Genomic DNA, 71,566 nt, shown 5'->3' on the forward strand with positions numbered 1-71,566 from the left:
TCCCTTTCTCCTGCATGGCAGGACCTTTGTGCAGCTCCCTGGCTGTTGCTCTGGTTTGTGCTGGCTAGGGGTGCTGTGAAGAGCAGGGCCCGTGGGCTCCCAGATGTGTTGGACATGCTCTAGGCCAGGCTCTGCCTGGGAGCAGGGGGCACGTAGGGGCCAGGTCTGATAGATTTTCTCAGGTGAATTCCCTCTCATCATCAAAGGGCTTGACAGCATCTCCACCCCCAATCCCAAGCAAACTTGACTGCATCAAGGAATTCATGGCTTTTGTTTCTGTTTTTTTCTTTCAGAAAGATCTACCCTACCACACCACCAACCCCACCCCAGCCCCATCTCCTCTGGGCATTCTTCTCTGAAATCAGAAATGCTGAGCACCTCTGCTGTGCTCCGGCTGAGCAGCCACAAGTCTTGGGAGGCAAAAGGATTTGCTGTGGCTTAGCGCAGGGGCAGGCGAGCTGGTCTGTCCGTTTGTCTTGTTCTGAGCTGCCCTGTGTCTGCCCCTTGAAATGGAGGGGGATTGCACTCCTGAGGTACCCAGAGAAGCAATCAGACCCCGCTGAGAGCAGAGGGATCCACTGCAGATCACTAAGTATTTCACCTTGCCACCAGGAACCTTCACAAGGTCTCAGCACCCCACTCCTTGCCAAGGACACAGAGTTCATTTTCCCAACCAATCACCCTTTCCCTGCTTGTAGCATCTCGGGGTTTCCCCATTGGGTTTTGCACACAAATGCTGGGGGAGAGATTTGCTGTCTGCACGGCGGCTCCCAGCTTGGAAGGACACCCCAAGGAGTCACCAAGTGTCCTCATGGTGGCATCTCCTGAAGTCAGCTCAGTCCCCACCCGCACGGGCTGCACGGCCCAGAGCCCCACAGCTTCGAGGAGAGCTGGGACACCGGGTTCCCATGGACACGTCTGCGTGGGAGGGCCCACGAGCTCCGTGCTGACCCTTCAGCTGGACCTCCCACCCCCAGAGTGCCTGACAGCCGCAGCAGGAGCGGCACAGGCGCGAGGAGAGACGAGCAGACACGTCGGAATGGCCCAGCTGGGAGAGGCCAGCAGAGAGACAGCCAGGCACTCGGGACAGCCTTCCCCTGTCCCAGCTCTGCCCGCCACCTCCCAGCCGGTGACACCGCAGGGCAGTCACCCTCAGCCCCTGTGCTGCACGGGCACGGGGCAGGAGAGATGCCCTTCACCTCTTCTTGGCGCTCAGGGGGGTGAGAAGGCTGCTGGTGGCCTGGACTCCATGGCTGTGAGGGCAGAGGCTCTGCTGGGTGGGAGAGAGAAGGGGAGAGATGTCAGTGTGACAGAAATCAGGAATTAAAACTCCTTAGTGCTGGGTTTAGCATTAACGAGCAGGCATTACTTTATGTGGTTGGGGACATGAGGGAATCATTCCATCTGATATGTCCACCCTACATTACAGTAGCTTATATCCCTCTGTTACATACATATTCATCAAATTTCCTAAAACTCATGATTTTATATACATAGTTATTAGGCATGCAGTTTATGTCCCCGAGGGGCTTCCATGGGGGTCATTGGTGGTCTCTAGCAGTCTCTGGTGGTGTTTGGAGAGGAGCCCTTCTTGAACATTTCCTACTATATTAGAATTGGACTTCATTGGTTTATGTATGCACTTCTTATCTCCAACCTAGCTTCAGCTAGTTCATTCTTTTTCAGAGCATCTTAATCTCCAAGGACAAGGGCTTCTCATTAGGAGTCTGCCAATTTACACACAGAGCCTCTCCATTTAGACATTCCCCATGAGGTGTTTATCACAGTTGCCTAGCTCACGGACCTCTGTGCGACAGACAACGTGTTGCAGGTGTTTGGCTGATTGCTTAAGTTCTTATGCTACCCTAAACTGTTTTTTTTTCACCCATTTTCCAACATCAGGGGAAGGGACCTGTGTTGCAGGGGATCACTGGAGCTGCTAGTAGATCCCCTGAAACAGGATTTCTGATAAAAATCTCACTCCCTGCCCACGTCTCTGCTGCCTGGAGCTGTGCCTGCTGGCAGCCTGGTTTCTTGGTTCCCATCTCCTGCACGCACAGACCCCATCCCAGCTGTTGGGTGCTCAGCTCTGCCCTGCAGACACCTCCTGGGGCAGGGCACTGCCCAGGACCTTCTCTGTGCTTCAAAATTCAGGTAGGAATGGCAGAGAAAACCTGCCAAGCCTGTTGCTGGTGGTGGTGGTGATCTGTAAGCTGTGGGGGATTGCTCTGATGCTCCCAGACTCATTCACCTCTCAGTGAAACAGATCTGCATTGTCAGTACCTTCTCCAAACCAGTGAGAGTCATTCCCATCTCTCAATGCTCTACCCAGCCAACCCAGAGTAGCAAACTGAAAGCACAGGCTCCTTCCCTTGCAGCTGAAGCCTCCCTTTTTTCTCATCTTGCAAGTTTCCCCCCTAGAGCTGTCCAGGCTGTCAGCAGGAGCTGTGGGCAGCCCTGACCCACGCCTCACCTCCTCAACAGCACAATGACCCTGCCCTACCAGGGGTGATTGTGATGAAGGACAGCCCGGGGTGCCCCTGGCTGCACACCCAGCTTCACGCTCCTGCAGCCATCCCCAGGAAAAGGGAGATGACATGCCCCGTCCCCCCAGACTGTTCGGCAGATAATCACTGCTCCAGAGAGCATCAGCCCTGGCATGTGCCAGCTCTAGAAGGACCCTCCCAGAGACTCTACCAGTATCCCACCTGCAGCCAGAGACTTACCGTGTTAGGAGCTGTGATGATTTGTCCCCCAGTGAACTCTCAGCATCTTCCCACTCCACACTGTCTTACATCCCTCTCACTTCTCTCCTCTCCCCTTGTCACCCGTGGGCAGTGCCCTCAGCCCTGCCGTGCTCCGCAGAGATGCTGCTCCCGGGCAGAGCTGTCTCTCTCCAGTGCTTCCCGCTTGCCATCAGCTCCTCTTGCCCCCGGAGCCCGGCCCAGCCCAAGGCACCACTTTCTCTACCCTGCTGCTGTCCCTCGAGAGATCCCTGGTGCTCGAGGGCTGACAGCTCCCGAAAGGCAGCGGGGCCACCCCTGGGGAATGTTGTCTGAAGTCAGCTGAAGTCATCACCAATGTACCTCTCCCAAAAGTGGAGAGAGACTGATTACAACATGGTCTGGCCTGATAAAGCTGTCAATGCGTCTGTCTGGAAAATGGAATTTTTCTGTCCGAAAACAAAAAAAGGATGCATAGGGAGGGATAAAGAAGGAATTTGTTTCCCCTGTGCAGGGCAGGAATTCAGCTGAGGCAATGTGGGCATCTCATCCAGAGCTGGAAGCCCTTGGGCTCAAGCAGGACTTCAGCTCACCCCATGCACCCCACATCTGACATGATGGAGCTAGCTTTTGGCATCTTCTCACAGAAGTCACCCCTGCATGCCCCTCTCCCCGCCGCTACCAAAAAACCTTGCCACGTAAGCCCAATACAGGTGCCTGGTCATCCTTCCTATGATGTGCCTCTCAAATACTCCAGGGTGTCTTTAATCTCAGGGTATGACTGCTGCTTGACATATTCAGTGTGTTTTAACCACTGAAAAATGGTTATTGTCAGCCTGGCTTGCACTTCCAACTCTTTAAAATCTTTTGCACTTTGTCTTGTGTACATGACAAAGACTTTGAGGGAGGGAACACAGAAACAGAGGTGGACGGGACTGAAGAGGATTTACCAAGTAATTGGGATAGATGCATGTTATGGTCCTTCTCATGTGTGATCAGTGCCAGTAAATGCCTCGTGGAGTCGATGTCATCAGGACTTGGTCATGGTCAGACAAACTGTGCTCCTTTTCACATATAACATCCATGGACATTTTTATCTGACCTAATCTGTAGAACTTCCACAAACAAAAATAATTTCCATTTCTTAGGACCAGAATCACCCAGTTTTCAGAGAAACAATTTAAAACCCAAAGTGAAAAATACTCGTTCACAGAGAGGTCCAAAATATCTGGGTGTGACATTTAACAAGTGGGTCAAACGGAGGAGCCTCCCAGGGTGACCTTGCCGACTGAGGGTGGGGGTTTCTGCCTCTGTGGGTCTGAGAGTCCTTATGGGATGCTGGAGAGAGCACTGGGGATTGTGCCAGGCTTGCTGTGGCATGCCTAGGAAAGAACCAAAGGCAGGGAAAGGGAAGGACCAAGGTGGTTTGGGGAGAAAGAAGCATCGGAAAAAGGGGGAAAAGGGGATGAAAGGAGCTGGTCACGCGTGGCTGGTCAGTATACTGGTTTAGGCACACCATGCAACTGAAAGTCTGTCCTGTCTTCTTATGAAATTCCATCCTCCACAACTTTCTGGGGTGAGGAGATGTCTGCTCTTGGTACGGATAGAGGTCCAAGGGCCCATCCCTGGAATGGGAAGCATGAGTCAAAGGGGCTCATGCACCGGGTGGGCCAGCAACTGGAGAGATCAGGCTGTGTGCATGTGTCATGTTGGTGGGTATGTCAGTGGGTGGAACCAATAGTGCACATCAAACCAGATTAACCAGCAAGTAGGAGAGTCCTGGGAGCCAGGTATTTAGAGACCCTAACGTCTGGACTAGACCCTGGTGAGGCCAGATGTTCTGTGAGTTGGTTGCTTGAGGGAGAAAGTGGCCCAAAGCACCACCTGGAGAAAATTTGGGGTCTTGCAGTCAGGTATTGATAAGGCCACAGGTCTGGATCTGGAGGGGAGGTTGTCCTTTATGTAAGAGAGCATCAGGAATGCATGGAGCTCTGCCTGGGGACTGACGATGAGCTTAGCTGAGAGCTGATAGGCCAGGATCAGAGGGCAGAACAACATGGGCAGCACTGTGGGAGGATGGGTGGATTTCTGCTCCAGACCTCTTGATCAGGTAGATGAGGCCTTCTTCAGACAATTGGAAGGAGCTTCATGCCTGCAGGCCCCGGACCTCATGTCAGACTGAAACTGTCACAGCTGCCTCTGATGAAGAGGTGCAAGCCTCCCAGGAGGATTTTGGAGCTCACTGGTGCCATCTTCCTGACAAGGGTGACTGACCAGCCAGTGAGGTGAGGGGCCCTGCAGCAGGACTTGATACTTGCAAACAAGGAAGAGCTGCTCAGGGCTGTAACAATCAAGGGTGAGAAAGTAGAGTGTAGGATGCTGAGAGAAAGGAAGAAAGCAAGGGGCGGGACATCAGGAGAGCAGGCTTTGACCTGCTGAAGGACCTGCTTGGAAGAATCCCATGGGATACAGCCCTGAAGAGGAAAGGTGTGCAGAGAGCTGTTTGATGGTTAATGATCTCCACGTCACACTCCAGATCAGTCCACACAGACTTGTAAGAAGTCAAGAAAAGGTGGCAGGAAGATGGCATGGATGAAAAAGGAGCTCCTGACAGAAACCAAGCATGAAGAACAGGAAGTACAGTGGAGGTGGAAGCTGACTGCATTCCAGGCTCAGTGGTTCTGTGATTCTGTGCTGGAGAGAGTCATTTGCGTGTGCATGTGCTTGTCTGTGCGTGGAGGAACTGGGGGGATGAGGGAATCCTGGATCCAGGTCCCAGACAGCTGGAGGGCCTAAAACCAGCTTCTGGAGAGATCCTTATTGTTTCAAGTCTCTATACAGGTATATATTTTCCACTAACATGGTCTAACATACAAACAGCCCAACTGTCATTTACCCTTTCTCCACTGACCCTGACTTTGCTTGTTTTGTGATCTCATTTGGTGTTTTGAAGCTTGTGTTGATGGTAATTCCTACCTGGGGCTGTAGAGCCCTGCAGCTCCTCAGGCTGTTATTACGTGAGAGACATCACCACCATCAAGGTGAGCTATCTGCACAGAGGCACTAACAGCTGACCAAGTGGAGCTTCAGCCCAGGGAAACCTGAGAAACTCTGGGATTCCTGGCCAACAGAAACCTCTTGAAGTTTACAAGAGAAGTGTCCAGTCCTGCATTAGGAGGAAGAATAATCTCCTCATTTCTCAGGGCAGGCTTGGACCTGAGTAGCTGAGCAGGGACCCTGAGGAGAAGGGCCTGGGCACTACGAGGACACCATACAAGACAGCGGTGCATGCTGGCCACAAACAAGGCCACCTGCATACAGGTCTGCACTCGGATGAGCATGGCCACCCAGACTATCCTGACATGGGTTGAAGTGTGGTTTCAGAGATGGTGGAGGTTTTTCCCTAAATTGAGAAACAAATGAGAAAGAAAGTATGGTACATAGTGAAGCTTTTGAAGTAGAGACTGGACATGAGGATTTCATGTCACGTTGAGTTACATGAAGCATCCCTCCAAGTGCAGTACAGTAGGCCACCCAGAAAGAGTCTGGATTAGCCAAAGCTTTGCATTCCAACCAACAGCCCGTGAGGACAGAGAGATATCAGTAAGGGTAGGAAGATGGTCAAGTGAGAGCAAGGCTGGTAAGCACGGTGGATGTACCCGAGCCTTCAAGAAATCAACTGCAGGCCTACCAGGAGACACCTAATCCTTACAGCACTGGGGCCTCATGGCTGTAAGGCTGAGGGAGATGAGGACAGGGGATTTCTCCCCTGAGATTCTCCAGGGGAGAAAGCTGGGGGGATGAGGACAGCCTGCAGGGAAAGAGGCGCAGGGCATTCAACCCCATAGGACAGCCTGTGGTGGAGATGACAGAGGGCTGTGGGAAAGCTGAAAGACCCCAGTAAAGTCAACCCCATCATCATTTTGGCTTCTTGGCTGTTGTCTCTGCCACTGATGCCTGTGAGGAGGCACAGTCCCTTGCAGCACGGGGACCTCATGGCCTCCTTGTGCATCATCAGGAGCCTGGGAGGTGCACATCTCCATAGCCCCTACCCCAGGAAGAGCCCTGAGGAATGTGGGAGGGACAGGATCTCCCTTCCCAGGGGCTGGGGGTCGTGGCTTGGCCATTTGGTTAATGGTCTTAGGACTTGGAACTTTGGCTTAATGCAACACATTCAGGTTTACTTCAGCATCAGAGCCACCTTTCCCTTTTTGTTTCTGACTTGTCATCCCTGCCTCCAGATTTCTGCTCTAACAAGACCCTGAGGAGGCTTTGTCACAGTGTTCCTCAGTGGGAGCTATTAACAGTGCAGGAAACTTGGGAGTTTGAATATAACTTTGACTTCATCAGAGGTTTCTTCAGCTTCTCTGAGGGGTCATTAAAGTGCCTTGGGCTGTTGCTGTGGTGCTGAGCTGGGACTGGGCTCCTGGGCCTGGAGGGAGCTCCTGGCAAGTGGGCAGCGCTGCAGAGAGACAGCTCTGCCCAGGAGCAGCTCCTCTGCAAAGCGCAGCAGGGCTGAGGGCACTGCCTGCAGGCACCCAGGGCAGAGCAGCGAGGCACACACAGCTTCAAGGCAGCCTGGGCTGGGAGGCTGCTGAGAGCTCCGAGGAGGAGAAAGCGTCAGGGCCCTGGCCACAGTAAGTCTGGGGGTGCAGGGCAATGCAGCTGCAGCTCGGGGAGGGATCTGGGGAAGGCGGCAGAGCCGCCAGGAATCTGCTTCCTGCCTAGAGGAGGAGGAGGAGGAGGAGGAGGAGGAGGAGGAGGAGGAACTGCTCCCGAGCAGGGCTTCCCTGGTGCCCCCTGCGAGGGCCAGGGCATGAGGGCTGCCTTCTGGTGGGGCCGGCTGCAGGGGTGTGCAGCCGGGTGTGCAGGCAGGGGTGCCCAGGGCTGTCCTTCCCAGCAGGGTCCCTGCACCCCAGGGGGCTGTGTGCTGGGGCAGGGACTCTGCTGCCTGCCAGGGTCAGCACTCAGCCTGCCCGGGGAGCTCCCCACGGTGCTGTGGGGAGAAGCTGTGGGGGGAAGGAGAGACCCCCGCCAGGGCAGGCTCCTTCTGCTCTCCAGAGACTGCTGCCTTTGTCAGGGATGCTCACAACTCCTGATCACCTCTAGGACATTGGCATTTCAAGAAGAAGTTCAAAGCAGGAACCACCTTAAAAATGTGAACCTTTCTAGGCTCTATGATCTCGTGATCTTTCTAATGAAAAGTAGAAAGGGGTGTGAAATTTAAATAAGTCATCGTGTCTGCTGAAATGTTAAACGGATGGATCAGCACATCTGCCAGAAACTTCATTAAGTGCCTTCACCTACTCCTCTACTTACAGACACACCAGCATCACTTTTGCTTGACGGTTCTGGTTTTGCCTGCTGTTCTCCTTTGAATCTGCAAGTAGGGAATGCCCCTGGGCAGTGCCCTATTGCCAGGAGGGGTCGGCAGGGCACAGCTGAGCACACAGAGGGTGGTATGGGGGGCTGGCAACACTGTCAGAGTGCTGACATAGGGACACAGAAATGGCTCCTGGCACAAAACAGCTCCAGGGAGCAGAGAGCCAGGACTTGCTCCAGCATTCTCTTGAGTCTGTACTAGGGCACTGGGAGACACTTTTTCCCTCAGGTCTCCCCTGTGTTCAGGCTGAGAGAAATGTGAAAGATGAGTATGTCTACCCCTTCAATGAATGTCTCCTCTGAAACATCACAAATCTGAGCTCATAAAAAGGAATTGAATATATTTCCCCCTAAAAAAGAGAAATAATTTTGAGGAGACTTTTGGGGAAACAGCATAAGATTGAATAAAAGAAGTCTGTCCTAACTTGTCAATGTCTTCTAGTTCAACCTCCCTGCCTGCAGTGAGCAAATGTCCAACAGCAGCTCCATCACCCAGTTCCTCCTCCTGGCATTTGCAGACAGACGGGAGCTGCAGCTCTTATACTTCTGGCTCTTCATGGGCATCTACCTGGCTGCCCTCCTGGGCAACGGCCTCATCATCACAGCCATCGCCTGCGACCACCACCTCCACACCCCCATGTACTTCTTCCTCCTCAACCTCTCCCTGCTCGACCTGGGCTCCATCTCCACCACTCTCCCCAAATCCATGGCCAATAACCTTTGGGGCACCAGGGACATCTCCTACTTGGGATGTGCTGCACAGCTCTTTTTCTTTGTCTTCTTGATAACAACAGAGTTTTACCTTCTCACCATCATGGCCTATGACCGCTACGTTGCCATCTGCCAACCCCTGCACTACGGGACCCTCCTGGGCAGCAGAGCTTGTGTCCACATGGCAGCAGCTGCCTGGGGCACTGGGTTGCTTTATTCTCTCCTGCATACAGCGAACACATTTTCCCTACACCTCTGCCAAGGCAATTCCATAAACCAGTTCTTCTGTGAAATCCCCCAGATTCTCAAGCTTTCCTGCTCAGATTCCTACCTCAGGGAAGTTGGACTTCTCATGGTTAGTGCCTGTTTAGTATTTGGGTGTTTTCTTTTCATCATGCTCTCCTATGTACAGATATTCCAGGCTGTGCTGAGGATCCCCTCTGAGCAGGGACAGCGCAAAGCCTTTTCCACGTGCCTCCCTCACCTGGTCGTGGTCTCCCTTTTTATCAGCACTGGCATCTTTGCCTACCTGAAGCCCCCCTCCATCTCTTCCCCATCTCTGGACCTGGTGGTGTCCTTTCTGTACTCGGTGGTGCCTCCAGCAGTGAACCCCCTCATCTACAGCATGAGGAACCAGGAAATGAAGGACGCACTGAAGAAGCTGATTCAGTCAGTTGTCTGTCATCAGGAATAAGCTGCCTGTGTCTCTTCAGAAGTCATTTGCAACTCATATCTGAAACCTTTTGTGCAGTAAGCATTTTATTTGTAAAGCTATTGTTTGTTCCAAAATGTCTGTATCCACTCCTCTACCTCAGAGACATGAACTAGCCTCTCTGACCCAGAGCCCTTTCTACATGTGTCTGGTAGGACAGTACAGCTGGCCTTCCATTAAACATATCTATAATAAAAGAGGCTTGTCTCAGTGTCCGTGTCTGGAGGTTGGTATCTTCTTCCAAAGCTGAGGTCAGGAACAGGCTGAAGGAATTGCCCCTCTGAGCGTGCTGCTGTGCTGGGGTTCTCCAGGGGTTCAGGGCAGGAGGGCATGGGGGGATGTGTTAGGGAATAGGCCTGTGCTGCCCCTTCACGTGGGGGTGCCCAGTGCAATGGCAATGATGGCTGATCCATGGGGATCTCCCTGGGACCATCTCCCCGTGGCTTTCAGCCACCACTGCCCTGCAGAGCAGCACCGCCAGCTCAGGGCCGTGCCTGAGGTGACATCCCGCGACAAGAGCAGACCTATTTCTGGAGGCACCAGTTTGGGCAGCTTTTCTCTGGCTGGCACAGCAGGAGCTGCCTGGGGAGCCCCCAGTGCAGGAGTCTTGTGCTGGGGAGAGGGACGGGCACAGAGGGGCTGCCAGCACTGGGCAATCAGGATCTCTTGGAGAGAAGAGCAGCAGAGAGAGGGAGACGCTGGCCTGCGTCTGCTCATGCCATGGCTGGCCCCAGCCCTGGGGCTGATGGGGAGGCTGAGAGCCCTCTGTGCCCCAGGAGCTGCTGTGACCTTCCGAGGGGCTGGGGCTGTGGGGTGAGTGCCCAGAGCTCTGCAGCACCCCCCAGCCTATCTCGCTGGTCATTTCCAGCACTGGCTGCTCACCCAGGTTTATGGGTGAGCGTTGCTGCTAAACCATCTCCATCCTCCTGCTGGTCTCAGTGCCTGTATGGGGGGACCGGCCATCCCTGCCCGACCTCTCTCCTGGTGCAGACCCTGGCAGACCCCAGAGAAGGGCTGTCTGTGAATGCCCACATGGGACACAGGTGGGGCTGGGAAAGTTGGATACTGGGGGAGGCTGCAAATTGTATGTTATGAGATTATGTCTTGCTGGGGCTATGGGGGGGACAATGAACAGATTGCTCTCACTGGCATCATAATGAAGGGAAGTTACCCTGACAGCAAGTAGGCTGGCGGTGTACAAGAAGCTGGGAGGGGACACATCTGGGACTGTTGACCTCAGCTGAACAAAGGGACAGTCCATACTGTATGACATTGTAGTCAGCAATAAGAACTGCAGGGAAGCAGGAAGGGGACATGTTTATTGTGACAGCATTGTTCTTCTCAAGTAACCGCTGTGCATGATGAAGCCCTCCTTTCCTGGAGATGGCTGAACACCTGCCTGCCGGTGAGAAGTAGCGAATGAATTTCTGTATTGTGCTTGACACTTGCACACAGCTTTGCTTTATGTATTAAACTGTCTTTATCCCAACCCATGATTTTTCTCACTTTCACCCTTCCAATTTTCTCCCCCCTCCCACTGGGGAGGAGTGAGTGGCTGTGTGAGCCTAAGCAGTCTACTGTGATTAATCCACAACATCTCAGCCTCTCTAGATCTCCCTGGATGGCAACTCTGCCCTCCAGCATATCGACCCTTACTTCCACAGTTTGGTGGCATCTTCAACGTTAGCGAGAGTGCACTCTTTCAGTTCTTCCATGCCCTTGGTAAAGATGTTTGCCGGGACAGATCCCAGGGTGAACACAGTAGTCAATGAACTACTGGTCTACAGGGAGAGAAAACTTCATTCACCATGAACTTCTGAACCCCACCGTCAAACCAGGGGCCCCAGGGCCGGGGGCTGCCTCCTCGCCTCCGGCTCGCCCGCCCCCGGGCCCCCGTCTCCACCCCCGGGGCCTGCGGGGACCCGGCGCAGCAGCCGCAGCGCGGCAGGAGCGGCAGCGGCTCCTCGAAGGAGACGCCCCGCCGGCATTGCCGGCGCCCCCCGTCGCTGGCGGGGTCCCGGTGCCGCTGCCGGCCCCGCCGCCGCCGCGCACCCCCGCCGGGCAGGGGTCAGGGTGGGCTGCGGGGCCGGGCGGGGAGGGAGGAAGAAGAGGCGGAGGAGGGGCCGGGGCTGGGTCAGGGGTGGGCACGGCCTCGGCGCAGGGAGAGAGGCTGCCGGAGCCCGGCGGGGCGGGGCGGGGCGGGGGGGCGAGGTGCCCCGGCCGCTCCGGAGGAGGCCGGCCCGGCGCGGGGGGAGCGGCGGGGGCCGGGGCCGGGGCCGGGGCCGGGGCCGGGGCCGGGGCCGGTGAGTGCGTGTGGGCGGCTGCCCGCCGCGGCGGGAAGTGCCGGGGAAAGCGCGGGGAGGCCCGAGGGGAAGGTCTGGGAGCGCGCGAGGGACGAGGCGGCGGCGGCTGCCGGAGGGGCTTCGCCTCTGCCCGCCGCCTCCGCGCCGCTCGGCGTGGCCGGGGCAGAAGGCGGGCCGGCAGCCCGGCGGCGCGGGGGGAGACCCCCGGGGCTCCGCAGGGGAGGCGGCGGCGAGCGGGGCCGGGCCCGGAGCCTGGAGCCGCCGCCGCGGCGGGCGGGGCGCTGGGGCGCACGGAGTGTGCGGCGCGGCCTCTGCGGCTGCTCCGGAGCCGGTCCGGCCGGCTGGGCCCGGGCGCTGCCCCGGCCTCGGGAGGGATGGCCCGGGGCTGGGTGGGCAGCGCTGGCGGAACGGCCCGGCGGCGGGGTGCTGCCCCCCGGAACGGGAGTGGGGGTGCCGTGTGCATCTCCCTCCTAAAACGGGAGGGGAGGTGCCGTGTTCATCCCCCCCCCCCCCCCCCCCAAACGGGAGGGGAGGTGCCGTGTTCATCCCCCCCCAAACGGGAAAGGAGGTGCTGTGTTCATCCCCCCCCTCCCCCAAAAAAACGGGAGGGGAGGTGCCGTGTTCATCCCCCCTCCCCCCAAAACGGGAGGGGAGGTGCCGTGTTCATCCCCCCCCCAAACGGGAAAGGAGGTGTTGTGTTCATCCCCCCCCCCCCTAAAACGGGAGAGGAGGTGCTGTGTTCATTCCCCCCCCAAACGGGAAAGGAGGTGTTGTGTTCATCCCCCCCCCCCCTAAAACGGGAGAGGAGGTGCCGTGTTCATCCCCCCCAAACGGGAAAGGAGGTGTTGTGTTCATCCCCCCCCCCCCCAAACGGGAGAGGAGGTGCTGTGTTCATTCCCCCCCCAAAACGTGACAGGGGCTACTGTGTTCATCCCCCCCCAAATGGGAGAGGAGGTGCTGTGTTCATCCCCTCCCCCCCAAATCGGGAGAGGAGGTGCCGTGTTCATCCCCCTCCTGATTCGGAGAGGTGCTCCCGTATTCATCCCTGCCCCGCCCCCCCCCCCCCCCCCCCCCAAAACGGGAGAGGAGGTGCCGTGTTCATCCCACCCCCAAAAGGGAGAGGAGGTGCTGTGTTCATCCCCCCCAAAAACGGGAGAGGAGGTGCTGTGTTCATCTCCGCCCCCCCCCCCTCCAAAAAGGGGAGAGGAGGTGCTGTGTTCATCCCCCCCCCAAAACGGGAGAGGAGCTACCATGTTCATCTCCCCCAAACCAGGAGAGGTGCCCCCGTGTCCACCCCCACAACGGGAGAGGTTGCCAGATTCACGTGAAAACCAGCAAAGAAGCCGGGGGTGGAAGTGTGTGGGGTGGGGAGAGGGCTGGGATGGTGACACCTCCACACCCAGAATTTATTTTTAATGTCTGCATTTTGCAGAGTAACCACTCAGAAATCCCTCCTGCTGGGTTTTGAACATTCATTGGGTGCAGGAGCCCGGGTGCTCCAAAGTGAAGTGGCTGTGTTCTCACAGAAAGAGTTTTATTATGCAAGGAATTTCTGCGTTAGGGGGTTAGTGTTTGAGGAGAGTACCAAAAGAGGATGGGAATGATGGTGATTTCAGGTTTTATTATCTGCTAAAACTGAAACGCATTTGCAAATGTTGTGAGCCAGCTGAGGGAGAAGGGCAGTCAGTGATTGCCAGCATCCCCACGGAAAGGCTGTTAAAGTTACACGGCCGGGAGAAACAAACTGCTGCTGCTGGAACACTTCTGCTCAGCACACGCCGGTGGTGTGGGGCTCTGCCTGATCCCGCCGGGCTGAGGTTTTGCTACGTGTGGAGTAGAATTGTAGGTGTAGTAGACACTGATGGCTACGTAACTGTTAAAAAAAGCAGTCGTGTGCCAAGCTGAGGCGTTTTATCATTAGAGTGCCATTAGGAATAGATATATTGGTTGTGTTGAATCTAATGTTCGGTCTTAAAGGTTGAAAGTGATTAAGCAAACTTAGTCCTATTCTGAACTGAACATTATTTCAGACATTGAAAGCACGAACATTTTCAGGATTCTTCCCCCAGGCTTTAGTCTCTCCCCTACCCAGCCAAAAACACATTACTCCTATATAGACAAATTTATAAACAGTCATTTGGTTGGTAGGCTTGACTGAATATTTTTTTATTCCAAGCTAATTCTAATAGGAGTTTTTTGCACATGGCTGAATCCTCTTAAGAGGAATTTTACTCACTGGTATGGTGACACCTACTTGATGTGCACCTTTGGGTAGGACTAAGAAGATGAGAATGATGAAGTAAACGACCACCGCGGGGCCTAGAAGACCACCCAGAGACTGTAGTGCGCACGTGGAAGTGGGCGGCAACGGATTATAATGATTTATTGAAAAAGTAATGAATATTGGAATTAGTTCTTGGGAATTCCATGCATGTGTAAGTGAATTGTGTGGAAATATCATCAACTCCACTACGGCGGCACGCATATTAGCAGGAATGATCCCCGACGCGTCGAATAAAGAATACCTGCTGAGTGGCTCTGCCAGCTGTGGAGACTGAATTCTCCCCTGCAGGAGTCATTCTGCTCACCTGAAATCATTCTTGCTAATTGAGCTTATTCAGTAACCTGCTGGTATGTGATATTGCAGGTGGTTCTTGAAGAGTGTAGTTTGAGACTCCGAGATTGCTCTGTGGGCTGATGATTTAATATTTACTCTTGAAAAGGTGTTCTGCTGTTTGATGGCTCTTGCCCCTGCGCTGACCCACAGACACTTCTGTCTCTGCAGCGCTGCCAGTTGCTTTTGAGCACCCTTAGCACAGTCTGAAACTGTTTTCCAAGAGAAGCACAAGAGCTTGCTGAAAGAGGTTTGCCAAGAGTACTGCTAAATCTTTGGTGTGTTTTATTAAGATTAGGAATTCTGCTTGGGTTGGAGTTGTTGGAACAGGAGCTTTTGTTGCTTTTGAGGAGTGGAGGACAGGCAGCTGTAGCTGGGAGAAGGGGCTTGAATCTGGGAGCTTGGGGCTGACACTTAATGTGCCCTGAGTTGAGGGAAAGTGTTGTGGAGTTCCTGCGAGTGGGTCGGGGAGGCTCCATTCAGCAAGAAGCTCTGTGAGCAGCTGGGTTGAAATGACAGCACCTGAATGTGGTCATGCTGCAGAGTATTCTTTTTCATTCTTGGCCAGCAATTTATAATTGCCTGCAAATATTATATTGAAAATTGATTAAAAACAGAAAGGAAGCGTAAAGGAGTAACTTGTAAATTAAGTTACTTGAGTTTCTATAGCCTTTTACTTTATCAATTGTCCGTGGCATGTTGAGGGAAAAAAACAATATGCCTTTGCTATAGTAAAAATCTCTGCTATGTGAAAAAGAAATGTCTTATTCATGAGTATATTTAATAGTTCAGGCTTTTCTGTTTTATTTTTATTTTAACCTTTAGTGAATCTGGTTCTTTGTAGGGCTGCTTTTTCTTTTGGTGCTGATGGTAGATTTTGTCGTCAAAGAAGAAAGTGATGTAGTGAGAAATGGGAGGACAGATTTCTACCCTCTTATTTTTATAATTTCTAATTAGGGTGTTGAAGGGAGTTTTGTCAAAATGAAAGGAATTGCATAAGAAAAATCATCTTGTGCCTTTTTTCAGGTTTCAGAGATGTGACAACTCAGCAGGGGGTAACTGGCCTCATTTCTTTGTCTGCACAAGTGGTGATCTGGTTCTGTCGGCCCAGTCTCCTTCCAGAGGGTTTAGGTGAGCCTAAACTGGAATGCATTTGTCACCGGGAGATTCTCCAGTAAGTGATTCCTACGAACACCTGCTCAGCCCTGGTTTTGTACATGTTTCACCCAGAACAAGTTGTGTTGGCTCGGTGACAGCGTGTGCTGAAGTTCTGTTGGTGAAGCGGAGACTCTACTGGGTTTTCAAATAGACAGTGTGGAATATTGCAAGCAGTTTCTTTTCTGGATGTTTTTTAGAAAGAGAAGTATGCCTCAGACTTCAAGGAGTTGCTTGTGTCCACAGCTTGAAATAGGTGGGATTTTAAACATATCGCTATTAAACGACAAGTACTTTTTCCAGTAAAAATATTACCTGCGTGTTTGGAACTTTTTATTTATTGCTTGAGGAAAAAATACACCTTGGAAATACTTCTTGATTTGGCTGGATTATAAATTCTCTTTTCGGCCTTAATTGTCTTATAAATGCTCACGTGACATGTTTAAAAACCCATTCCTTTGAGATATTTTTTTTTTGGTAGTGAGCTTCCGTTTACACCAAATGTTCTGAACGCTCCATCAACTTGAACTGGCACTTGAGACTCTTGTGTCTTACATCTCTTTTAGCAAAGGCAGAAACAGGACTGGCTTCTGTCAGAGTTGGAGTCTTGCCTCTGCTTGATGCTTCGCTTGTACAATCTTCTGTCCTTCTAGTCAAAGATTTTAGTTTAAAAATAGGATGTTACCTCTTTAATTTGCATTTGCTTTCTTGCCTGTAGATGACCATATGCATTTGTGTAGACCTTTCTACAATTATCCTCTGATTCAGAGCTGCTGTACGGGTCTTCAACAGAAACTTGCGCGTTTACCAAGTTCAGCCTTACAGGAAAATGCTAGAACACTTCCAAGGCAAATTCAGAAGTGGAAGGGAATGGCTTTTACAGCGACAGTTGTGTTTGCTACACTGAATGCATTTGCCAGGAGTACTCTTGAACGCAGCGGTGCCTGTGTTCTCTTGAGCACAGAGGTTACTTCCCTGTGCTGCAAATTTATATATACCTCTGCTGGGTATTCTTTGTTGGTGTCCTCATTTTTTTGTGGGGTACGTCATTCCTTGGCTAATCTGTATAATTTGTTACTACTGAAAAAGATCATGTGCTTAGGACAGGACCAGTGATCTCCAGTTCAGCAAAGCACGGAGTTCACAGAACAATTATTTTGGACGTAGAAGAAAGCATGTGATGTTTTTTTTTAATCTCTTTCATTGTCTAATAATGGATGGTCATAACTGCGTTGGTCTAAATCTCCTCCTCACAAGTGCATTTGTGCAATTTAATAAGACAGTTACACACCGTTGGCACAGTGAACACTCTGCTGGCTGCTGGCTAAAAGTCACTCCCGAATGTCAACTCTCTTGCCTGGACTGGCTTCCCAGCATACAGGGGATATAGCTTGGGTTAGGTGATCATGGGTTTTTCTCTGGAAATGGTACTGAAAATGAAATAAAGGCCTAAAGAAGCTTAGGCTCTGACCCTGTGAACAAGATGCTACAAGAGGAGTTCAGGTGGAAGCTGCAGTGTAGGAGGTGCTGACTTTCAAGTTCATCTTACTTAGCTTACTCCTCAAGGAACTGACCTCCAGGCGCCTGTGTTCCTCAGCAGCACACAGCCTCTAGTGTGCTGCTTCTGCTTTTTGTCACTGGGAAATTAAAGGGCAGCGTCGCAGTCAGCAGAAGACTGATGGACTTTTGAAGAAAGTACTTTTTAAAGGTTCAGCCATCTGTGATTGTAATGGCACATGTATAGAAACAGAGATGCTGCTTAAGATGATACAACTTACCTGCATGCTGAGCTCTCTGAAAAGAACTTTTTTTCAGTAACAGAAGTGAGATGCTGAGAACAAAATCTGAAATGTCCATTACGTTGTCTCTCAGCTGTGTATTGGAACACTCCAGTTTGAGGCTCTAGATTCGTGATAAAGACTAGTCCCGGTATTTGGCTACTGTTACGTTTCCTCTGTTAGACAGTAGGAGAGTAGTTATTTTTGGCACTTAAAAATCTCTGTTTACACTTCCTTTCTATTACAAGTAACACAACAAAAAAGGAAACCTGAAAACTAAAAGGTCATTGCGACTTTTCCCGTAACAGGAGAGCTTTTAGGGTTTCTTTTTTGAACTCTTTTAATAATTAAGTATGAACTAATGAACATCTTTCATCTGGCTCAGAAACGTTTCAGTTGCGTGTCAAGTCATGACCGTGTCTTTGTATGGTTGGTACTTTCTTTGAGTCATGGGAGTTGTTTTTTTTTTTTTGTTTTGACTGGAGGAAATCTGTTACGCAGAGAGTCTGGAATCAGTGTTTTACTGTGTCCAAATCCCTGCTCCCTTTTGTTCCAGAGGAAAATGGGATTCTGGCTGCTTGATGATTGATGGAATGGTTTCCCAGTTCAGAGACCGAGGAGAGGAGTTGTGGAGGAGAGATGAAGGAGGAACTGGGAAATACCCGCCTGCTGGTTTATATGGGAGTGTTTGTTGTTCACTGAAAATAGTAGCAACAACACCAGCCCCCAAACCCCGCCAGATTTTATGATTTATAAAAGGAGATTAAAAAACTGTTATTTTTTCATTTCAGGCCGTGCTGGATCTCTGTTTGCTAGAAAGCACTGAAGAAAGCTACAGCCATGCAATTGCATCCTTCCTGGTTATTTCTATTACACCTTCATTTTGTGCACACAGACGTTCTTAAATGTTTGGCACCTGCGTGTTTAATAACATTTTTTAATTTATGCTTCGAACACAATGTGAGTGAAAACATTTAGTTTAGAATTAGGTTGTAGACAGAAGCATTGGATTTTTTTTTTTATTAGTACCGCGTATTTTTTATGATTTGTCTGTTTTTTTAATGTTTTGTGGCAAAGTCTTTTCTGATAGGAGAAAACACATTTACTAAGAAATGGTAAAGATAAAACTGGTTTTCATCCAGTTTTAATCATTTAGCGCTAAGTTGTATTGCAAAAACACCATAGTTTGCTTTATTTTATATACTCTGGAAATGAGGAAGATAACCAACTGTAGATTTTGTTGGCTTTACTAATGAAGCATTGGATGTTCAAATGTTTTGAATGTCTGACTGGTAGCTCCACTGACTAAAGAGGGAGCCTGAGTTTATAACTGAAGTATTTAAATATCTAAAGTGAACCTTTCTGAATGCCTCCACAGAAATCAAAGAGTATTTCTCTCTGGCTGTTTATGCAGAATGCAATTTTGTGGTTAGGACCTGACTGTCTTCAGGTTATAAGAGCTCCAAATGGCAAGACTAAATACATTAGTATTTTCTGCTTCTCACCCTTTTATATTCTTAATTCATTATGTTTTTCTAAATGTAACGTGATATATTTTTGGCCTTACACATTTATTAGCCTTAATTAGGTACTCGATACCAGGCAACATGCTTGCTGCTAAATATCACACATTCCTTTCTGAACAAAACAAACTTCAGTCAACTCCTTCCCAACTACCTTTGCCATCCCTTGGGGTCTTGTGAAGCTTATTGAAGGGTTTTGGCTTCTAGGTCACAAGAATTATGAAGTCTGTTACAGGTTAGTTAGAAACATGGTACCGTGTGAAGCTGTAGTCTTCCAAGTGGATTTTAAAAACTGGTGCTTAGCTAATGACAGGTGCTAAACCATGAGAAGATTTTTGTAATACTGCTGCGACATCTTCATCAATACATTAGGATTGCAAAGTTTGTTTAAATGGCTTTGAGAGGAAATGGATTAAAACAAAGAAGAAATCAACTTTCATAGATGTGAATTTTCCAGGCCATTGGTTTAGGTTGTTTTCAGCAGCCCAGTTGGGCACTTTCTCAAAAGCAGTGGTTTAGGTGCTTTAAATATGAAACCCATGATCCTGGCAGCAAGGTTGGAGAGAGACTTTTCAACCTAATCCATGTTCTTTCCGATGCTGAAGGTTGTTCTTTGCCTGTCAGGGATGTAAATGTAAACTGTTTGTCTGGGAGAAGAACCGACTATTTAGTAATGTATTTCTGAAGAAGTGATGTTTGTATGCAGAGATTTGGCTAACCCAGAAAAGTGCGAATTACTCCTTTTAAAACACTCGCTTTGTTCTGTATGGCTAACTGAATTTTCTTCCTGCAGATATTTGAGAATTTTGGTTTCCACATCCTCTATCAAGTATTTCGTGTGTCAGTCATCTCAGTTTATTTACGGCACATTCTCCCTCCCTGAAGAGACTTCTGACTGTTTTTGTTGCAGCCGTGTCCGTGTGGATCTCAGTACCCCTGACCTCGAACTCCTGCAGAATTCCCCAGGCCCCGCTTTTCCCTCCAGCAGCCCCCAAACTGTGTCACGGCCACTCGCCCCCCCGCTCCCCCCTGGACCCCACAGTGGCGGGGCGGGAGTGCTGGGGGAGGGGGAAGCTTTGGGCTAAAAACCTGAACTTTTACACCGCTGCGATTTCAAAGAACCCCAACAGGTTGGTTGTCCCAGTTGGGGCTGTGCAGACGTGCTGGTGTGTGACTGTGCTTGTCCTTTTCCCTGGGATTTGGCATTTATTTTGCTGTCCGTAAGGGCTTGTTGTGTCTGCAGGGTTTATCTGTCAGGTCACCCCAGGGGAAGCTGATTTTAGCCCTTTGCTTTCACTTCAAATGTGAAAAAACATGACGCGTTTAATATTTGGAATTAAAACCCAATCAGGCCTCCTCCCGGGGCCAGAAGGAAGGACGGAGCCCCGTCACTCTCCCCACGGGGGCTGACCACTGTCCTTGGCGTCCGTCCCTGGGGCTCCCCAGCGCTGGCCGGCCCCTCCGGGCTTCGGGGCCAAGGAAACGCCGGGGTGCCAGGGGCTCCTGGGGCTCAGGGCAGCTCCGGGCACATCCGAGGCCGAGGTGCAGCTGCCCCTTGGATTCTGCAGGGGCGGTTATTTGCTGCCCCCTTAGTGGTTGAAACTGTTTCACCTCCTGGCACAGGGACTGGACAGAAGCTCCTTCCCTGTTAGTCTGGGAGGACTTGAGGGAAATGAGGAAGGCACAGCATGCACGCAGGTATGAGGACAGCGAAAAGGAGCCGTGTCAAGGTTTTTCTGCTGATTCAGATCTGAACTCAGACATTTGTGAGCATCCCAGCATCCAAAGTCAGATATTTTTCCTCCAAGCCGCGCAGCTTTTCGCCAGTGAAAGTGAGTTGGGCTGAGCTGGCCTTCGGGATAACTCCGCTCCTTTCTTTTTTCATGGTGTGCCTACACTTTCCCTTGCTCTGCAGGAGTTTGTTTCTTTCTTCCCCTTTCCCCCCTGCCCAATTCCATCCTCTTTCAAAGGTAATCATGATTTGGCTTTCTGGAGAGATCACTGTGTAGGTAGACACAGGGTGTAAGTATAGGCTGGTTTATACCTCCAGAGCTGTAGGTTGAACTCCTCGACCTTTAAAAGGTAGCGAGGTATGCGCTATGGGCAGAGTTACTGTTTGCCAGGTATTATTTCTTTTGGGGTCCTGTGAGAATGACGGGAAGGTCATCAACCTGCAGCTCTGCAGCAGCTAAAACTACCACTGAAAGCGTTCTGATGGCGGATGCTGTTCTGAGTGTTTCATTTTCAATAATCATTTCCTGGAGCTAGAATTATCCCAATGTGACCAGGTGATGGGGATCCTCTTGCACTGGTCTTCTGTTTCAGGAGTGTGTCCTGACAACCTGTGTCATCTGGAGCTGTCTTGCCCACCACCCCTCTCGGGAACAGACACAGCATGCAATGACTGGTGGAATGGCTTCACCGGTGGGCTTGGATCTAGGGAATCCCCTTAGGCAAACCAATAGAGCAGATGCTTCATCCCAGAATTTTGATGTGCTGACATTCTAGAGAGAATGTAGAGACTTTTCCTCCTCAGCCTTGTCCTCTTTGTTCTTCCTCTTCCTCCTCCTCCTCTGGTTCTGTCATCATCATCCTTCTGTTCTTCCTCCTGTTCATCCTCTTGCTCCTGCTCTTCTTCCTCCTCCTTTTCCCATGTCCTGGTTCGGGCTGGACTAGAGTTCCTGTTTGTTTTAGTAGCTGGAGGAGTGCTGCAGCACAGAGACCCCAGGGGCTCCCCAGGTCCCAGTGCCCTCACCTGTGCGCGGGGGCGGGGGGAGCACAGCTGGAGGGCTGGGCCCGGATTGGCTGATATTCCATGTCATGTGACATTATGCTCACCATATAAAGGCAGGAGAGGGCTGGGAGAGGCTGCTGCTTCTGGGAGTGTTGCTGTGGTGTCTTTGTGTTTGGGATTGCTGGCTGGGAGCAGGTGGGTGTTGGTCGGTGGGTGGTGAGCAGCTGTATTGTACGTTACCCATTCATCATGTCACCATATTATTCTATTACTGTTATTAATCTGTTTTTATCTCAACCCACGAGTCTCCCTTTGCCCCTCCGATTCCCTCCCCATTCCCAAGTGGGGGGAGGGTGGGTGAGCGGCTGTGTGGCATTTAGCTGCTGAGTAGGCTCAAACCACAACAGCATGTGAGACAATAAAAGAAAAGGTAAGACAAAATTTATGCCCGGGACATGCCTGAGTGAACATCCAGGGAAAGTGCCTGCCTGAGAAGCAGCCTCACCAGCTGTGCTCCTTGAAATACATGTTGCTCTCAGCGTTGTCAGACCCACCTCCTGGCTGTGATGGTTTGCTTCTGGAAGCAACCAGCTTTAGCAGAGCTGACAACGATGAGTAAAGCCTCAAGCCCTCTCCACTAGATGAGTGAGAGTCCATGTCAGAAAGCTGAGGGTCTGGGCTTGTGGAACGGTGAGGGAAGGAGACAAGATGGAGAAGCTGGGTAAAGAAGAGACACCTGTTGGAGGAGAAGGGCTCAGGTGATAAGGACCCAGAGACCCTGATCTGATATTTCCTCCATGCTAACTGAAGTGGGCGAGTGCCAGGGCTGACTCCAACAGAGCCCAGCCCAGCTGGAACTCGGCACCACCAGCCCCTCCCCAGCATCTCTGCTGGAAGTTACTGGGTCTCAGGGGATCTGGGGAAGGAGGGAGCTGGGCTGGGGACATGTGCAGCACAAGACAGGGCTGAGACTCAGCTCTCACTCACACACTTTCACTGCACAAACACCCACAGCAAAATCGGCAGTTCCCTGACTCGGGACATCCAGCACCCACCTGCAATGCTCAGCATGAAGGGTTGACCTCTGTGCTGACGGTGCCTGGGAACAAAGACCTGGGGCCTCACTCTCTGCCTCTACCCCACCACATCTTCCCTTCCTGCGATCTCTCTGCAAACCCTGACTCAGATCTAATGCCCTGCTCTGCCCTTGCCCTTGCTGATTCAGTGATGCATCACCAGCAAAAAAAAAAAAAAAAAAAAAAAAAAAAAAAAAAAAGTGCCCCCTGCTCTGCACTGTGACCTGGAGATTATAGCACCAACAGTTTCTTTAGTGACCCAGGCAGAGCTCAGCTCTCCCCAGGCACTGCAGCGAGGAAGCATTGCTTACCTGGTTCTCAAAGAAGGCTGTAACTTCTGAAGTGCTGGAATCTTTGCCCACTGTTGTGGCAAGGCCTACCTTTCCTTACAACCCTGAGTACTTTTAACTCCAGGTCAGGCTTCTCTGGAAAGGAGACTCAGGCAAGGAATTCATCAGGATTCAGCAAAACTCATGACACAACTATGTAAGTGTTACCCACAGTATAATCCCCATTACCTCCTTGAATTAGACACTAAAAACCTCCACACACTGGGCTAGTTTTTCAAAACCAGACTTTTAAAGTAACAATACGGGCTAAATACCTCAGTGCTGAGAGACAAGTTTCAAACAGAATCAAAATATAGATGAAGCTGTATCATCTGGATTTACTAATTCTTTAAGAAAAGAAAAAAATAGGTGAAGCTGTATCATCTGGATTTACAAATTCTATATCAGTAGAAAGGAAGTCCCACAGCCTATGGGATGTTTCATTAGCTGTCTACGGAAATTTGGTTTCTTGGGCCTCTTGGCTAAAACCTGCTGCATTCACATTGCTGGCAAGGGGACAATTTCCTGTTCCAGCATCACATTTTTCCCCATAGTGCCTGGAGATCCAGAACAGCTCTGTCACACATCAGGCAGCATCAGAATGAAGATGGAGGTAGATTGAATTTAAATATTTTTTGGCTCAAATGAAATCTCAAATCGTAATCTGACAAGAAAACACTTTTTTTAACCAGGCATAAGTTACACAACTGTGAGTTCAGATCTAGTTTGCAGAGTTTCTCACCTCTCTCAATAAGGGGGGTATGGTGCGGGGGAGAGGGGAGCACGTTTTGGTTTGCTAAAACCCTGATGAGTGTCCAACCCGTCTTTCCCTTGGCCTCTGGCATCCCATTTCTTCAGATGTAAACACGGTGAAGCTTCTGTCAAGAATCCTTCAGATGTTAGTATGATTTCCCTAAGAGTAGCAGTACCTGAAAGAAACAAAGAAAGAAACAAAAATTAATAAATCTGCCTAAATGAAAATTACTGTAATGAAACACTCTGCTTGCTTTGTAGACATGCTGGGCAATGTCACTTCAATCAGTATTTGCAATGTAAGCCATCCTCAAGTAGCCCTTCCAAAGCAGTTCGCGTGAAGGTAACTTGTAAAAGTCTCCTTTTGTATCCCCAGGAGGCATGGGCACTGCTGGTTTCCCTCTCCAGAGAGTGGCAGAGGCTGGATCCCCTTCTCAGGACAGACTCCTTGCCAGGAACACACAGGCATGGGGGTAGCTCACCTGGTTTTCACTGGCAATTCACTCAATCTCTTTTGATGTACTTGTTGTTTTTCCTTGACAAGTCTTAAAAACACTGAAGAATCAGAAAAAAAAAAAAAAAAAAAAAAAAAAAGAACTAATACAAAGTTAATCATCAAGGCAGGGAGATTGGAACCAGATGATCTGCAAAGGTCCCTTCCAATCCAAACCATTCTGTGATTCTGTGATTTTATGACAAACATGAACTTGAAGTGTTGCCTGTCCTGTAAAGGAGCTCCATATATGTGAGCCACATTAAACAGGCCATGCCTCACTCCGCATGTTCCCTGGCAGTCACAGAATCGTAGAATCATTTAGGTTGGAAAATACCCTTAAGGTCATTGAATCCGGCCATTAAACTAACACTGCCAAGCCCACCACTATACGTGGTCCCTCTGTGCTATATCTACGTGTCTTTTAAATAACTCCAGTGATGGTGACTCAACCACTTTCCTGGGCAGCCTGTTCCAATGCTTGACAACCCTTCCAGTGAAGAAATGTGTCCTCATATCCAATCTAAACCTCCCCTGGTGCAACATGAGGCCATTTCCTCCTGTCCTTTTACTTGTTACATGGGAAGAGACTGACCTAGACCTCACTAAAACTCCTAAATGTAGCTGTACAGACCGATAAGGACTCTCCTGAGCCTCTTTTTCTCCAGACTAAACACCCCAATTCTCACAGCTGCTCCTGACAAGACTTGTGCTCTAGACCCTTCACCAGCTTCATTGCGCTTCTTTGGTCACACTGCAGCACTTCAATGTCTTTCTTGTAATGAGGGGCCCAAAACTGATCCCACATGAGCCTGTAGCCCACTGGAACCACACACAGACATCTAATTCCTCCTTCTGCACGCCCCGCACATCAGTGCACTGGCACTTCAGAGAGGTGCCCGGCAGCACCGATTTCCCAGAAAGGATGTCACAGGACCATCAAATCTACAGTAAAGTTGAGGTTTGGAGGGACAGGACTGGAGCCAGTATTGACCCCTGTAGTGCCCCACTGGTGACCAGGCCTCCATCGAGACCTGATGCCACTGACCACCATTCTCTGGGCTTGGCCATTCAGCCAGGTTTCAACCACCTCACTGTCTGCTTCTCCAGCCTCTGCTTCACCAGCTCATCGATGAGGATTCTTTGGGAGACAGTGTCAAAAGCCTCCATGAAGTCCAGGTGGACAATTTCTACTCCTCTACCAAGCCAGTCAGTCACTGGAGAAGTTTATCAGGTTATCAGATAGGAAGGACATTTCCTTTTGTTGGCTGTGCCCTGGGCCTCTGTGTATATGTTGGGGTCTGGCACTTGGAGGGCCGTGATGTTGTGCCATTGTCCACCCTGTACAGATTTGGCCAGCTCAAACCCAGGGGACATATGAGGGAAATGCTACAAATGCTTTCTTTGCTTGATAGCAAGGAAACACTAGTGGGCTCTATGTAACCTCTTCAACCAGCATTGCTCTCAGCTCTGTTTAGATGCAATGGAGACATTAAATGTCTTAATAGAAATGTGTCTTGGAATCAATTTCTCCGTTCAAAATATAAATAGGAAACGTGTTTTAGAAATGGATGTATAAGTCTATATTTTTGAAGAGGGAATGAAAGAGTCATGGGCTTGTTGGTGTATTCAGGTGTTTCTGAAGTTCCTCCCATTACGTTGCCAGTGAGATCAATCAGTTCATCGTCCCCCCCATAGCCCTGGCAGGACATAACCTCATAACGTACATTTTGCAGACTCCCCCATTATCCAACCCTTTCCATACCCCAGCTGTGTCCCCTGTGGAGATTCACAGACAGCCCTTCTCTTCAGTCTGCCAGGGTCTGCACCAGGAGAGAGGCCGGGCAGGGCTGGCTGGTGCCCCCATACAGGCACTGAGACCAGCAGGAGGATGGAGATGGTTTAGCAGCAACGCTCACCCATAAACCTGGGTGAGCAGCCAGTGCTGGAAGTGGCCAGTGAGAGAGGCTGGGGGTGATGAATTCTGTATCCCGGATGAGCCCCCAGTTGTGAGAAACAAGCCCACGTATATTTAAAATTATGTTTTACTGGGGACAGAGTCAGTGGAGCAAAGAATACAGCGCTGGGAGCAATGGTGCAACCTGCCCCAGCAGGGGCTTCTTTTTATAGTTCCAGTCCTCCTTCTTGCACCCGCGCAGTTCCTTTTCCTTGGTTTCTCCGAGGCTGTCTCTCTCTCTCTGTACTTTTCCACTGCTTCAGTACTTCTTATCACAATACAGGCAGCTGCTGAGCAGGGGAGGCATCCACAGTGTTATATGTAACTATTCGGTTTAAACGTGAAATCAAACAAAGAACAATGCAACACAACCAAGCCAAGCAACAAGTCCACTCGCTTTCCTTCCCCCCCCTCTTCTTTGGCATTTCCAGTTGGTCTCGGTGGTCCTCTGGGGGGGGGGGGGGGGGGGTTGGTGGAGGGGGTGAAGTCCAGATTCCTCTTCAACAGTTCTTCGCTTAACCCTTTTCTGCTGGCTTCCATTTCTCTTTACATGACACCTAACCACAGACACACACACCCATCCTCCTGCTTGCCCAACTCCCCACAATGCCCAACCCTATGCCTGACCTATGATCAAAAAAGGCTTGCTCAACTGGTATAATTTTAGCAACACTAATTTAATAACAGCTTTAGCCTAACTCAATAAAAGTAATTCTTTCATTACTGTTAGCGAAAGCAAAATTCTACCGTTACTTCTCACATAGCGAATCCTTCAAGGTGGGGTGGTTCCCCGTTGGTTTGTGACATCACTGGAGTGGGGGTGTCCCTGCCTGGGCAGTGACATCACGGGAAACTCTCTGAGATGGGGGTTCCCTGTGGGGCTGTGACATCACTGAGGACCACGTGGGGTATGGTGCTGTCCCCACCAGGGTGCTGGCATCACACAACACCCACGTAGGGTGGGGGTGCTCTGCTGGGTTGTGATGTCATCAGGCAGCCACGTGGGGTGGGGTTTTCTCTGACTGTTGTGTTGTCACAGAAAACTCAGTGGGTTTGCTCACCAGAGTTCTGATATCATAGTGCACCTTCGGGGTTCCCCACCATTTTTGTGATGTCACAGAGGACCCTCTGGTGTTTCCAGCCACAATTGTGACATCGTAGAGGACGCTTGGGGTTCCCCACCAGGACTGTGACATCATAAAGGACCTTTGCTGTTCTGCATCAGGATTGTGATGTCATAGCAAGCTCTTGGGGCTCCCTACCAGTGTTGTGACATCATAGTGGACCCCTGTGTGGTGGGAGTGGGCTTATGACATCACAGGGGAGCTCATGGGGTTGAGGTGGGGATCCACAATGGAACTGCAGTATCAGAGTCTCACTTAGTTCTGATGGGGATTCCCCAACCCTGGGTTGTGATGTCACTGGTGGGTTATGACATCCGTGAGGGGGTGGTTCCCCTGCCCTATGATGTCACTCATGACCCCGCCTCCCAGTCATGGTGGCATGAGGACAATCACAGACTCCGGCATCCCTATAAGAGTCACAAATCAAAATCGTTTATTGCTGATACAAGTACGCTTATATGTCTGCCTAGCAACTGATCAGACATCAACAGAAGGCTGGATTGGTTACATGCATTCCTCACACACTGTTCACATGCCTAAGACTAACGTTTGATTGGTCACTACCCTCTGTCCATAATACACCAGACAATTCATTGGCTACAATTTAGTTACTAAAGCCTATTGGTTAATTAAATCTTACAAGCACAAACACAATGTTCTATACACTTTTAGCTCAAGGTAGAAAACTTTCGACTGTTTAAGATACGACCAGAGGTTTCCCATCAACCATAGCCTGGCATGTTTTCTTCAGACAAAGCTCAGCATCCTTATCTTGTTTTTCTACATTCCTGTTTGCTACTCCCAAGGCTTCTGGCTGATGAAGGTCAAGATGTTCTCATCATTCACCAGCCGTAGAGCTCTCTCAGTTCTCCTCCCTCTTTTCACATCCCTTTTGCGATGTAGCCAAAGTCTTGCTCCTGTCCAATGTGGCCATTGTCCTCCAAAAATGATCCCACAGTGGCAGAGGAGAGGAAGCTCTTTGACATGGATGAGCATGCTGGGGGGACCCGAGATCCCTGAATCCTCACTTTTGGAGGGGACACAGGATACTCTGACACTGCCCCCCCCAAATAATTTGAGGGGGGTTTTGTGTTGTTTGAACCACAAGCCCCCATTTGCGGGGCGCTACAGTGTTTACTGCAAACAACACCCAATTATTTTTGGGCTGATACCTGAGACCCTCCAAACCCCCATTTTGAAAGGGTTGTGTGATCAGTTGGCGCTCCTCTTACTTCAGTTTTGGTTGCCCCCCAACTCTGTCTTCCATTTTGGTAGTTTGTTGGGATCTCTGACCCCCCCACAATCTTCCATTTTGGTTTGCCTGCCCCTCCCCCCCCCCCCAATTATATAGGTGGTGGTTTGGGTTTTCTCCCCACCAATAACTTCCATTTTTGGGAGTGGTGACAGTCTGAATCCCCAAAACTCCTGATTTTTGGGGGGCTAAATCATGCCCCGCCCCCCTGAAATTATTTGCGAGTAGTTCCAGTGTTCCCACACCAGCCTATATTGAGGGCCATTCAGTGCACCCCCTCCAGCTTGCCAACATCCTTCCTGTACTGGGGATCTGCAATCCGGACACAGTAACCAGGACAAGCCCCTCTTGTGATCTCCTGGCCATCCTGCTGGCCACAAAGGCCTGGGTGCAGCTGGCCTCCCTTGCTGCCAGGGCACGCGGCTGCCTCCTCTCCAACCCACCCAGACCTTTCCCACGGGGCTTCTCCCAGCCAGGCAGCTCCCAGCCTGTGCCATTGCCAGGGGGATGTCCTGCAGGGTCACACACGGGCACTTGGCCTTGCTGGGTTGCCTGAGGTTCCTGCCAATGCGTGCTCTCCTGCTCATTGAGCCCTTTCCCTCAGCTCACTGGCCTGGACAACTTTTTAAGAAAGACTCAGGCAAAGAGGGCTTTGAGTGCCCCAGCCCCACCTGCCTCTGCTGTTATTAAATCAGCCTTCCCATTCAGCAGTAGCCCTGCATGTTCCCTCTTCAGCCTTGGTCTCTAATGAGCGATTGAAGCTCTTCCTTTTGCTTTTGACTGCCCCTGCAACCACCAGCTCCTGGCAAGCTTTTCCTTCCTAAGGAGAGTAAAGTCAAGACATAGAAATTTGTCCTTTGTAAGCTGTCCTTGCTGTCACCTCCTGGCAGCTGCTTCATGGTCCCTGTCAGAGCCAGCCCTGTCCCTGTGCTGTCCCAGCCTCCCTGCCCCACAAATACATTATCGTCAAGGGAAGACCTGTGGTGCAAGGAAGGGTGTCTGCCAAGCAAAACCATGGTCACTGGAGAAAGGGAAGCAAGGGCAGGCAGTTGCTCTGCTAGGCTATGTTACTGCAAGATCTCTATAGCAAGACGAAGTATCTCCCTCCAGGAGTTGGTTTTACACCTTCTGTCTGTTCAGGGTTGCTCATTTGGAAGAGCACCTGGGATAACATTCCAAGGTTTGGACAAGCTTCAGCTGACTCTCAGCAATGCACCCTTTGATGAAGGGCAGGTGACGGAGCTCCTTGGAACCTGCTACAGAAGCAAAGGCAGCAATGATGGAGAGATGTCAGTAAAGGAGGGGAGATGCTGAGTGGAGAGAGAGGTGGGTTAGTTGTGTTGACCCCTCCAGCCTGGTGTGGAACAGAGGTGCAAGACACTGTAGGACAGCTTGTGGTGGAGACAGCCATGTGCTCTAAGAAGCAACATCTCTGTGCATAATTTTTATTAATTCTTCAATTCTTGCAAATAGAGGAATTTCCAGAATGTAGCCTAAACAAAGAAGATATTAATATTAAATTTTTTGGTTTGTTGTTTTTTTTTTTTTTTTTTTTTTTTGTTTCTTTGTTTGTTTGTTTGTTTGTTTTTTATCTTGTTTTTGCAATTTTCTTCAGTTTTCATCTTCTAGATCAAGGAATATCTACATTCTCCAATTTATATTGACCCTGCATGTGCCCTGATGGAGTCTGAAAAAGCATGTAGGAAAAACAAGCTCAGTGAGGTCACACACTATATGGCCAATCTTGATGACTATGTCCCCAACACTGACATGTGTCCTATCAGCCACCGGGGTTTTTTCAGCTCTAGTCTTTCTGTCACAGGAAGTTGTTTCTTTATTGCCAACATATAATAATAAAGGTTCATAGTTCAACAGAAAAAAACCTAAATAAGTCTTCTGAACCTCCACTTTCCACAGTGGATGACTGTGGGGGGTGTACGTGACAAGGGGTTGGTGGCCGGAGGGGCTGCAAGGGTGGCCTCTGTGGGAGGAGGCCAGGGATTGCCCTGTGCCAGACAGAGCTGTTTCCAGCTCCACAATAGACTCAGCGCAGGACACTGAGAAGCCCATCAGCAAATCTGGTCATGTCCCTGTGAAAACTTCTTCAGGAACTGGCAGCAAACACCAGACTGGTAAAGGTGGAGAGAACAAAGATATTGAGAAACAACGGAGGGAACACCAATGTAGGAGAAAGAGGAGGAGGTGCTCCATGGTGGAGCAGATCTCCCTGTAGCCCATGGAGGACCAGTGCCAGAGCAGAGCAAAACTGGGGAAAAGAAGGAATAATAGATAAAAACTGTTATGTGCTGGTTGTGACACCCCATCCCAAACACCCTTGCACTGCTCGGGATGGGGAGAGGAGCCTAGAGTGAAGGAGTGAGTTAAGCTCCCCCAAGTCAAGTCTTGCCCGCAATGGGAACTGGGAAGTGATGTCCCTGTCATTGTCTCCCCCCAGGAGCCTTCTCATTCCCATTCTTCCTATTTTCTTCCCCATCCCACTGGGGTGGGAGAGGGAGTGAGCGAGCAGCTGGGTGGGAGTTGGGTTATTAGCCACGGTTAGCCCACCACAGCAGTAAGATGCCTCGGCTGGTGGATGAGGGGAGAGCAGGGAACGTGTTTCAGCTCAATATTAATAAGGCTTTTCTCACTGAATCCCATCACAGGCCTCACAGGCATGAGTGAGGTGGACTGGAAACAGGATGAAAGGCCGGGTCCAGAAGGCCATGACCCATAGCACAAAGTCCCCTCGCGAGCTGATCACCAGCGATGTACCCCAGGGGTCCATACTGAGTCCAGCTCTGTTAAACGTCTTCACTAATGAACTGGAAAAATAGGACAGAGCGCAACCTCACAGCAAGTGCAGACAGCCCTTCTCTGGGGTCTGGCGGGGTCTGCGCCAGAAGAGAGGCCAGACAGGGCTGGCCGGTCCCCCCATACAGGCACTGAGACCAGCAGGAGGATGGAGATGGTTTAGCAGCAACGCTCACCCATAAACCTGGATGAGCAGCCAGTGCTGGAAATGGCCAGCGAGATAGGCTGGGGGGTGCTGCAGAGCTCTGGGCACTCACCCCACAGCCCCAGCCCCTCGGAAGGTCACAGCAGCTCCTGGGGCACAGAGGGCTCTCAGCCTCCCCATCAGCCCCAGGGCTGGGGCCAGCCATGCCATGAGCAGACGCAGGCCAGCGTCTCCCTCTCTCTGCTGCTCTTCTCTCCAAGAGATCCTGATTGCCCAGTGCTGGCAGCCCCTCTGTGCCCGTCCCTCTCCCCAGCACAAGACTCCTGCACTGGGGGCTCCCCAGGCAGCTCCTGCTGTGCCAGCCGAGAGAAAAGCTGCCCAAACTGGTGCCTCCAGAAATAGGTCTGCTCTTGTCGCGGGATGTCACCTCAGGCACGGCCCTGAGCTGGCGGTGCTGCTCTGCAGGGCAGTGGTGGCTGAAAGCCACGGGGAGATGGTCCCAGGGAGATCCCCATGGATCAGCCATCATTTCCATTGCACTGGGCACCCCCACGTGAAGGGGCAGCACAGGCCTATTCCCTAACACATCCCCCCATGCCCTCCTGCCCTGAACCCCTGGAGAACCCCAGCACAGCAGCACGCTCAGAGGGGCAATTCCTTCAGCCTGTTCCTGACCTCAGCTTTGGAAGAAGAGACCAACCTCCAGACATCGGTACTAAGAAAATCCCCTTTTATTATGGTTATGTGGCACGGGAGGCCAGCTGTCCTGTCCTACCAGACACACGCACAAAGGGCTCTGGGTCAGAGAAGGTGGTTCATGTTTCTGAGGAAGAAGAGTGACTGCAGATATTTCTAGAAAAAAAAGATTTAGACAAATAAAATGATCAATGTACGGTAGGATTCAGAGATGAATTTGAAACAGTTCTGAAGAAAAAAAAAAAAAAAAACAAAACAAAACATTTTATTGCTGGTGAGAGGAAACTGACTGAACCAGCTTCTTCAGTGCATCCTTGATCCCCTGGTTCCTCATGCTGTAGATGAGGGGGTTCACTGCTGGAGTCACCACCGAATACAGAAATGACACCACCAGGTCCAGGGATGGGGAGGAGATTGAGGGGGGTTTCAGGTAGGCAAACATGCCAGTGCTGACAAACAAGGAGACCACAGCAAGGTGAGGGAGGCATGTGGAAAAGGCTTTGTGCCGTCCCTGCTCAGAGGGGATCCTTAACATGGCCCTAAAGATCTGCACATAGGACAGCACGATGAAAACAAAACACCCAAATCCTAAACAGACACTAACCACAAGGAGCCAAACTTCCCTGAGGTAGGAATCTGAGCAGGAGAGCTTGAGGATCTGAGGGATCTCACAGAAGAACTGGTCCACAGCATTGCCTTGGCAGAGTGGTAGGGAAAATGTGTTGGCAGTGTGCAGGAGAGAATAGAGCAATCCAGTGCCCCAGGCAGCTGCTGCCATGTGGACACAAGCTCTGCTGCCCAGGAGGGTCCCGTAGTGCAGGGGTTGGCAGATGGCAACGTAGCGGTCATAGGCCATGATGGTGAGAAGAGAAAACTCTGATGGTAACAAAAATAGAAACAGAAATACTTGTGCAGCACATCCCAAGTAAGAGATGTCCCTGGTGTCTTTTAGTAAATTTACCATGGCTTTAGGGAGAGTGGTGGAGATGGAGCCCAGGTCGAGGAGGGAGAGGTTGAGGAGGAAGAAGTACATGGGGGTGTGGAGGTGGTGGTCGCAGGCGATGGCGGTGATGATGAGGCCGTTGCCCAGGAGGGCAGCCAGGTAGATGCCCAGGAAGAAACAGAAGTATAAGAGCTGCAGCTCCCGCATGTCTGCAAATGCCAGGAGGAGGAAGTGGGTGATGGATCTGTTATTTAACATTTGCTTTGTCTGGACATATGAGCCTGTTCAAGGAGGAAAGATGACAACACATTAGGGTATATTTCTCTTATAAATATCAACACCCTCTGTCCTTATCCCATCCCAGCCACTACATGGCAGCCCCTTTTTTGAGATCTTCCTTCAGCTCTGTAGCTGGAGCTGTAGGTAGGTGCTGGACAAGCATTTCATGAGGGGAAGGGTTTTTGCATGCTGTCTGCCAAGGAGTCAGATCTTTGTGTGACTCTGTCAGAAAAACCTGCCCTAACCCAGAAGGGCTTGTCAGCATTTGCTCTATCTGTGGTGAGGAATGGGGAAAGCAGAAGACAGGCTGAGAGGGTTTTTCTGCTGCACTCAGGGAGAGCAGAGTGAGTCAAGTGAGGCAAGAGGATTTTCTGTGCCTTAGTGCAGAGTGAGGGCAGCTGGTCTGTCTTTCTGTCTTGTTCCCGTCTGCCCTGAATTACACCTTTCTGAGTTCAAGGGTGATTACACTCCCATGTTACCCTGAAAATCAACCAGACACTGCTGATAGCAGAGGGATCCTCTGCAGAGCACCAGATGACTCACCCTTTCCCCAAGTCTCAGCACCCCACTTTAGCCAATGACACCCACGGCTCACAGAGTCCCCTGGAAGCAGCAGACAGCTGGGATGGACACCCCAAGGAGAGAGCCAAGGGTCCAAACCACGGCAACTTCTTAAGGGAGAGCCAGCTCCTGGCCCAGCCTCACAGACTGCATTGCCCAGAGCTTCACGGCTTAGAGGAAAGCTGGGACACCTCATTGCTGGGGGCACATCTGCAGAGGAGGGCTCCCAAGCTCTGTGCCTGACTCTGCAGCTGGAACCCCCCTTCCCAGAGAGCCTGTCAGCAACACCAAGGGCATCTGAGCAAGGCAAGGAGAGGGACAGACAGGCACTCAGGAAAGCCTTTCCCTTCAGCAGCTCTGCACAGCCCCTCCCAGACAGCAGCAATGCAGGACAGTCGCCCTCAGGCCCTGCTCAGCGGGAACTGGGCCCCTAGGCAGCAGAGATGCACTTCATCCCTTCTGCTGGGCTGCTGGGCCAGGAGGTGACTAACGGCCAGGAGCCACGGGCTAAGGGCTGTGCTGGCTGGCAGAGGAGACAAGAGGAGTGTTGCTCAGGGAAGGAGTCTGCCCTGCAGCAGGGTTTCCCTTAGCATTTCCCTCCCTCCCTGCCCAAGTCTCCACTGCCTTGAGGTGTCCAGGCTGGCAGTGCTGTCTTTGAGCCCATGTTTCCTCCCTGCCAGTGCTCACAGTCCCCATCCCAGCCCCTGTGAGCACAGCTCTGCCCTGCAGTATCTCTGTGTGTGCAGGGCTTAAAGCACAGCCCACGCAAACCTGATGAAAAAGGAAAGGTGATGCTCGGTGTGTTCTGTAGGCTGGAGGGGGATGAAGGCACTTTCTGAGGTTTCATATAATTATCATTGTGAAAGCTTATGTGTGTCAGCCCCTGCTCTCATCTACACAGCTGTATTTCCTTTTCCCACCAAGATGTGTCAGAGAAAATAGGAAGTAGAGAGTCTAGAAAGAACCAACAGAAGCATGAAATCTCTGAGCTGGAAGTATTTGTGACAAATTCCCTGGGAAATGAGCTGGGCATGAGCTGAATCTGTGAGCATCCCTGAACCATGCAGCAGCATCCTCTGGAGAGCAGAAGGAGCCTGCCCTGGCGGGGTCTCTCCTTCCCCCCACAGCTTCTCCCCACAGCGCCGTGGGGAGCTCCCCGGGCAGGCTGAGTGCTGACCCTGGCAGGCGGCAGAGTCCCTGCCCCAGCACACAGCCCCCTGGGGTGCAGGGACCCTGCTGGGAAGGACAGCCCTGGGCACCCCTGCCTGCACACCCGGCTGCACACCCCTGCAGCCGGCCCCGCAAGAAGGCAGCCCTCATGCCCTGGCCCTCGCAGGGGGCACCAGGGAAGCCCTGCTCGGGAGCAGATCCTCCTCCTCCTCCTCCTCTTTCTCCTCCTCCTCCTCCCCCTCCTCCTCCTCCTCCTCCTCTAGGCAGGAGGCAGATTCCTGGCGGCTCTGCCGCCTTCCCCAGATCCCTCCCCGAGCTGCAGCTGCATTGCCCTGCACCCCCAGACTTACTGTGGCCAGGGCCCTGACGCTTTCTCCTCCTCGGAGCTCTCAGCAGCCTCCCAGCCCAGGCTGCCTTGAAGCTGTGTGTGCCTCGCTGCTCTGCCCTGGGTGCCTGCAGGCAGTGCCCTCAGCCCTGCTGCGCTTTGCAGAGGAGCTGCTCCTGGGCAGAGCTGTCTCTCTGCAGCGCTGCCCACTTGCCAGGAGCTCCCTCCGGCCCATGAGCCCGGCCCAGCTCAGCACCACAGCAACAGCCCAAGGCACTTTAATGACCCCTCAGGAGGGTTTGGTGCCAACTCCATGAAAATCAAACACAGAGAAGCTGAAGAAACCTCTGAAGAATTCAAAGTTTTATTCAAACTCTAAAGTTTCTTGTGGCTTTAATTGTATCCACTGAGGACACTATTGACAAAGCCTCCCCTGTGTCCTGTTAGAGCAGAAATCTGAAGGCAGTTATGAGAAGTCAGAAACAAAAAGGGAAAGTTGTCTCTGATGCTGAGTAATCCTCAATTTGTTGCATTAAGCCAAAGTTCCAAGTCCTAAGCCCATTAACCAAATGGCCAAGCCACAACCCCCAGCCCCTGGGAAGGGAGATCCTGTCCCTCCCACATTCCTCAGGGCTCTTCCTGGGGTAGGGGCTATGGAGATGTGCACCTCCCAGGCTCCTGAGGATGCACAAGGAGGCCATGAGGCCCCTGTGCTGCAAGGGACTGTGCCTCCTCACAGGCATCAGTGTCAGGGACAGCATCCATAGCCAAAATCGTGATGGGGTTGACTTTACTGGAGGCTTTCAGCTTTCCCACAGCCCTCTGTCATCTCCACCACAGGCTGTCCTATGGGGTTGCATGCCCTGCGCCTCTTTCCCTGCAGGCTGTCCTCATCCCCACAGCTCTCTCACCTTGCTCCTCCCGAGCATCTTCATTTCTTTCCTGACATTTCACCATGCTCTCTGGCTCTTCCTCGAAAAACAAAGCCTTGTTCTGATCCTTACTCCTCCTGGGTCATGTGTTGCACCACAGCATTTATCCTGTTGTCCAGTCTGGACTTCCCCAGCTGCACAGTATGACATTATTTCTTTCTCATGCTGTTTTCCACTGTGAAGAAAAAGTCCACCGTCTCTCAAACCACCCTTCAAGGGTTCTTGGGCTACTCCTAGACTGTCCCAAGTCTCCACAACACTTAGTCCAGAATGTTTATATCTAAGCACATTGCACATGGGCTTGAGTCCTCTAAACCCCATCTTGGGGTGATGTCTGGGTACTCTCAAAGGTGTTTGGAGATGAAAACATAGTGGTTACAGGTCAAGAAAGATGGAGTGATACTTCTCACCAGGATCTGTATTGGAAGGGCAAGTGGCAATGGTGTTAAAATGAAAGAGGGTAGATTTAGATTTGAAATAAGGAAGAAATGTTTTACGATGAGGATGCTGAGATACTGGAACAGGTTGCCTAGAGCAGTTCCAGGGAGGGGCAATCCACCACTTCTCTGGGCAACCTCTTCCACTGTTTCACCATCCTCATACTAAAGAATTTCCTCCTTTTATCTAAGCTAAATCTACCCTCTTTCAGTTTAAACCCATTACCCTTTGTCCTATCCCTGCAATCCCTGATAAATAGTCTCTCCCCATCTTTCCTGTAGCCCTGTTTAAGTCCTGGAAGGCCACTAGAATTTCTCCCTTGGAGCCTTCTCTTCTTCAGTCTGAACAAAACAAACTCTCTCAGCCTGTTCTCACAAGGGAGGTGTTCCAGCCCCCCAGTCATCTTCACGGCCTCCTCTGGACCTGCTTGAGCATGTCCATGTCCTTTTTATGTTTGGATCATGAGAGCTGGAAACCAGACTACAGTGCCGGTCTCATGAGAGCAGAGCAGAATGGGAGAATCCCCCACCTTGACCTGCTGGCCACACTTCTCTTGATGCAGCCCAGGACACGGTTGGTTTTCTGGCCTGCGAAGTGCACATTGCTGGCTCACAATCAGTTTTCCATGAACTACCACCCCCAAGTCCTTCTCCGCAGGGCTGCTCTCAATCCACTCCTTGCCCAGCATCTATTTGTATGTGAGGTTGTCCCAAGCCATGGGTAGGACCTTCAACTTGGCCTTGTTGAACTTCATGAGGTTTGTATGGGCCCACTTCTCCAGCCTGTCCAGGTTCCTCTGGATGGCATCCTTTCCCTCCAGCATGTCACCACACCACACAGTTTGGTGTCATCTGTGAACTTGCTGAGGATGCACTCGATCCTGCTGTCCATGACGGCAACACAGATGTCAATCAATACCAGACCCAAATCCAACCCCTGAGGAATTCCCCTCATCTCTGTTCTCCAATTGGTTGTTGAGCCTGTGACCTCAGCACTTTGAGTTTGATCCCCCCAACCAATTCTTTATCCACCGAGTGGTCTATCCGCCAAATCACCGTCTCTCCAACTCTAGACGAGAATGTCATGCGGGACCGTGTCAAGTGCTTTGCACAAGTCCACGTAGATTACATCAGTTGCTCTTCCAACTGTTCTTTGGTGAGGCCAGCAACAGGCAAGACCAGTGTGTGTGCATGTCATGTTGGTGTGTGCTGCCAGTGGGTGTAACTCATGGTCTGAGCCTGGTCGGCAGCCAAACACCACACAGCTCCCACCTGGGAATGGGGAAGGAAGCAGAGGGGTAAAGGGAGACTCACGGGTTGAGATAGAAACAGTTGAATAATGGTGATAAAATAATACAGTGGCAGTATGAACGGATAATGTAAAATGCAATTGCTCACTAACCGCCGACTGACACCCAGCCGGCTCCCGGCCAGCGATCCTGAAACACAAAGATGCCGCGACCACAATCCCAAAAGTGAGAGTGTGCCCCTTCCCGCCCACCCCTCCTTTATATGGTGAGCGTAACTTCACATGACATGGAATATTGGCCAATCCAGGCCCGCTGCTCCAGCTCTGTTTCCTCTCTGCTTCTTGTGAGCCTGTGCACAGGCAGGACACGGGGAGCTGGAGAGTCCCTGAAATCTCCGTGTGCATCAGCACTCCTCCAGCTACCAAAAAGGAACATGAACTCTATTCCAGTCTGAACCAGGACCGTGTCCACCCCTTGTTCCATATCCTTTGCATTATCCTCAGGTTCCATATTTCCTAATACAGTCTAATAAATTACTGTCCTCTTCCCTGGTCTTAGGCATGTGCACACAGATATAATTCCCTTAGCCCATGGGCCATCTTAAGCCCATACGTGGAATTACCTTTGCCCAAGGACCTGGGTGCACTTGGTCCTTGCAGTCTATATACTGCAGAATGTATCGTGAGTTCATTTGGTCCATAGCTTCAGGTTCCATCTGTCCTAACAGTCTCTTAAGGCAGGAGGAGGGATTCTCAGTTGGTAGGGCACAGGTGTCCTTGGGCCTGGCAGGAGGATGGCATGCAGTCTCTGTTGCAGTTGGAGCTGGTGGCTGATGCATCTGACGCTGTCTATATTCAGTCTGCAGCAGGCGCTGGGTATCAGTTGCTGAAACCAATCGTGACTTTATTGAAGCTCGTGTTTTTCTTCATGAATATGATGCCATTAGCATAATATGTGTCAACCATAGCAATGCATTTATAGGGTTGTTTGGTGATTAATGTAATACAGTTTATTGGCTATTTTCACCTAACATTAAGTCCCCTTGAGGCACACATCGGACTTCCCCGTCCTTCTGCATTGCCCACCAAGTGCACCCAGGTCCTTTGGCAAAGGAAATCCCACATATGGGCTTACCTTTACCTGAAGTAGGAATAACCCAAATAGTCTTCCCCAGCATGTTCTTAAGGTGCACTACTGGGACTCTATCTCCATCTGCAGTATGTAGAATTTTGACTGGGCAGGGCCATCCTGGTTGGTAGATGCTCTAGTTTTGACTAACCAGGTGGGCTTTGCTAAATGTCTGTCCCAGTGTTTAAAAGTTCCTCTTCTCATTGATCTCAGCGTGGTCTTTAGTAGCCCATTGTACCACTCAATTTTCCCAGAGGCTGGTGCATGGTAGGGGATGTGATATACCCCCTCAATGCCATGTTCTTTTGTCCAGGTGTTTATGAGATTATTTAAAAAATGAGTGCCATTATCTGACTCAATTCTTTCTGGGGTACCATGTTGCCACAGGACTTGTTTTTCAAGGCCCAGAATAGTGTTCCGGGCAGTGGCATGGGACACGGCCTATGTTTCCACCCACCCGGTAGTTGCTTCCACCATTGTGAGCACATAAAGTTTGACATGCCAAGTATTGTGGAAGCACAATGTAATCACTCTGCCAGGCCTCCCCATATCTATATTTTAACCATAGCCCTCGATACCAAAGAGGTTTTAACCTCTTGGCTTGCCTGATTGCATCATGTGTATCACATTCATGGATAACCTGTGTGACAGTTGTCGTGGTTTAAACCTGGTCAACAGCTAAACGCCACGCAGCTGCTCACCCACCCTCCCCTCCACTTGGGAATGGGGAGGGAATCAGAGGGCAAAGGGAGACTCATGGGTTGAGATAAAAACAGTTTAATAACAGTAACAGAATAATATGGTGACATGATGAATGGGTAACGTACAATACAGCTGCTCACCACCCGTCAACCGACACCCACCTGCTCCCGGCCAGCGATCCCAAACACAAAGACCCTGTGGCAACACTCCCGGAAGTGAGAGCCCCTTCTGACCCACTCCTTCCTTTATATAGTGAGCGTAATGACATGGAATATTGGCCAATCAGGGCCCAGCACTCCAGCTGTGCTCCCCCCACCCCCACACACAGACAAGGGCTCTCGGACCTGGAGAGCCTCTGGAATCTCAGTGTGCTGCAGCACTCCTCCCGCTGCCAAAATGAACAGGAACTCTATTCCAGCCCGAACCAGGACAGGGGCCCTGTGTGTAACTGCGTGTCTGTGTGCCTGTATGCCTGCATGAGAGAAGTGAAACGCAGCACAGCTGCGAAGTGAGTGCAGAGTTCTGATCCCTGCTTCCATGTCCTCCACGAGGAGAGTGGCCGGAGGCGAGAGAAGCGAACGAAGTGTATGTCAGATTTTAAAACAGTATTGTTTGAGCCTGTGGTTAACTTTTGGTGCCCCATACACAGACCCGAGGATTTTTCTTGTAATCCAATCTTTGTTTTGGAATGCTTTGGTTGTGGACAAGACGTCTGGGTGGAATTTGGAGACGATTTCTGGTGTAGTAAATGTCAAGGGAAGTGGTCTGACTGGGACAGAATTGAGCGCTCAGGTGAGCTTAAAAGAACTTATTGTGGGAACCTAGGAAACTTACAGAGGCAATAGAAGCAGAGTGTGGATAAGTCCTCCAGGCTAAAAATATGGGAGGGAAACAGAGTGGGGGTAGAGTGAAAAAGAGCTTTCTGGGCTGCATCTTAGCCCATTGGAAGGAAATCAGAGGAACACCAGGTGGAATTGTGAATAAAAGGACCTTACCTAAATACTGTAACCAGTGGTGGACCCTGTAAAATTAGATGATGGGGAAAAATGGCCCTTTAATGGAACCTTGAATTATAATACTTTGTTGCAACTGATGTTGTTTTTGAGGAGAGAAGGAAAGTGGGATGACGTCTCGTATGCAGACACTCTGAAATCACCCTGAGTATCAAACTGATCGTGGATTAAAGAGCCCACAAGACCCAATGGTTTTGGCTCTAGAAAAGGAAAATATGAAAGAAGGAAAAGGAAAACTGAAAAGGTGCTGTTCAGCCTGTAGCATAGGTCAAAGATCCACAAGGCCGGAAAAGCTAAGGGATCCCAAGGTGGGAGAGCTGCCAGAATATTATAAACTCCCAGCAAAAACACAACAAAAGGAACGGGAGGATTTGGACCCAGGAACTCCTCCCGATAGCCTGGTCACTTTACATATCCAGAGTAAAAAGGAAAGAGTTATGGTACAGGCACCCTTGAGAGAAGCTATATGTCAAGGAGGAGAGCCTGTCCTAATAAAAATTCCCTTCTCCTCCTTTGATCTAGAAACATGGAAAAATGTGGTGAAAAACTATCGGAGTGATTCTGTGGGGGTGATCAAACAGTTCCAGTTTCTGATAAAACAGCATAACCCTGACTGGAGTGATATTCAATTGTTATTAGACCATATGACAGAGTCAGAAAAACAATTAATATTAAAAACAGCCCAAGACCTGGCTAGTGATTTTCTTAAGAATACGGGGGAAGATATAAAAGCTCATTTCCTCTTACAGGATCCAGGATGGATCCCTAATAGAGGGGCGCATGTAAGGTTGCTGAATACATACAGAGATTGGGTTGTGAGAAGAATGTAGTGGGCTATCCCAAAAATAATTAATTGGTCAACTTTGTATGGCATTTAGCAAGGTCTAAGGCATACTCCCTTGGAATTTTTGGATAAATTACAGGATACTATGAGGCAGTACACCCCTTTAGACCCAGGATCGGAAGTAGGCACTCAGCAGTTAGTGTCTCTGCTCATCAGACAATCAGCAAGCGACATCCGGAGGAAGCTGCAGAAATTGAAGCTGGTGGAAAGCAGGAATTTGGAGACTTTGTTAGATGAGGCATGGAGAGTATTTAGCAACAGAGAGGAGGATGGTCGAAGAAGAGACCAGCAGGTGTTGGTAGCGGTGTTACAAGAAAATAAAAAATTCAGGAGTATGGGACCAAGGGGGCCTGTGGGAAGGGATCAGTGCCCATGGTGTAAACAACGGGGACATTGGAAGAATGAATATCCGGAGAAACAAAAAAGGAAAGGGAGGATACAGGCCCATGTCAAAGAAGATTGACGAGGATCTGGGGAATCTACCCTAGCAGATCCACTGGTTACATTAAAGCTAGGGAAACGACAACAGAATATAAAATTTCTAGTAGATACTGGAGCAACACTTTGGGTTTTGAATGAGGCTTTAACACCTATGGATCATGATTATGTAACGGTAAGAGGAGTTATCAGCCAAAGTGAAAAGGCATACTTTTTAAAACCCCTTAAATTTAAATTAGGAAAACAATTGGGAATACATAAATTCTTACATATGCCTATTTCCCCAAGACCTCTATTAGGCCAAGACCTATTGGAGCAGTTGAAAGAAAAAGTAACTTTTGAGGGAAGAAAAATAGAATTTCAAGTGGGGAATGATCAGCTAATTGAACTTTTGAGTCTGGCCCTTATAGACACTCCTGTCAGTCCAGGAGTGCCTGAAGAAGTCTGGAATCAAGTATATCCGGGAGTATGGGCCTCGGAAACACGAGGAAGGGTGAAAAATACCTCCTCAATAATAGTAAAACTTAAAACAGGAAGGCAGCCTGGGAGAATTAGGCAATAACTCCTTAGGAAAGAAGATAGTGAAGGAATCCAGCCAATAATTGACTGATTCATCAAATTTGGGTTGTTAACAGAGTCTGAATCAGAATATAACACTCTCATTTTACCAGTCAAAAAGCCAGATGGGAGTTATCGGATAGTGCAGGATCTCAGAGCTATCAATAGGATGGTTGAAGACTTGCACCCTCTTGTGGCCAACCCATACACATTATTAACCAAATTAGAACTTGAATTGTCCTGGTTTACCGTATTGGACCTAAAAGACACCTTCTTTTGCCTACCCTTGAGCCCTGAAAGTCAGTTGTTGTTTGTGTTTGAATGGGAAAACCCTGACTCTGGAAGAAAGACACAATTAACATGGACTGTGTTACCACAGGGGTTTAAGAATACCCTCGCTCTTTTTGGAAATCAATTAGCCAAGGATTTGGAGAAGTGGGAACGACCACATGGAGCTGGGATAATACTACAATATGTGGATGATTTATTGATAGCAGCAGAAATGAGTGAGATATACATAGTATGGACAGTTAGTCTGGTAAATTTCCTTAGACTTAATGACTATCGAGCCTCTCCACAGAAAGCCCAAGTGGCCCAGCAGCCGGTGACTTACCTTGGATACGAGATAAGTGCTGGACAAAGATCTCTAGGCACAGCAAGAAAGGCGGCAATTTGCCAGACCCCTTGACCACAGGCAGCTAAGGAGCTCCATACATTTTTAGGAATGATGGGATGGTGTCGCCACTGGATATACAGCTACGGGCTCCTGGTAGGGCCACACTATGAACTGTTAAAATCCAGGTCTGGGAAGCCTCACTTGGAATGGGGAAGCAGATAAAGCGTTCCAGCAACAGAAAAGGAAGCTCATGGAGGCCCCTGTCTTGGGGCTACCAGACACAACTGAACCATTTTGGCTGTTTTCCCATGAGAAGCAGGGACTAGCCCTGGGAATCCTGGCTCAGAATGTGGGACCATACAGAAGGGCAGTGACATACTTCTCCAAACAACTTGATGAAGTAAGTAAAGGTTGGCCTAGCTGCCTAAGGGCAGTAGCAGCACTAGTGCTAAACATTCAGGAAGCACGCAAATACACATTAGGCCAAAGGATCTCAGTGTTGCTATCCCATACCATATCTACAGTATTAGAGGTAAAAGGGGGGCACTGGCTCTCACCCCAAAGATTTCTTAAGTACCAGGCTGTTCTAGTGGAACAGGATGAAGTGGAAGTAGTCGTTACTAACATTGTCAACTCAGCATCTTTCCTCATGGGAAATACAGGGGAATCGGTATCACATGACTGCCTGGAAACGGTTGAAGCAGTAGCAGATCCGATCTGAAGGAGGAACCTTTAGCAGACGTGCAGGACTCCTGGTATACAGACAGGAGCAGCTTCGTTCGACAAGGTGTCCGCAAAGCAGGGTATGCTGTAACCACTCACAGCCCCTGCCCCAGATACCTTGGCACAAAAAGCAGAATTAATAGCCTTAACCAGAGCGCTGGAACTAGCCAAAGGCAAAAAGATAAACATCTGGACGGACTCTAAATACACCTTTGGGGTGGTCCATGCCCATGGGGCCATATGGAAAGGAAAAGGATTCCTGTCCACCCAAGGGAAAATTATAAAGAATGCTGAAGAGATTCTTAAATTCCTGGAAACCATCCAGCTGCTCTAGAAGGTGGCTATTATGCATTGCAAAGCTCACCAGAAAGGAAACACTGCCCAGGAGTTGGGCAACACCACGGCGGACCGCGAGGCTAGAAGAGTGACAGAGAAGGGTGATGTAAGGGTACAGTCTTTGGTCCCAGATGATAAAATACAGATTGATTGTGAACCCAGATATTCAAAAGAAGATCAGAAACTAATTGAGGACTTGGGAGTGAAAGTTGAAACAGGTGATTGGGCTAAAATTCTGCAAGGAAAATTAATCACACCATTCACATTGTTGTAGGCCATTGCCATGGCAGAACATAGAAAATCTCATTGGGGAGCAGAGGCTCTGTATAGGTATTTGAACCAGCATGTAATTGCCCGAAACCTTTACACTACTGTTAAATAGGTGACCCAGCAGTGTGAAATATGTTTACAGAATAATCCTAAAATGGGCCTCAAAGCCCAACTAGGAGAAATAGGGAGGGGAAACTATCCGGGACAGCAATGGCAAATTGACTTCACAGAGCTCCCAAGAAAAGGAGGGTACCGGTATTTATTGGTCCTAACAGACACCTTCTCAAGTTGGCTGGAAGCATTCCTTTGCCGAACCAGTAAAGCCCGAGAGGTGACCAAGGTCATATTACAAGAAATAATAACAAGGTTTGGGGTTCCAGTGGTTGTATCCTCAGACCGAGGGTTGCATTTCATTGCAAAAGTTGTTCAACAAGTTAGCAAACTTCTGGGGATAGTTTGGCAATTACATACCCCATATAGGCCACAAGTAAGCGGGCAGGTGGAGAAAATGAACCACCTCATTAAAATACAGATTGTCAAACTGGGACAAGAAGCTGAATTGCTCTGGCCTCAGGCCCTACCATTGGCTCTTTTGAGAATGAGAACCAAACCCAGAGCCAAAGAAAGGCCGAGTCCCTTCGAAATAGGATACGGGAGACCCTACATGATACAGGCTGGAACATCAACCCAGGTCGGGAATGAAATACTAACCTATTATGTGATAACCCTGCAGAAACAGCTTCAGGAGGTTAGGAAGCTAGTCTTGGGAACTAGTGCCTGAGGTCTGGATGGACCTGTGCATAATATTGAGCCTGGAGATTATGTGTATGTCAGATCTCTTTCAGATTCACTTCTGGAGCCAAGGTGGGAAGTCCTTTACCTCTACACTGACTCATGGATGGTGGCAAATGCTCTGTGGGGGTGGCTGCAGCAGTGGAAACAGAGTGGCTGGCAGCGTAGAGGCAAACCCATCTGGGCAGCCAACTTATGGCAAGATATTGCTGCTCGGGTAGAGAACTTGTCTGTGAGAGTACGTCATGTAGATGCTCATGTACCCAAAAATCGAGCAACCGAAGAACATCAAAACAACCATCAAGTAGACCAAGCCGCCAAAATTAAGGTAGCTCAAGTGGATCTGGACTGGCAACATAAGGGCGAAAAGTTTATGGCTCGCTGGGCTCATGACGCCTCGGGCCATCAAGGAAGAGATGCAACATATAGATGGGCACGTGACCGAGGGGTGGACTTAACTATGGACGTTATATCACAGGTTATCCATGAATGTGAGACCTGTGCTGCCATCAAGCAAGCTAAGAGGTTGAAACCTCTTCGGTATGGAGGGCGATGGTTAAAGTACAGATACGGGGAGGCCTGGCAGATTGATTATGTTATAAATTGAGACCACAATGGATCATAATCCAATTATAATTTTATTAATTATAGCAAGTAGAATATGAGCAAAGACAGCGCTGGACGGCAGGGGAGTCTGCGCTCCGCCAACTGCCGCACTGATCAGTTCAAACAGTTCTTTTTTATACATTTTTACATCCGTGGTTGTCTTTGATCAGTACCCCTTCTGCTTGCACAAGCGGTATCTATCTGGTTTGCAAGCAATTGTGGTTATCTTGTCTCACGCGGTTATCTTGTCTCACACAAGCAGTGTCTGGCAGCTGTTTGCATAAGCGGTTTTCTGTCTTTTGCCGCCTAACCTTTACATTGAGCTTAACATAAATTTCAATAAACAATACCCTTAGTTCATAGTTTCTTACAATCCCCCCTTTTTCTTTTATCCTATTATTGTTTATTAGATGCTACTTTCATTTTCGTCACTGCAAGCAAACCTTTTTCCACAATTCCAACATTTATCATAACACTCACAAGATAATACCTTACAATTACAATCATAGTTTTCACGTGGCATAACGCATTCACAACAATCTTTTCCACCAGGAAGCTCCTAATAGATCATCCCACCATTCTGAGTCTAACATTGAGGGTGTTTTCAGAGCACCATAGGTAAAACAGCTCTTATTCTATCTGCTATGTGCAGTTGTCGCCTTAATGTTTTTGCCGTGTGTTATTTATTCCTTGCTTTGTTCAGTTAATCCAACAAGTTGTGACCAACATGCAATTTGCTACTACTGTTTCACCTGTTGGCGTTAAGCAAATTCGAGCTGTGTGCCGAACTGCACAGTCAACCGTACTATCAGACACTCTGTAAACAATAATCAACAATTTATTAGCAAACAAGAACCTGAAATAATTAACTGTATAACAATCCAGCAAAGTCCCACGCGACACAATCAGAAAGAGAAAAAGTAAGAACCAAAGATATCAGCATTGTCCTTTGGATGTTGTCCTTCGATGTCTTGTTACCCTTACTCACGGGGCGATAGCGATAGAAAGATAGAAAGAGTCCAAGAACAACAGTCACACGCCGCGCGGTAACTCCTCTGATCAATAACATTTTCTTCTTTGAACTATAAGTCTGTTTCCATCACTTCATCAAGGTTTCGAGGGCGTCTTAGTGGTCTTCGTGATCTTGGAGGATTGGGGGGAGGAGGTGATCTCCGACACCAGCCACGAGACATTCCCTCGCATACCGCGATGGCAACGACAGTCACCACCAATATAATGAAAAATCCCAACAGCAGGGCGGCGCACACAGGATCGTCCCCTACTCCCATCTTCCCAAGATTGCAATCCAGCGGGATCAGTAAGATTAGTGGGATAGTCCAGCCCCAGGCTAGCGGCTTGACCGAGGAAGGTCCAAGTGCGCAATGAGCGGAAGTTTCTCTTCCACCCAGAATGCCTGTGCTGCCTAGATCTGGGCGGGCCTGGCAGTTGTTTTTGCCATCCGGGTATAGCCGAACTTTCGAGACCCTCCAGCAACACATGCGCTTTGGACTGGGGGCGTGGAAATCCATTTTCCTGCTGCGTATGTGGACCCTGACTCCTGATCCCTACAGACCAGGCAGGTTCGCCACTCGCGCTCTCACTCTTGTACCTCCGATACCGCGAAAACAATGGAGCGTGCTTATGCATGGGCAGCAATTTATTGTGCAGCCTTGATGTTGGTAGCCCTCACTTTGTTTGCCTTTTTACTACATATCTTTTGCCCTTGTAAATGTTCCTCTTTCAAGTGCCCATGTAGTTGTATCTGCTTATGTAAACCACCATCTCCTTTGGTTAACCATGTCGAAAATTCTGTTATAGGTCTTTTCGGCGGTTTTGGTACTGGCTGTTTTACTTCTGTCACATCTTTTACTTGGATTCTCTTCTTCCCACTAAAAATATCTCCATCCACCCTTCTGTCTTTGGGAAAGCAAAGCCACTCTGATGTTGGACATAACAGTAAAGCACTTGCTGCACAAATTTGCCACTATTAAAGCAAACCATACCAGGATGATTAGCAGAGGTCCGGTATAACATATACTCCCACCTCTCATGCCTATGGGGTTGCAGCCCACAGCTGAGATACAAGTCTTCCTGGTGGCGAGCACAGAGGTTAACCCGGTCTTGCCCTCTACTGTTTAACAAATCCGTGTGTTAAGAGTTAGTCAATTCAAGTGCAGCTCCTTTGTACCCACTTCCTTTGTTTCTAAGCAAAGCAAAATTTTGGCACTTTCCGATAGTGTCCTCCCATCAACTCTCAGGGACATCACAAATTCTGGGGACTAACCTCTTTTTCCCCGTAAATCAAGGTTACAGTTCATGCCCCTTCCCTATACAGTTATAAGACAATTTTCTCCATCTGCAAGAAATACCACATCCAGTAACACATTTCACATTCACACAAAACCCACGCTTCATGACATCCATACATACACTCGAGACAAGGTATTACCCTATTAGGTTGATTTTCTAGCAATGCCTAATTGACTCCAAAATGCTCATAATCTCACATGTCTGTCAGTTAATGCTCGGTAAACGCCAGCTTTTCCCTGACAGTTTTTTTTTGTTTGGTTTTGTTTGTTTTTTGTTTTTGTTTCCTTATACAGCAAGTAAGTAAATGAATAAGTAAATTTTCACAGTGTTACTTCTGAACCCAGTCAAAAACCCAGTCAAACCACTGGTTAAGAGTCATTCAATCCCCTCCTGATGAATTTACTTAGTCCTTTGAGGGTGACTTGTAGTTGGTCAGTTGATGGTACCACAGTCCACTCCTGAGGCTTTTCCACCGGTCCTTTTCCTCAGGAGGCAAGAGTCCACCCCTTTTCTTTTGTTCGGATCGCTGTCTCGGTGGTCAGCAGCACCTGAAATGGACCTTCCCACTCGGGAGTTAATGATTAATCTTTCCACACTTTTATCAATACCCAATCACCTGGTTTTACATTGTGGATATTAAAAGCCAATGGTGGTATTTGAGGCAGAAGTCCTTTCTTTCTTAGTTTCATTAAAGTGTTACCAATTCTTATTACATACTTTCTTACATACTGATCTCCTACTTCAGGGATGACAATATCCCTGTCGTTACTCATACATGGTAATCCAAACATCATTTCATAGGGAGAAATTCCCAGGTCTGTTCGTGGCTGAGTATTGATCCTTAATAAGGCCAACGGCAGGCATTTAATCCAAGACATCTGAGTCTCAATCATTAACTTAGTCAAGGTTTGTTTTGAAGTTTGATTCATTCTTTCTCCTCTTCCAGAACTCCGAGGATGCCATGGGGTGTGCCATGCCCATTCGATCCCTAAGGCTTCAGATAGCTGTTGTACAATTTTTAAAATTAAATGTGTTCCTCCGCCCAAGTCTATTCTTTCTATTAATCCATATCTGGGGATAATGTTTTCCAGTAACACCTTGGATACCATGGTTGCCATTGCCCTTGGTGTGGGGGATTGCTTCCACCCAATGAGTTAAGTGAGCCACTAATACCAACAAATACTTCCACCCTTGTATTTGAGGTAGCTCTGTTAAGTCTACCTGGAGGCTTTGTATGGCTAGCTCCTGTTCCCCAGCCACCTTTTTTTTTTTTTTTTTTTTTTTTTCCGTTACCTTTTTGTTCACTTTTTAACAAATTAAACATCGATCAACTAGTTGTTTAGCTACCGTATATATTCCTATACACCCATATTGTCTAAGAAAATGATCACAAAGTGATTGCGTTCCCCAATGTATTTTCTAATGTATTAATGACAGAATTTCTCATGATCTTGTTTTGTTTAACATCTGCCTTCCATCTGCTAAAGTCCATTTTCCTTCTGAATCTTTCCCCCCCTTATTTTTAAGTATATCCTTTTCTTGTTCTGTGAAATTTGGGGCTAAATTCTCATAATCCCCTGGTATTATTACCAATAAAACTACCAATGATGATTCTGTAGCTGCTTCTCTGGCTACTTAATCTGCTAAATTATTCCCCCTTATTTCCATTGATGCTCCCCTCTGATGTCCTTTCACATGCACAACTGCAATTTCTGTGGGGAGCTTCAGGGCTTCTAAAACTTCTCTGATCAGCCGCTCGTGTACTAGCTCCTTCCCTTTTGTATTTATAAGCCCTCTTTCTTCCCATATTTTTCCAAATGTGTGGACCACTCCAAATGCATACTTTGAGTCTGTGTACACTGTCCCTTCCTTATCTCTCAAATATACCAATGTCTGTTTTAGGGCATAGAGTTCACAGGCTTGTGCTGACCACCCAGCAGGTAATTTCCCCTTTTCAAACACTTCCATCTTCTGCCTCTCGATAATTACATAACCCAATATTTTTCCTTCTAGGCATCGAGAGGACCCATCAATAAATAGTTTTTCTCTATAGGGCAAAGGTTCATCTAACAGATCTTCTCTTATTTTCATTTGATAATTTATAATATCCAAAGTTACGCTCTGGTTCCTAAATATCCTCCCCGATTCTCCTCCCATAATTCTAGTAATTTAACCACTAGTTTTCCTTCACCCAGCACCACACCTATTCCTAATTGCACTTGTAAATCTCTACCTAGCAAATTACATCCTACCCCTGGCATTAACAACAAATCATTAACAGCATATTGATCTTCCCCTTGTATTAACACATTCTTTATAACTGGGACCAAAAACCCCTTCACCTTTAGCCCCTACAGCCCAAGTTGTATCTTTTACATAATCTTCCTCCTGGGGTCTTAATTTCAAATTTATCAAGGGCTCTTCTGTTGGTATATCCCCCAGGAGGTAGAGTCCCTGACACCCCTAGTGATTACCACCCTCATCCTGTTGGGTTACTTCAAACACCAACAGGTCCCGTATTCTCTGGGGGCATTCTTGTTTATAATGCCCCCCCTTCCCACAATGAAAACATTCCCTTGTGATTTCCCTAGCCAGTGGTGCCTCTTGGTTCCACCTTCCCTTTCATTCCCTTGCCTGTTTCAAATTTGTGATTTACCGTCTGAGATTCCTTGTGTTTGTTTCTAACAGCTTCTTGTGCAGTTATGTAAGAAACTATGAACTAAGGGTATTGTTTATTGAAATTTATGTTAAGCTCAATGTAAAGGTTAGGCGGCAAAAGACAGAAAAACTGCTTATGCAAACAGCTGCCAGACACCGCTTGTGTGAGACAAGATAACCTGTGAGACAAGATAACCGCAATTGCTTACACAAACCAGATACTTGTGCAAGCAGAAGGGGTACTGATCAAAGACAACCACGGATGTAAAAATGTATAAAAAGGAACTGTTTGAACTGATCAGTACGGCAGTTGGCGGAGCGCAGACTCCCCTGCCGTCCAGCGCTGTCTTTGCTCATATTCTACTTGCTATAATTAATAAAATTATAATTGGATTATGATCCATTGTGGTCTCAATTTATAACAATTTCATGGTGCCGTGACTCGGATAAGGAACGGTGGGCTTCTGTCCTCCGGGGAGGCGCCCCGCGACAATCCGCGGCCCTGCGACTGATAGCCCACCCCATCCTTACCGACGAACCTAAATTCTAGAATAATGAGCAAAGGAGAAACCGGTAAAATCCCATAAAAATTCTGTGCACGGGAGTCCGGACGAAGACGCAGGACGCGTAAGTATATTGCGAATTTGTTCACGGGTTTACCGTTCGGGCGGGATTGGGTTTCCTGGATTATAACGAATGAGAGGTTCGATATACTGAACCAAGCGAGTGCGGACCCTTAAGTACTGCGTTTCCCATTTCCCGCGAGGGACTGGGCAAGGAACAAGGGGAGTGAGTGAGTGTGTGTTTGTGGATAATCCAGAAGATGGGGGCGAAGGGCAGCAAGCCTTCGACTCCCATGGGAAGGGTACCCACTGTACCTAAGAATACCCCTCTGGCATATGTCTTAGACAATTGGAGATATTTCCCTGGAACACTAGGGAAAGATAAGCAGAAAATGATAGAATATTGTACTAAGATATGGGGAGGGAAGAAGATTTCTAAAAATGTCTTTTGGCCAGTCTGCGGGTCAGAAGAAGATTGGATAAGGCAACAATTAAATCTCTGGGTTAATAATAAAAAACCCCTTAACCCGGAAGAAAGTCAGTATGCGGAAGTGTGGCTAAAAAGACCGGGAGCTAGACTTTACCCGCTGAATGAAATAAAAACTAAACAAAAGAAAAAGAAGGAAGAGTTAGACGAAACCCTTCTAACCCCCCCTCCTTACATTTCCCCTCCTGCTCCCACAGCCCCTCCAGAGGTCCCCAGAGCGCCCACTCCCCCACCGGAGTCGGAACAAGAGTCTCCCCCTCCTCCTAGACGTGTAACTAGAAGCCAAAAAGGTGCAGCTCAGATGTATCCCCTAAGGGAAATACCCATGGGGGGACCTCAACCCGTGATCGGATATATTTCCGTACCCTAAACTCGGCTGACCTACGAGATTTTAAAAGAACCGAGATGGGAAACTTAATTGAGGACCCACTCGGAGTGGCAGAAAGATTAAATCAATTTTTGGGACCAAACCTTTATACTTGGGATGAGATGCAATCTATCCTTGGTCAATTATTTACTACCGAGGAAAGAGACATGATTAGACGAGCAGGAATGAGACTGTGGGATGCTCAACATGCCCAGGGACCTCAAGCAGATATTAAATGGCCACTCCAAAGACCTAATTGGGATAATCAGGATCCGGTGCATAGAACTCATATGCAGGACCTGAGAACTATAGTAATTCAGGGAATTAGAGAAGCAGTACCCCGTGGCCAGAATATTAATAAAGCATTTAATGAAATGCAAAAGAAAGATGAGAGCCCTACTGAGTGGCTGGAACAACTGAGGAAAGCCCTTCAGCTGTATTCTGGGGTAAATCCAGACGACCCTTTAGGGCAAGCGCTCCTCAAAACTCAGTTTGTGGCAAAATCATGGGAAGATATCAGAAAGAAGATTGAAAAGTTAGAAGACTGGCAGAATAGAGGGTTGGATGAATTATTGAGAGAAGCTCAGAAAGTCTATGTAAGGCGAGAGAAAGAGAGCAGCAAGCGACAAGTAAAAATGATGGTAGCAGCGGTCAGAGAGGATCATAAAGGACGAACTGGTGAACACAGATCTGCTGGAACGAAACAAGGGAACGTAGTAGTAAAGAAGGAACAGAGATGTTGTTTTTACTGTGGAAAGAAGGGACATATAAAGAAGAATTGCAGAGAAAGGATCAGGGATGAGGAAATATTGAAAACGGAATAGGAGAGTCAGGGGCTCTATATCTTAGGGGACCGGAGTCATCATGAGCCCTTGATAAAATTAAAAATAGGTCCCCATAAACAAGAGTTCACCTTTTTAGTAGACACTGGGGCTGAAAAATCGACTATTAAACAAATACCTAAGGGATGTAAAATTTCCCCGGAAAAAGTACAAGTAATTGGGGCAAAAGGAGAACCATTTAAAGTAAACAAAATCAAAAATGTGGTATTCGAAACTGAAAATAAATTTGGAATGGGTGAACTCTTGCTCGTCCCTGAAGCAGAATTTAATCTGCTAGGACGAGATTTAACTGTTGAATTACAATTAGAAATTAAAGTGAAAAATCAAGAGCTAACAGTGTCTACTTATCCTTTGACCATGGATGAGCAAAAACAAATTAACCCCGATGTCTGGTACTCTCCGGACACAATTAGTAGACTGGAAATCCCACCGATTAAAATCCAAATTTCTGAACCCCACATACCTGTGAGGGTAAAGCAATATCCCATTTCCCTAGACGGACGGAGAGGATTAAAACCAGAAATTGATCGATTATTAGCACAAGGAATCTTAGAGCCTTGTATGTCACCCTTTAACACCCCCATTCTGCCTATAAAGAAACCAAATGGGAAATATCGGCTCGTACATGATTTGAGGGAAATAAACAAAAGAACTATCACCCGGTTCCCTGGAGTAGCAAATCCATGTACACTGCTAAGCAAGCTAGGACCCCATAACTCCTGGTATAGTGTGGTTGATTTAAAGGATGCCTTTTGGGCCTGTCCACTGGCAGAAGAATGCCGTGATTATTTTGCCTTTGAATGGGAAGACATAGAAACAGGCCGTAGACAGCAATTGAGATGGACCGTGCTACCCCAAGGGTTCACTGAGTCCCCTAATCTGTTTGGACAGGCCCTGGAAGAGCTCTTAAAAGAATACCAGGTACAAACGGGAAACGTGCTGTTACAATATGTAGATGATCTGCTCATAGCAGGGAATAATAAGGAAGATGTAAGAAAAGAAAGCATTCGACTCCTAAACTTTCTTGCACAAAAGGGACTACGGGTATCATAAGAAAAGTTACAATTTGTGGAGGAAAAAGTGAAATATTTAGGACATTATTTGTTTAATGGAAAAAAGATATTGGATCCAGAGCGCATTAAAGGAATTCTGGAATTACCTATGCCTGTCACTAAGAGGCAAATTCGGCAGGCATTAGGGCTATTTGGGTATTGTAGGCAATGGATAGAGAACTATAGCTTTAAAGTTAAATTCTTATATGAACAACTGTCTAAAGACAAAACACCCAAGTGGACCCCTCAGGATCAAGAGCAGTTTGCCAGTCTCAAAAGGGAGCTAAATCAAGCACTGGTTTTAAGCCTACCAGATTTAAAGCAGCCATTCCATTTATTTGTTAACATACATGAAGGAACGGCATTCGGAGTATTAACTCAGGAATGGGCTGGACAAAAGAAACCGGTGGCATACCTATCAAAGCTGTTAGACCCTGTGAGCAGGGGTTGGCCGAGCTGCTTACAAATCATTGTTGCTGCTGCCTTATTACTTGAAGAAACAAATCGCATTACCTTTAATGGAGAAGTTGTCTTATATGCGCCTCATAACATCAGGGGAGTGTTACAACAAAAAGCAGAAAAATGGCTTACAGATAGCCGATTATTAAAGTATGAGGGAATACTTATAGAATCCCCTAAACTATCTTTGAAAACTATTGGAGCAAATAACCCCACTGAATTTTTGTACCCAGGAGAAGATAATGAACTATTGCACAATTGTTTTCAAACAATTGAACAGCAGACACGCATTAGGCCAGACTTAGAAGAAGAAGAACTACAATATGGAGAAGTATTATTTATAGATGGGTCATCACGAATAGTGGAAGGTAAACGATTGTCCGGATATGCCATCGTTAAGTTGGAAAAAGGAGAATTTAAGACAATAGAATCAGGCCCCCTGAGTGTCAGCTGGTCGGCTCAAGCCTGTGAGCTGTATGCATTGTGGAAAGCATTAGAGTCACTGAAGGGAAAGGATGGAACTATATATACAGACTCACGCTATGCATTCGGAGTAGTACACACTTTTGGAAAAATATGGGAGGAAAGAGGATTTGTTAACTCACAGAGAAAAGAACTGATACACCCGGAATTGATTCGGCGAGTTCTGGGAGCATTGAAAATGCCGAATAAAATAGCAGTTGTACATATAAAGGGACACCAGCGAGGTACAAGTTATCAAGTTAGGGGAAATAATGCAGCTGATACAGAAGCAAAACGAGTGGCAGGCAATTATAATACGATTTTGACTATGCAACAAGTACCTGTTAGTAAAAATTTGAGTTTTGAGCCTGTAGAAAAGGAAAAACTAGAACAAATGGGAGTTAAGGAACAGGATGGTAAGTATATATTGCCAGATGGGAGAGAAGTCTTGCCGAAGGGCATAGCACTCGAAATATTTTCAAAAATACACAGTAAAACACACTGGGGAACCCAGGCATTAGTTGATCATTTCAATCGACAGTTTGCCTGTATAGGCATATATAACATAGCAAAGACAGTCACGGCAGCCTGCGAGACCTGTCAAAAGGTTAATCGAAACAACATGAGACAAAAACCTCTTGGAGGACGTTCCCCAGCATACAGACCCTTCTCACACATACAAGTGGATTTTACTGAACTACCTAGGGTAGGGAGTTACAAATATTTATTAGTAATGGTGGATCATTTAACACATTATGTTGAGGCTTTTCCTACCTCCAAGGCAACTGCTAACCAAGTTACTAAGATATTACTTGAACACATTATACCTCGATATGGAGTACCTGATGTAATCGACTCGGACAGAGGAACACACTTTGTGTCAAAAATTGTTAGAGATCTAACAGAAAACTTGGGTATTAAGTGGGAACACCATACGCCATGGCATCCACAAAGTTCGGGAAAGGTTGAAAGGATGAATGGAGAAATCAAAACTACTTTGACTAAATTAATGATAGAAACCAAATTATCATGGATTAAGTGCCTACCCATGGCACTATTAATTCTCAGAACCAGGCCCCGAGCAGATGTGGGAATATCAGCGTTTGAAATGGTGTATGGAATGTCCTATAGAATTGAAAGTCCACAAACAAATGTTTTAATTCGAGATCGTGTGATTAATGAATATGTTTCGCAATTAGCAGAACATCGTAACAAGCTTTGGGAACATGGACTGATTGTGCAACGACCCCCGTTGGACTTAAAAATTCACAATGTTAAACCTGGGGATTGGATATTGATTAAAGTGTGGGAGGAAGAAACCCTAAAACCCAATTGGGAGGGATCTTATCTTGTTTTGCTTACAACAGAAACAGCTGTCCGGACTGCTGAGCGTGGATGGACTCATGCCAGTCGCATTAAAGGCCCAGTGACGAGACCCCACTGGAAAGTAATCAGTACTCCAGGTGACACCAAGATAACCCTGAAAAGATAACGTAATGATAGAGACTTTATTTGATTATTTTGCTGCGTTACCTTTTGGTATAAAGTGTGTATTGTTGTTTATATTCGCAATAATTATTTCTTTGTTTATCTATTACATATGGAAGCGTACAAAGTGTGTTGAAGGAAATTGCTAAACTTATGTAACCACACAATATTGAATATAGAAGATATGCTGATGTAAATAATATATGCACTCTAGATATACGAATTAGGTGTAATGATTTGAACTGCAATTGTTATCCATTTGCTTGTTTTAGGTGTAAGGTATGCCAGGATAAATGGTGGACACACTGTGAATGTGGATACCCTCCAATAGGAGTTTGCACACAGTGTTGGAGAATCCAAAGAACTCTCACTGAGTGGAAATTAAAACAATTAGAGTCTAAACACCAAAGGAATAAACCCTCAATATTATTGTTACCATTCCAACAAACCAGTCCCCTTTGTAGCTGAAATCCTGGTTATAAAAGTGCAGAAGGGAAGTGCTAACTGTGTCTTGCTTTGTCCCATTAGTTAAAGCTACAAAGTGGGAAGCCTATGTAAACAGGCAGAAAGCCCGGAGCAGCTGTTCTCCTGAAGAATTCCCTTGCTGCCGAGAAGATGGTACACCCCGTGGCTCGAAGCAACCGAGTCGACGGGCGAGGCAGAGGAGGAATAAACTGTGGAGAAAAGAACCAGAACAATGGGACGCAAAAGCAGCAATGGCCGAACTTCCCCAGGACTGGTAAAAATATACTTAAATTGGCAAAATTGACAGACACCCTTTTTCCTGGTATACCGTTAATTTTGTTATTGATAATAACCCAAGCAAATGGAAACCCTCATGAACCTATGAACTGGACAATAACGAACATAAAATATCCAAATAATCCAATCCAAGCACGAACTACACCGGGCACAGTTAGTTTCAATGTAAGTTTGCATGATCTAATTACTGAAGAAGATCGTAGAGATGTAGCGGATATATGCAAACCAATTTATGTATGTCCAGCATCAAACCCTGGTAAAGGATACTGTAATTCTCCAGGTCATTATTATTGTGCATATTGGGGGTGCGAAACATGGGCCTCTGAGTGGTCCGCGCCTGGAGACCAATATCTAGAAATAAAGTGGTCACCAGAAGGATGTAAGAGACCTAAATTAAACAGGAGATCGATGGGGTCATTGCTTAAGTCAACCGATTCCTTGTGTGGGCATCAATATAACTATAAAAAATCCTGCTCAGGACTTTTGGCTAGCAGGGAAATATTGGGGAATTAGATATTGGGAAACAGGTGCAGACAGAGGAGGAATTTTTCAAATAATGAAGAAACCGATGCCCCACGATCCCTTACCGGTAGGACCAAACCTGGTCCTGAATCCACCCACTCTTTCTAAAGAAAAGGTTGCCCCCGTAATTGTTGTAACCCCTTCTCCAGACTCCCTTTCGGAAACAACTAATGACATTGTGACTAAATTTTCCTTATCCAGGGAACTAGAGTTGCCAGAATCCAAAGACCCTTTATGGAACCTAATGCAAGCCTCTTATCGTGCCCTTAATGAAAGCAAACCAAATTTAACTGAAGAATGTTGGTTATGTTATAATGTTAGACCACCATATTTTGAGGCAATTGGAAAACCAGGTAGGATTCGATGGTCTAATGGTTCAAATCCACGAAAATGTCCATGGGATGACCAGAGAAACCATACGCAAGGAATTACTATTCAATTAATAACAGGTCAAGGAAAATGTATAGGTACAGTGCCCGAAAAGTATCAGTCTTTATGCAACCGAACAGTCACTAACACCAATACAGAGAAACACAAGAATCAAAATGACAAATGGGCTATCCCGACATCAGGAGCTAAGTGGGTTTGTTCAGACATCGGAGTAACGCCTTGCCTATCCCTAAATGTGTTTAATCAATCTCAATTTTGCGTACAGGTGATTATTGTTCCTCGTCTGATCTATCACACCTCTGAGGAGGTGCTACGCCACTTTGAAGGAGACCTGAATAGACAAAAGCGAGAGCCAATTACAGTAGTAACCCTAGCTACACTGCTGATAGCGGGCGGAGTTGGAGCAGGTACAGGCATAGCCTCCCTAGTAAAAGGTCAGGAATTACAAAGTTTGCAGATGGCTGTAGGATGAAGATTTAGCAAAAATAGAACAATCTATTCAAAGTTTAGCCACTTCAGTAAAGTCTTTATCAGAAGTAGTGTTGCAAAATAGAAGAGGATTAGACCTATTGTTCTTGAAGGAAGGAGGGTTATGTGTAGCTCTCAATGAAGAATGTTGTTCTTTTGCTGACCATACGGGAGTAGTCCAAGACACCATGTCTGAACTTCGGAAAAGGTTAGATCAATGTAAAAAAGGTCGTGAGGTGGGCAGATCATGGTATGAAAACTGGTTTAACGTTTCACCTTGGCTAACCACTTTGTTGTCTGCTTTAGCAGGACCGCTTATTATGTTGATTCTGGGGCTTATATTTGGACCATGCATATTACGCTATATTTTACATTTTATTAAGGAGCGGTTTGACATAGCTAAACTGCTTATTCTAACTACGAGGTCTGAGACAGATTATAAAAGTGTATCTACTAATGAAGATGAAGATGATGAAGATTGTTGTGAATGCGTTATGCCACGTGAAAACTATGATTGTAATTGTAAGGTATTATCTTGTGAGTGTTATGATAAATGTTGGAATTGTGGAAAAAGGTTTGCTTGCAGTGCCGAAAATGAAAGTAGCATCTAATAAACAATAATAGGATAAAAGAAAAAGGGGGGATTGTAAGAAACTATGAACTAGGGTATTGTTTATTGAAATTTATGTTAAGCTCAATGTAAAGGTTAGGCAGGCAAAAGACAGGAAACCGCTTATGCAAACAGCTGCCAGACACCGCTTGTGTGAGACAAGATAACCGCAATTGCTTAGACAAACCAGATACCGCTTGTGCAAGCAGAAGAGGTACTGCTCAGAGATAACCACGGATGTAAAGATGTATAAAAAGGGACTGTTTGAACTGATCAGCTACGGCAGTTGGCGGAGCGCAGACTCCCCTGCCGTCCAGCGCTGTCTTTGCTCATATTCTACTTGCTATAATTAATAAAATTATAATTGGATTATGATCCATTGTGGTCTCAATTTATAACAACTAGTAAGTCTGAAAAACCTGTAAGATTGTTTGTCTCTATATTTTCAATGTTTGCTTCGTCTCTGAAGCTAGGTGCATCCCAAAGTGTTTTCAAAGCCAGAACTCAGGCTTCACTTATGCTTATCATGGAGTTACTGATTTGAAAGGTTAAAAAAAGTAACCATGGACAAGTGCACAGCAAATCAGTGATTTCTTTGCTGCGTATTTATCAGGTAGTGGAAGAAAGTAGCTGAGCAAAATCTTTGTAAATGATACAGATTAAAAAAAAAAAAAAAACAAAAAAGCAACAAAAAAAAAAAAACAACCAACCAAAAAAACCCAAAAACCAAACTACCAGCTAGTACACGAAAAAAGGAAGGAATACAAAAGTTTAGAGGAGAATTGTGTCAAAAAGCAATGAATTAAAAAAAAAAAAAAAAAGAGAAACTCTGGGTATGAACTGATAAAACATGCAATGATTTAAAATGTCATAAATGCTAGGCAGAAAAACAACTAAATCAAACCCCTCCACTAGATGAGGTAATTCCATTCTGGGGTATGCTTCCAAAGGATACTTCTACCTCTCACAGAAGTACATGTGTTTCCTCCCAGTCCCAGTGCAGAATAAACTAGAAGCAAACTGGCCTTTGATAATGTACCATTTAACATATCCCAAAGTCTCCGAAGCTGTTCATAGGTCAAAATATTCTTTTTTAAGACACTGAAAAAGCCTGTTTAAACACAACCGTGTAAAAAGACCATTGCATTCTTTGCCTTTGAGGCAATCTTAATTCCAGAATCCTACTTGTGGTTTCATTTTTTAAACAAAGAAGTAAATTGTTTGCAGAAACAGACTGTTTACCTAAGTAAATTTATACTTTTAGGAATAGGCCCCCTGTTCAAAATTCAGGATGAGCAGCAACATGTGACAGCAAGAGTCACAGCCTCAGTACTAACAAGCAAAGCACCCAGACTGCTTGTAGAGAGCGGGTCAACACTGTGATAACCAGCATCCCAAATACGGCAAACCCCCACGATAGAATTGACTGAAGGCCAATTTCATAATAAGCATGCAATTTCATTTGGGTTCAGTCAATTTAGGGTGAGGAGCAATAAGCAAGCAGCGCGGGGAGTCTCAGCTCTGCCACACGCACCCCGAGTTCTAACAGCAGTGGCTTTTGTACTCCTGTACCTGCGTCTTGACCAATCCCCCGTTACCAGACAGTCGTCCTGCTCCTCCTCCATGGGACCATTTGAGTTGCTGGGGTGCACGGCCGTCCCTTCTTGGGTCCTTTGAAAGTCTGGAGGCCTCTGCCTCTCGGCGCGCTGTTCTCCTCTTGGATCTTTTGAAAGTGGCGGGGTTTTGTCTTTCGGGGGGCTGTTCTCAGCAGAGGTTGCATCAGCTCAAGGCGGAGTTTCTCTCCTCTTGGATCTTTTGAAAGTGGCGGGGTTTCTAAAAAGCGGTTCCGTTGTTCCCAGGCAAGAAGCACGCTCGTCTATATTTTATGCTTGCATATTCTCGATTTGATCCCAACATTCATCCCAATTATTATACAGCTTATAGTGATCACACATCATTTCAGATCCACACAGGGTACAACAATTACACTTATCACACCATATCCTATTTTGACACCAACCATGCCTATGTTTTCCACACCCACAAATATCCCTGCCCAGTATGGAAAACTGAAGCATGTTACTTGAGATTACATCTGAAACATTCCCTGAGACAGCACAGTGCTCTTCCTTTGGCAGCAGTTAAGAACTGACCACTGCTATTAACACAGTGGTGCTGCCATCACCATCTCATCCTCTTGTACCATAAGGAGGACTGTCCCTTTGCAAAGGGCTTAGAAATTATACCCTAAAGAACCTCTTTGGCCATTTAATAATTTACTCATTCACACAGGACATATATTTTCCTAATTCAGTACCCCAAGTGACAACTTCCACAAATATTTTTTTGAAAAACTGTTTTGACAGAGAATGCTTCTATTTTAAAGCCATACAAACTAGCAAAGTTCATGGAGGTGAACAACTTCCTTAATAAAAACATGAGCTCTAATGTTAGATGAAAACTCTCACAGACTGTTTTGAGTTGCCACAGTTACTTGTACAAACTTCTTTGTATCCTGAAAGCTCCATCCACAGTGCTATACATGAAGGTTTTGGTTATCTATAATCCAGCTTAAAACTAGTGATTGAAAACCTAGGGAAATCCTTCAAGCTCCACAACTAAATTGTAAAATGGCAATTCCTACCTCGTACTCAACCACAATTTAGTAAACAGAACCCATACATGTAAAGAGTTATGACTAGTGTGGTACTGAAAATCTGTTTTCTGAAATGGCCTATTCCTAGTCCAGTTCCTGAACCTTCTTCTACAAGCACTGGGAAACAAAAACAGACTTCCCACCCCATCCCCAGTCTTACTTTGTGGAAGTCTCATAAGAATTAAAGTCCTAGTCAATAGAGCAGAGAGAGACAATTTTCAGGACTAGCTGTTTCCTAAATTAAATTAAATTGTAAATTAGGACAGATAGCTTCAAGTCAAAACCAAAAAAGTCAGCTGATTAGTTTACCCATTGCTGCATTATAGCAAAGTGCTGACTTTTGACATGATGAGATAAACTGCAGTACATAATCAGACATTCAAAATGACATACATAAAGCTTCACAGAAGACTGAAGCACCAAAGCCCTGTTACAGCAGCTTGCCAACTAGGTCATGCAGTGGACTACCACCAGTCCACTTCACTGTAAAAACAAAGTCTGATACACGTAGCAAAAAAAAAGCTATAAATATCTACACAGTGATTTCCTTTAAATGTTTGTTTTTCTACCTCTTAAAAAAAAAAAAAATCAGGAAAAGAGCAAATTAAGAAAATGGTATTTCATTCCTTGCCTGGAAAGAAGCTCCTAGAAAGTTACTGGCATGGCAAGCAGAAGGTTACTCCTGAAGACATGACAAACTTGCCATCCCCAGGCTTACAGAGCATCACATTCACAGCCGGCATGACTTAAATTGACAGAAATACTGCAAAAGTCAGCTACTTCCTGCCCAGCTGGTATAACCCGTTTATCAGGTAGAAGGTGAATGGCACAGGGAGGGAGAGGGGGTGGCAATAAAAATAGCCAGAAGGAAAAGGACCATGATAGCAGAAACCAAGCATTTCCTTACACCAAAGACTGAAGAAGATCTGGCGACCCAATAACTTTCCCCAGCTCTTGGAAATGCTTCATTGATTCAGTGCTAAATGTCAGAGGTGCTTTCCAGCACCTAACCCAGGGACTGCTCCCTTGGCTCACACTGTCTTGATGGCTAAGGTCAGTCTGTAAAGAAGTCAACCAAACATTTAAACTTGCTAGTTCACCAGCTGAGTTTAAGCATACCCTCAAGCCTGGTTTTAATCTAGGAAAAAAAAAAAAAAAAAAAAAAAAAAAGTCTGTGGCTCCCTGTTGCTCATTTCTCTACTTAAATATACTTCCAGCCCTTCAACCTCATTCATACACAGAAACACAATCATCTCACAAGCCATAAAACCCTCAGCAACCATTCTTTACCGTCAAAACCTTGATTTGTACCATTCTAGCTTATGAATTCTACTTGAAGCAATTAAAACAGTATTACCTACCTCCAGTACACAAAAGCCCCGGACACCCTGCTTTTCATGAACTGTAAGGTTTTTCAAAGATGTAGTAAAAACTTATATGTGCCTTTTAATACGCTCAGCTTTTAGGATGACAGTTGCAGGACTGTCACTTCTGCAGCTGTTGCAAAACAAAGGATGTTTGGGTGCTCCCCTCCTCCCCACACCCCCTTCCAGTCTTTATATGTTGAACTGTTACAAAACTGTATTTCCAAATGTAACCACGCTGAATCACCTATGTATCCAGGACACAGGCTGAACAGTTCATAACCTTCTTATACCCTGCTTAGCACAGGATATAAGGGACAGTTAAGCTGTGGGTAGTGGCAGGGCTTGAAAACATCGCCGGAGATACACTGTCATTCTAAATCCCTCCTAAGCACTCAACACAAGCAGCTGCCTTGTTCAGCACTCACACTCACTCTAAGAAACCTGACTTCCCCTCTCAGTTGTTTAAGGAGTTCAAACGCTTCAATTACTGCAGTTACACTCCAGGGCCAGGGTGACTCGAGCAGCATTCAGTTCTTTTGGACATTAGCAATTCCTATCACAGGAGCAACCTCTTAAGAGCAAGCAAGCTTGCAGACACTGGAATTCAAGGAGAAGTTTCAAGTAGCATACTGAGAGCCAAAAAACAGGTGGTTCCCAGATACGTCCAGCAAAGTATCACCAGGAATTTTAAAGACTGCAAAGTCTCTAGTCATAAGACACATTGCTGACAAGTTGTTGAGTGACAAGCTGAACGTCCTTCCTAGACTAAAACCTAAACAGGAGGTGAAATAGCAAGCTCCTTCTGTATACCAAGAGGACTTCAGAGAGCCTTCTCCCAGGTTTCCCCCTCTCTAATTGTACCTTCTCACACATAATTTCAGGGAAATTGCTCCCAGCAGCAGCAAACTAGCTCATATACATCAGCTGATTATGCATTACCATCCAGTACATAATTATTTAACCCAACAGGATGAGGGTGGTAATCATTAGGGGTGTCAGGAGCTCTACCTCCTGGGGGGTATACCAACAGAAGAGCCCTTGATAAATTTGAAATTAAGTCCCCAGGAGGAAGATTATGTAAAAGATACAGCCTGGGCTGTATGGGCCAAAGGCAAAGGGTTTTCAGTCCCAGTTATAAAGAATGTGTTAATACAAGGGGAAGATCAGTATGCTGTTAATGATCTGATTGTTAATGCCAGGGGTAGGATGTAATTTGCTAGGTAGAGATTTACAAGTGCAATTAGGAATAGGTGTGGTGCTGGATGAAGGAAAACTGGTGCTTAAATTACTAGAATTATGGGAGGAGAATCAGGGAGGATATTCAGGAACCAGAGCATGACTGTGTGGATTTTATAAGTTATCAAACGAAAATAAGAGAAGATCTGTTAGATGAACCTTTGCCCTATAGGGAAAAACTATTTATTGATGGGTCCTCTCGATGCCTAGAAGGGAAAAGAATATTGGGTTATGCAATTATCGAGGGGCAGAAGATGGAAGTGTTTGAAAAGGGGAAATTATCTGCTGGGTGCTCAGCACAAGCCTGTGAACTCTATGCCCTAAAACAGGCATTGGTATATTTGAGAGATAAGGAAGGGACAGTGTACACAGACTCAAAGTATGCATTTGGAGTGGTCCACACATTTGGTAAAATATGGGAAGGAAGAGGGCTTATGAATACAAAAGGGAAGGAGCTAGTACACGAGCGGCTGATCAGAGAAGTTTTAGAAGCCCTGAAGCTCCCTACAGAAATTGCAATTGTGCATGTGAAAGGACATCAGAGGGGAGCATCGATGGAAATAAGGGGGAATAATTTAGCAGATTAAGTAGCCAGAGAAGCAGCTACAGAATTATCATCAGTAGTTTTATTGGTAATAACAACGGGGGATTATGAGAATTTAACCCCAAATTTCACAGAACAAGAGAAGGTTATACTTAAAAATAGTGGGGGAAAAAGATCCAGAAGGAAAATGGACTTTACCAGATGGAAGGTAGATGTTAAATAAAACATGATCATGAGAAATTCTGTCATTAATACATCAGAAAATACATTGGGGAACGCAATCACTTTGTGATCATTTTCTTAGACAATATGGGTGTATAGGAATATATACGGAGGCTAAACAACTAGTTGATCGATGTCTGATTTGTCAAAAAGTGAACAAAAAGGTAATGAGAAAAAGGTGGCTGGGGAACAGGAGCTAGCCATACAAAGCCTCCAGGTAGACTTAACAGAGCTACCTCAAATACAAGGGTGGAAGTATTTGTTGGTATTAGTGGCTCACTTAACTCACTGGGTGGAAGCAATCCCCCACACCAAGGGCAATGGCAACCATGGTATCCAAGGTGTTATTGGAAAACATTATCCCAGATATGGATTAATAGAAAGAACAGACTTGAGCAGAGGAACACATTTCATTTCAAAAATTATGCAACAACTACCTGAAGCCTTACGGATCGCCTGGCCGTGGCACCCCCGGTGGCACCCTCGGAGCTCTGGGAGAGTTCTGCTCTGTGTGCCCGGCAGGGGGAGAGCGCAGGGCGAGCTGCCTCCCGGGGCATGCCGGGAGCTGTAGTCTGCCGGCACTGGACGGCGGGCGCCATGCTGTGCTTGCCCCAGGGCATGCCGGGAGCTGTAGTCTGCCGGCACTGGACGGCAGGTGGCCATGCTGTGCCTGCCCCAGGGCATGCCGGGAGCTGTAGTCTTCCGGCACTGGACGGCGGGTGCCATGCTGTGCTTGCCCCAGGGCATGCCGGGAGCTGCAGTCTGCCGGCACTGGACGGCAGGTGGCCATGCTGTGCTTGCCCCAGGGCATGCCGGGAGCTGTAGTCTGCCGGCACTGGACGGCGGGCGCCATGCTGTGCTTGCCCCAGGGCATGCCGGGAGCTGTAGTTTTCGCGGGCCCGGCCGCCGGACAGCTGCGCTGCTCTCTGCGGTGCGTGGCCCGGCGCAGCCCTCTCTACCGCCGCGGCCCCCGCAGCGCGGCTCGAGGTGCAGTTTCGGTGCCGGTTTTGTGTGTTTTCCTGCGGGCTCCCGGCTGCTCCCCGAAAATGCGGTCCTGCAGCCCCGGGGCCGCGCAGGCGCGGTGGGGGCGCCCTCTGCAGCGATCGCGGCTCCCTCCGCGGTTACCGGCACCGTGACGCGGCGGTGCTTGCGGAGCGGCGCCGCCTCGCCCGTCGCTTCCTCCCGGTCAGGAGCCGCCGCCGCCCCCCCCCCCCCGTGCGCGGTGCCGCCGGGCGCTCTGCGCGCCGATCGCGGTCCTGCAGCCCGGCGGTCGCGCGCCGGCTCTGGCCCCTCCGGCGCAGGCGCGGTGCGCGGGAGAGAGAGGGGCGGGGCGGGGCGGGGCGGGGCGGGGCGGGGCGGGGCGGGGCGGGGCGGGGCGGGGCGGGGCGGGGCGGCGGGTGGCGGTGAGGGGAGCGAGCCCCTTGGGCGGGGGGGGGGGTGTCTCCTGGGGGCGGGGGGGCGGGAAGCGGCAAATTGGGCTGTTAGCGGGAACATTTTTGTTTCACTTTTGATGATAGTGCTAGATGAGTAGTTCTTTTTTTTCTTTTATGCTCTTTGAATTGTTTTTTTGCCAGTTTCTTTTATGATATATTAAAATTGCTAAGTGTTTCTAAAAGCTGTGGGACTTTCAGATAATTATTTTCTGGTGGCTTTATCTGTGCAGGGCTTTTTTTACTTTATTCTTTTTTTCTTGTGTCAACTTTTCTGTTCTTCTGGTGGATGTGCATACTGTTTTCAGCTCCACTGGATTTCAGAAAAGGGAGGGAGCAGGGGAAAGCCAATGCATGATGTAGTGTAGACGTTTGCCCCGGCTCTTTGTGACTTTCTTTACCGCTGTGTCTTCCTTCACCTTCCTTCCTCCCGTGTACTACTTTTCTAGGATACTGCTTTGATATGTCTCAATGTTTTTTGAGAAACAATGATGACCAGCATAAACTAAAGATCTTGGCACTCTTGGCTTGCCCAAAGGCTTTCTTATACTCTGAATTGCAATGGCATAGCTATCATAAAGAACAAACATTGCAGAAGTTGCTAGTGGGACTGTGAACAGTAAATGGGACAGACCCGTGACACTAGCAGTGTGCTGCAGCTGGATTAGGCTTCATACCTCACCAGCACTGAAGGAACCAGGCCTGTGTGAACTCAAACCGTGAAAGGAGATGTCCAGATACAATTTCCAAGCGGGTACAAAATGCTGATCACATACATACACTCTGAAACACTGTAAATATTATCCGACAAGGAAATTGTGACAAATTCACATTTCTACTGACTCACACTGCTACTGTAATGCTTTAATAACAGAAGACCACAGCGCCCACAGTTTCCTTCCCACTGGAAATGGAATAGACTGCAGCATATGCTTTCACTGATAGAAATTAAAAGTATTCTGACATTAATTATTAACATTTAAATCACATTTCAAATATTAAATGCAAGAGAAGTCATGTTATTTCCCTGGGAAAGCTAACTGCTTTCAGGGTCTAATGACAGTGAAATGAGCCTTCAGTGCTGCCAGCCTTTCCGGCTTCTTGCCCTCCCAGGGCCGCAGAGGCCCTCAGTAGATGGTAAGGTGTCCTGCCTGCAGTGGCACTGAATGTGTTTGAGCCATTCAAACATGTTCATGTCACCTAAAACATTCTACCGGTGGTGACTTAGGCAACGGATACAAAATGTTCTCCTTTTTCAGAAAGTCGGTATTCAAGATACTCCTGTGGGATATGTAAGTATTTTTTGGTGAGTGTGCTCTCGCACCGTGTGTTCTGTGGGTCTGCGTGTGCCTTTCATCACACAAGTGAAAAGGCTGCTGAGTAAAGGGCTGCAGGGTGGGGAACATCGACAGTATTTGGTTTACACAGCTTTTTGTTGAATTGTTTTGCTTAGTTTCAATTTTTTTTTAGCAGTGAAATGAGAACACAAGCTGAACCCATACCGTTTCTTTCAAGATAACTAGAATTCAGTAATTCAGTTACTGTGGAGGAACGCCTAGTGATTCCTTGTACAAGTAAAAGTCATTAGGCTAAACATCTGGCATTTTAGTGCACCAAAATCAGAGGCATTAGGTGAACAGGATTTTAGATACTAGAGCAGCGCTGGGGGGGAAGTTCATTAGCAGCAAACGGATTTGTAGGATGGAAATAACGGATCAGCTCAGCTCCGAAAATCCAGGAGAGCTGGAGGGAGCCAGGATATTCCTGAAAATCGTAACCAAGAAAACTCCCCAAGCCAAATGAGAGTTTATAAAGCCAACGCTTTTATTACAGTGCTGGGTGCGTGGGGATCTTTCCTCCTAACACGCACACCCAGGCACAAAAGCACACTTGTCATATACAAAAAGTAATAAATATACATAAAATTTATAAGAAGTGTCTGCCTATTTCCAGGAAATCTAATGCCTACGAAACTGTCTCTGCACAAGCATACTGAATTGGGGGAGGGTCTCGGGCGGTTGTTTTGAAGTACAGACCTTAACTCACTTCACCCACTGATGGTCACAGCTCACGGTTTGGGCTGCTGCTCGGCACGCAGACCTGCTGATCTTGTCTGCAAAGTGCACACAAAGGAGCCTGCTCCTTGTATCCTTTGTGAACGAACGGCATTGTTCAAGTCTCTGGTGTCAACAGGTCTAACTAGAACACTTATTTTATGACTTTTTCATTTTCTGAAAAATAGCAAGAATGCCCCCTTTTGACAATTCCATCTATTTCCCCTGTGAGGCCAGGAGAGGGAGTAGCAGATTGTATTTTTTCCCCAGAAAAATCAACACCCTGAATGGCAAGTATTATATTCAGGTTCCCCAGCAGGCAGAGATTGCATCCTCTCTTCATTATTCATTTCAAAAAACCATGGAGATTTTGTTTGTTTTGTTTGTTCTTCCAGGAAAAACTGTACTTAGGAGCATCTGCCACAAGAAAGTTTCAGACAAGAACTACACACTTTGTAAAAAAAATAGAAATCTTACATATTTACAGTAAATTGAAAACCCTTTCTCCTGATTAAATCAATGAACTCTCACTGTGGCTGTTAGAATAAATGTTCAAGGAGCCATAGAACACTACGTCACTGAAAATAGGCTGAGTTTACATGGAATTGATTTGAGCCTGGTATTTTATGACTCCCATGTGAACTTGATGTGGCCAAATTGGCTCTCTCTTAGGACATTTTATCGGAGAGTTATATCTTTTGTCTAATTAAGGGGACTCAGCACTAAAAGACATGACTGTATAGAGGATTTAATGTGCAGGCTGCAGTGGCAAAGGAACACTTTACAATGTACTGCTACTCGAGTGAGAGGCAGTGGTGGTTTTAAGAAAACCTCTCAGGGAAAAAAAGATCCTATCCTGTTTTTCCTGAAATCATATCTATGTTTGGAAACTTCCTCCCTAAATCTTTAATGAAAGCAGAATGGGGTTTGAAAAACACCTGGAGGACATTGATCTAGACATTCCAATTTGTTTATGTATAAAACATGCATAAAGGATTAAATGCTGCTTAACAGTTTGTCTGCTTTCAGCTGCTTTCATGCTTCTGCTTTGCTATAGCACCAATCCATGTCAGAAGATACCCTGGGGGGCTTTTAAATAATAAATAGGTTCCTTTGGAGGATGTCTTTTTTTTTTTTAATCTAATACTAATTGGCACGCAAAATGGTAATTATACTTACTCTAGAAATATGCTGTGCCACTCATTCTTCCCTGGTCGATGGCATTTGCCCTGTCTCACAGCAGCTGTAGGAGCATGGGAGACCAGAATTAAGACTGGAGAATGACATCAGACTAAATGAAGTGCTCATGCATTTATGTACCAGCATAAAGCAATGCAAATGCATTTATAAGGTATGAATGATTTATCGGGAAGTAGTTTTGATGCCTTTCTGTTGCATGTGGCTAATATGGTGAACAAGTCAGTTCACTGATTCCAGTTCGGGATCCTGGTTCGTCTGTCATTATGAAGAGGCTGTTTCAAAAGCCTGAATTTTAAGTACTTTTACTTTTTCTGCTTTTTTTTTTTTTTTTTTAGCCCACAGTGGTTGGTTCACCTCTATCAGTCTGAATGACTTGTTAAGCAAGAAATATGACTAGCTCCGCTTACAAGCTAAATGCTAAAAATGCTCTCTCCAAAATAATACATTGCATTTCCCAGTCATCTAATCCTATTTTACAAAGAGGCAGCTGTCCATGCTACGGGAGGTCACAAGCACAAGAAGGAACCAAATAAGTCACCTGTCACTCAACTCAGCAGTGGTAAAATTCTATTTCGTGATGGCCTAAAATCCAAAACTTCAGCTTTTCTGCAGATATGCTGCTGATAACTGACAGCTCTGTAGCATAACATGGGGATAAGTCTGTAGATAAGAGCAAAACGGTTCTAGCAAAGATGTGAGCTTCAGTCCTGTGTTGGATATGCAAGATTTCTTATGTCCCAATGATATATCTGTCTCCCGAATTCTTAGTTCACAAAGTGAGCCATGCCAAGTTTCACAATTGCATCCTATAACATAGAAAAGCACCATATGGTCACATTCTTTATTCTTATACCAGCTGTCATCATGACTCCAGGGTCTTTAAGGATTCTGTATCAGGCAGTTAGATCAGCAGAGTTAAAAGTGAGCACTCTAATGGGATATGTCCCGGCAACAGGTAGTCCAGGCTCCTACCATAATGATCCATTTTAACTTGAACTAGCACCTTCCTAAGGAAACTTCCAAAGATTCAAGAGTATAAAGAGTTAAAATTCCATTCATTTAGCATTCTGTGTTACCTTTCTATTGAGGACATATAAATGTTCTTTTAGTTTATACTGCTGTTAGAAAAAGTCACAGAATACTTTAGGAGAAAGAAACCAGGTCTTCTGGGATATACTCCCCAAGGTATAAATGTAAGAGTGGAAAACCAGTGAAAACCATGG

General features: G+C 47.5%; 2 protein-coding genes across 2 annotated transcripts; one reads left to right on the top strand and one right to left on the bottom strand.

The window, feature by feature from the left end:
• Positions 1 to 8,574: 8,574 nt before the first annotated feature.
• Positions 8,575 to 9,510, top strand: LOC122153052 (olfactory receptor 14A16-like). Its single transcript, XM_042789171.1, has one exon. It carries the CDS (start codon positions 8,575 to 8,577, stop codon positions 9,508 to 9,510), a length of 936 nt encoding a protein of 311 aa, XP_042645105.1.
• A 14,511-nt stretch (positions 9,511 to 24,021) lies between these two features.
• LOC122153152 (olfactory receptor 14C36-like) lies at positions 24,022 to 33,472 on the bottom strand. Its single transcript, XM_042789248.1, has 2 exons — positions 32,544 to 33,472; positions 24,022 to 24,046 (listed from the first exon to the last, which is right to left on the bottom strand). Exons 1-2 carry the CDS (start codon positions 33,470 to 33,472, stop codon positions 24,022 to 24,024), a joined length of 954 nt encoding a protein of 317 aa, XP_042645182.1.
• Positions 33,473 to 71,566: the final 38,094 nt, after the last annotated feature.

This window comes from Tyto alba, unplaced genomic scaffold (genome assembly GCF_018691265.1).
Source record: "Tyto alba isolate M040663 unplaced genomic scaffold, T.alba_DEE_v4.0 Super-Scaffold_15, whole genome shotgun sequence".
NCBI classification, from domain to species: domain Eukaryota; kingdom Metazoa; phylum Chordata; class Aves; order Strigiformes; family Tytonidae; genus Tyto; species Tyto alba.

Excerpts from the sequence above, each read along its gene's own strand:
- LOC122153052 (XM_042789171.1), top strand. The coding sequence starts at position 8,575 with ATGTCCAACAGCAGCTCCATCACCCAGTTCCTCCTCCTGGCATTTGCA.
- LOC122153152 (XM_042789248.1), bottom strand. The coding sequence starts at position 33,472 with ATGTTAAATAACAGATCCATCACCCACTTCCTCCTCCTGGCATTTGCA. Across the intron at positions 24,047-32,543 it reads CAGTCAGTTTCCTCTCACCA|CAAGCAGAGTGTTTCATTAC; the intron begins GCAATAAAATGT and ends ATGTCTACAAAG.